The sequence below is a fragment of the Amborella trichopoda genome, chromosome 11, assembly GCF_054954075.1.
Source record: "Amborella trichopoda isolate Santa Cruz 75 chromosome 11, AtrichopodaSantaCruz75HAP2 v2.0, whole genome shotgun sequence".
NCBI lineage: Eukaryota > Viridiplantae > Streptophyta > Magnoliopsida > Amborellales > Amborellaceae > Amborella > Amborella trichopoda.
The window spans coordinates 26551539-26623627 of NC_142346.1; the positions used below are offsets into that span (position 1 = coordinate 26551539).

The 72089-nt window shown below is 39.7% G+C and overlaps 1 protein-coding gene across 2 annotated transcripts; it reads right to left on the reverse strand.

Annotated features, from left to right (window-relative positions):
• Positions 1 to 14424: 14424 nt before the first annotated feature.
• LOC18425826 (Protease-associated (PA) RING/U-box zinc finger family protein) lies at positions 14425 to 30288 on the reverse strand. 2 transcript variants are annotated; one of them, XM_006830360.4, is made up of 5 exons: positions 30161 to 30288; positions 29377 to 29694; positions 24898 to 25128; positions 16710 to 17114; positions 14425 to 15628 (listed from the first exon to the last, which is right to left on the reverse strand). In XM_006830360.4, exons 2-5 carry the CDS (start codon positions 29531 to 29533, stop codon positions 15081 to 15083), a joined length of 1341 nt encoding a protein of 446 aa, XP_006830423.1. In that variant the 5' UTR covers positions 29534 to 29694; positions 30161 to 30288; the 3' UTR covers positions 14425 to 15080. The 2 variants fall into 2 exon arrangements, with proteins under 2 accessions (XP_006830423.1, XP_088707926.1); XM_088851800.1 differs by lacking the exon at positions 16710 to 17114.
• Between the last annotated feature and the right edge of the window lie 41801 nt (positions 30289 to 72089).

The following is a 72089-nucleotide window of genomic DNA, read 5'->3' on the forward strand; positions in this document are numbered from 1 at the left end:
AATATCAAAAAAATATTTTACATGAAATAAATTGACTAAAACACCCTCAAAAATATTTGGGGGTATTTTGGTCATTTGTTTTCATAAATAATTTTTTTTTTATATTTTCATTAGGTGTTCCTTGATGAGAAGAACACACATCTAAAAGTTTAAATGATTTGGATTAGTAGAAAAAAAAACAAATTCAAGCACTACCGAACATATGTGATTGTCAAATAGGCCCAGATTCAATCTGACCCATTGGGTCATATGTTCATATGAGCTAGTGGGTTAATCCCAGATTTTTTCATATATATATATATATATATATGAAAAAGTCTTCCCAACGCCTATAGACGAAAATGAACAGTGATTTCCCCTACACGGGCAGTGTGTACAAGGCCCGAGAATGAATTCACCATCGTATGGCTGACCGGCGATTGCTAGCGATTCTGGCTTCATGCAGGCGAGTTGCAGCCTGCAATCCAAACTGAGGACGGGTTTTGGAGTTAGCTCACCCTCGTGGGATCACGACCCTTTGTCCCGACTAATCACCATCTAAAGTTCATGACACAGTCATGATTGTCTGGTAGTGTTTCATTTTCTTTTTTCTACAAATCAGAATAATCTGAAATTTGGAGTATGTATACATCTTAGTGAGGCGCACCTAATAAAAATATAAAAAAATAATTCGTAAAAATAAATTGATCAAAATACCCCTGAAACTTTTCGGGGGTATTTTGGACAGCGTATTTCATGTAAAATATTTTTTTGATATTTTTTGTAGATTGGCCTATTTTTTATGAACACAAGTTCCAAATTTCATATCATTCTGATTTGTAGAAAAACATGAAAAAGTAGTGGACAATCGTGACCGTGCGTTGAACTTTGGACAGTGATGAGGATAGGCGAAATCACTGTTCATTTTTGCCTATATGCATTTTGTAGTATCTTCTTACATATATATATATATATATATATATATATATATATATATATATATATATATATATATATATATATATATAGAGAGAGAGAGAGAGAGAGAGAGAGAGAGAGAGAGAGAGAGAAAGAGTAATGATCTAATGCCACGACACTTCTAGAAAACCATGTTTGTGGTATTTGTATGACCCCAAATTTTACGCACATTCTTTTCATCTCAATAATCAATGCCCCAAAAAAAAAAAATTCAATTTCAACCCTAGATATGGTCAAAATGAGTCCCCTCCAAAAACGAATCTAGACCTTTCATTTTGTGAATTTCAAGATCTCAGTCTTTATAAAATCAAAATAATTTTTTTCCGTTTTTAACATTATTTATCTAATGATAACAAATCCATCCAAAAAATTGGAAATGAAAAAGTCCTTCTAAGGCCTAGATCTATGCATCTCACCAAAATGAACGGCCTATGTTAATTGGGCTAAAAAAACACTTTTTAGGTTGTGTTTCAATTTTTTCTATTTTTGTGATTGTTCATTAGAATGAAAAGAGTGTATATTTCTAGATTTGGATCAAACAAATGGCCATAAAAAAAATTTTAAAGTTACTGCATCATATTAATATACAATGGTTGCTTAAAATCATTGCCCATATATATATATATATATATATATATATATATATATATATATATATAGTAAATCTTATAATAAATAGGAAAAGATTGCAGTATTATAGTGTATTAGTTGCTGAAGAATAGAAATATAATAAAGGAACACAAATAAAATGACAATTATTGGAAGTACAGAAATGTCAAAGATAATCCAGGAAGTATGAGTATAATCCAAAATTTTAAAAGTAAAGACAAATTTAAATTGCATAACTTACTGGTTACATATACAGAGACTTGCAAATTTCTTCCACTCAGAAGGATAAAAAGAAGGTAAAGAGGATAGATTACAATCACACATATTATACTAAAAAGTCATGGAGGTTACCGACTTTAGTGGTGTACTGACGTCGATGACCTATGATCTAATTACAGAGTGAAAAGAGAAGAAGGTAAGAAGAAGAAGAAAGAAAGTATGAGAGAAAATATGAGAAGAAATATGAGAAGCTTCGGAAGCTTATGCTGTTGCTGCTAGAAGAACTATCTCTGCTGAATGCTATCCTTGATGCTCTGCCTTCTTCACTTGATTACCTGGGTATTTATAGGCAAGGTCTTCTGGGATGAGTGGTTCAGGACGAAGCCTTGCTGGTGAAGGAATTTGCTGATTGGCTGGGAGAAGCTTGTGGCTCTCATTGCTTAATCGTGGTGATGAAGGATTGATGAAGGACGCGTGGCACTTTGCGACAAATAAGAAGATAAGAATATTGTACGTCCGTTGATGATGAAGATTCGATGAGGGACACGTGGTGAACTGTCAGGAGAGAAGGAGGTTGGTGATATGATGGGGAATCTTGCATAGTCGGGATACATGAGATCAACGGTGGTTGTGGCTTGTTTGTGCGACGGCTGATGGGTTGATGTGACTCCAGGTCATTCGTCGAGCAAATTACTATTGGGCCTTCTTGTCTTCTTCTGTTGAGGGGAATCTTTCTTCTTTTGTCGTTTCCTATTAGATGATTTGTCGTCTTCTGTCTTGCTGAGTGATTGCTGAGCGGGGTCCTATCGGTGGATAAAAAAGGAGATAGGGAATATTTTTGTCGGATTTTGGATTTGATGGGCCATGTTGATGGGTGAGAATCTATTTGGCGGGTCACTGCATCGGGCTGAGTTTATTCAGTGGGCCTTTGGCTAAAGTCTTCCAGTAGGGGATTTCCAGACTGGACTGTTTCTTCCGAGGTTGCTGGCCTGGTGGTGTCAGGAGCAAAAACGTGTAATAGTGTTTGCTCTATTTCTTCAATTGTGGCATTGGGATGTGACTGTTTCAGCTTTTTAAGATAGGCTGAAAAGGTAGGGAGACTTACAGTATTATCTGATACTGGTTTGAGGTTTCCAGGTTGAGGAGGTATTCTTTTTAATGGTAGAGTGGCAGGATTGGTGTTAAAGATATCCCACCATTTTACTTTCACGGTCTTACCAAGTTGGGGAATATATGTGTAATCATGAGTATTAATTTCAGAGATAGAATATTCCCATTTGAGAATCCAAGGGATTTGGTAAATGGCCATAAAATAGAGATGGTAGTCATCTAATTCGGTGCAAGTATTATATTCAACAAATTTAGTCTGTAAGGCTTGAAAGGTATCTGGCATTATTTGGGTTGAAGATCCCCATATTAAAAACCAATGGCGGAACCAACTAGGGAATCTTTCTAGGATAGGGAATTTGAATTGGATATACCAGGAGTGTGTATTATTTGGATTTTGGTAAGCAAAGACTTTATGCCATGCTTCAATATATTCACTATATTTATATGATTTGTATTGAAATCCTGGATTGAGCAGCCTTTCTTCCTAGATGGGATTACAGCCCCAATCTTCATATGAAAGTAATTTTTTGATTTGCAATTTAGAATATGCAAATATCTTAATGTTCTCTTGGTAGAAGTGAACTATGGAAACTGAACCAGTTTCCATGAGTATAGCCTCATACCATTCGCGAGTCTTGATACCATAGGATGAATTCATATGGTTGGACAAGTAAAGGGGGGCTATTTTATATGGGTCTAGTTCAGTATGATTATCTGAGATAATAACTTCTGGTAAGAAGGCGGTATCAGTATAAATTGATTTGGGAGAGTTTGAGGTCTGTTTATTTGGGTATGATGCTGGGGAAAATGCTGGACTTGGAGTGGCAAATGGACTTTGGGGAGGAGATTGTATTATATACTCTGGTACATTTGTAGATCTCAGAGGTGACATTGGAGTTAAGTCAAGAGGAGAATGGTTGGACATGAGAGGCCCATACCGATTGCTTGGGATGAGATCCATTGGTTGTTTTCCTTTGGAATGAGGATTCATATTTGTATTAGTATTTTTATTTGAAAGAAAGAGTTGCAAACCGTAAGAGGGAAAGCCGTAGGACGAGATGGTTTCGTCTTTAGGGTGTGGTATATGGTCCCCCCTGCAAAAATTCACGGGTTAAAAAGTCAGGAAGAGAATTGGAAGAGCCGTGCAGATGTTCAATGGAAAAATCAAAAGCAGATAATATGGCTTGCCAACGGGCAAATATTTGCTTAGATACAAGATTTTGGACATCTTTTTGCAGAATATCTTTAGCGGCTTTGCAATCAGTTCGTATTAAGAAATGTTGATTGAGAATGTCAGTTTGAAATTTGCAAACACAATGAATAATAGCAAGGAGTTCTTTTTTAACAGTAGAATAATTCTTTTGAGTAGGATTCCAAGCTTTGGAAGTAAAACGTATTAATTGTTCTTTAGAAGTATTAATGGATTGTTTTAATATTCCTCCTAGGCCTAGATCAGAAGCATCACATTCAATGATTTTAAATGCTTCCGGATCAACTAAATTTAAACATGGAAGTTCTTTAGCTTTAAGTTTAATCTTTTGTACAGTTAGAGTATGAATATTAGTCCATGGGGGAGGATACTTCTTTAAGCGATCATATAAAGGTTTAGCGTCTAAAGCTAGATTTTGGTAAAAATCACTTATATAATTAAGACATCCTAAAAAGCATTGTAATTCAGTTTTATCTAAGATTTTATCAGGAAATTTATCAGCAAAAAGTATTGAGCGATCAATTGGAATGATAGTTCCTTGATAGATATTATGTCCTAGGAATCTTATTTTTGTTTGGAATAAATTTAACTTTGTAGAAGAAACCACTAAACCAGATGTTTTTATTATATGAATAAAAGTATGCAAGTGTTTGAAATGTTGTTCTACTGATTCAGAAAAGACTAAAATATCATCAATATAAACAATCATAAATTTATAAAAGGGATTGAATATATCATTCATTATTTTTTGGAATTCAGATGGAGCATTTTTAAGGCCAAAAGGCATAACGTTCCACTCATATTGTCCAAAAGGAACATTGAAGGCTGTTTTGTATTTATCTTTTTCTTCTATTTGTATTTGCCAAAATCCAGATTTTAAATCGAATTTGGAGAAGATTATAGCATGCAATAATCTATCCTTTTTATTTGGAATAGGATACCTGATCCATTTTAAAACTTTATTAAGGGGTTTATAATTGATGACTAATCGAGGGACACCTCTTTCTTGTTCAGCATTTTTATTGACATAAAAGGCAGAACAACTCCAGGGAGAAGAACTGGGACGTATTAATTTCTTTTGGAGTAGGTTGTTTATTTCTTTTTGACATGTTTGTAATAATTCGGTATTCATTTGAATTGGTCTAGCTTTTGTTGGTATCTTTGTTTCATTAAAACTAGGCTCATATGGTAATCCTACGATATGTTGTTTTCTATGCCAAAAAGCATTAGGTAATTCATTACATATTTCTTTTTCAATAAAATTTTTGAGGTGTTGTATTTTTTGTATTACTTCAGGAAATTGGAGTTTTTCGCTGGTGAGTTTATGTTTGATTTCCAATTGTAAAGATCCTAAGAAGTTTTCTTTATTTTTTATATTTTGTTTAACAGTATTTATTTCTTTAATTTTTGGTTTATCAAGAAATTCAAATCTAATGGGTGTACCATGTGTATTTGTTTCAAGACCTGTTTGGGAAACTGTAACTGGGTATAATAAAGTAAGAAAAGGGACTCCTAAGATTACAGCTTGGCTGAGCCCTTTGACCATGATGAATGGAGTAGGGAAGCAATGTCCTTCCGTACATATTTTTGCATTTGAAAGTTTGTATTTGATAAATAGTCTACTACCATCAGCTGTATTAAGGATTTGAGTAGTTTTATCAAAATATTTGGTAGGGACTAGTCCCTCATTAAGACAATTTAAATCAGCGCCTGAATCTATTAATGCTAAGGATTGAAATTCAAATTCATCATTTATTACGATAGTTATTAAGACAAACCATTTTTGGGTTATTACCCTATTTATTATATTAACCGAATGCCTATTGGATGATGATTCGCCATAAGTCATTTGTTCTAAATAATCATTGGGATGATATGATTTGAGTAAATGATTGAATTCTACTATGTCTTCTTCAGTATGTACTTCGGAAGTATTATTATGAAGTTCAAGAATTTGAATTCTTGTTTTTAATTGGGATAATTCTATTTTTACAGTATTGACTTCAGCTTTGAGGTCAGCAATAGCGGGTTCCTTTTGGGTGGCTTCATGCTGACTGATTCTTTTCATAATATCAGAAAAATTGTAACTATCGGGAGGTTTAACCAATGGTATATGTTTTGTTTTTGTTTTGGTTAAATTGATAAACTGAGTAATTATTTCTCTTTTTTCATTGGGGTCGGATATTTTCTCTATTAAGTCTAGAATAAGATTATCTTCTTTTGTTAATGTATGAATATCAGATGAAATAGGGCATCTGCATATTTCATTATAATTTTCTATATCCGAGTTATTATCTGACCAATAAAAATCATCATTATGTATTGTTCCTATAAAAGAAGTATCACTACTAGAAGAAGTAGTATCCGAACTTGAACTATCTGATGAATCGTATAATTGAATAATATCGTAGATTTTATTTCTAATGGATTCATCTAAAGTAATAGAGTCTAATTTTTGTTTAACTTTGCATTGGCTTTTATAATGACCTACTTTCCCATATTTATAACAAACAGGTAATTTTTTCTTATTTTGAAATGATCTAGAAGCAAAGCGTTTTGTAAATTTCTTATATTTTTTCTGCTTAGTTGGAAAAGATTTATATGTTTTATCGGGTTTATCTCGATGTTTTTTCTTTTTATATACTTTATGGATTTTATGTGGTTTGGTTTTATCGATATGACTTTGATCCATATGATAGCCAAATTGTTGGCAAAAATCTCCTAATTCTTTTTTGCCACTTAGATTCTGTTTATCAAGTTGCCTTTTGAGTTTCAAATCTGTGCATAGGGCTAAGCCTTCAGCACAAATTTCTAAAGATAATTCTCCTAAAGTATATTGGAAATAGTTTATAATACCGCTATTTTTATTTTTGAGACGTTCTTTTACTTTTTCAGCAAAGAGGTAAGGTAGTCCTGCTACAAATTTCTCTTTCCAGTGATCAAGATGACTATCTTCGCGTATGAGTAGTCGGGAGAAAAAGACGTCTTTATACCATTTATAATGTGACAATGTTGGACATCGTAAATTAGATAAAAGATCAGCAGTTCTTGCTGCAAGTATTGATGTATTTCCTATGAAATGAAGAGCAATCGTATATATCAAAGAGTTGACAGCATCACTCTCGGAATATACCATATCTTGGTTATGTTCATTTTTTGCTGTCCATTGCCTAGTATTTGTTAATATTTGTTGTTTTGTTTGTTCATTTAAGTATGAATCCCACCATCCTCTTAGCCATCTAGTGAATCCTGAAACTGCGGCTTTAGCTATTTCTTGGTCGTGGCTTCCAGCCATTTTACAAGCAGATGCATACATAGTCATATGCTTCATTGTATCTAGGATTCTATGATCAGAGATACCGTCTATATTCCAATCTATAATGGTCCGTCCTGAATATGTAGAAGTATGACTTGTCAAGTCTTCTTCTAATTGTATATCAACGGGAGTTGGTCTTTTATAATATGGACGAGCATTTATTGGTTGCCAATTCTTATTATAATTGATTCGATTAATACTTTCTGGAGTTAGTTGTATTTCTGAAAATGCCTTTTGCATATTTTGTATTGTATTGGCAATTGATGGCCTTATAGATGGTTCTATGGTTTCATTGGTTTGGAAAAGCGTTTCTTCTTGTAGAGTCATATTATCATGTTCAGGGATTTTTGCTTTTCCCTTATCATTATCTGGGAGAATAGGAGTGGATATTACTATTGTTGGTTTGGGTTCTTTTATTTCTAATTTAGATAATTTAGAAATTAGTTGTCCCATAAGGGTTGTATTATCTTCTCCTATAAGAAATTTTTCTTTATTCAAATCAGGAGGTGGTTTGAAAAATAATTGTTTTTTCTCTTTGTGACTGGGCGGTTGTAATAAATTTTCTATTCTATTAGATTGTTTTCCAAGGGTATGAAGACAAAGATTTGTATAATTATTTTGTTCAATTATATGTGGAAGTAATTCTATACGAGGTATATTAGCATTATTCAGCTTATATGGTGTGGCTACTCTTTCATAAACAACTATTTGAGTAGATGGTAATCCTTCAGTTTGTTCTGAAGTTTTTGGTACTGTAGTTGCCATACCTTGTATTTTCAGACTTTGTTCTGGAGGGTGTATGGATTTAATAGTTTTTCCCTCTGTTGTATTGAATGTAGTATATTGGGTTTCTACTGTATTTAGTTCAAACTCAGGAATTGGGATATTATGTTGTTTAAGAGTATCTCTTAACCAATCAAAAAAGCATTTTCCTTTATTACCTTTTTGTCTCCATTTATTGAATTGAGAATGAAATAATTCCACTAATCTAGGTTTAAATTCCTTAACATACCATTTTCTAATATTATCATTTTCTGGGGATAGAAAATCATTTATAATATCATCCCTTGTGAATGTTTCTTCAAGCTGTAGTACTTGGATAAATTCGGGTTCAGCTTGTTCATATTGTGGTATAATAATATTGTCAGGTGTACGTAGGAATCCGTCTATCTGTGGCTTTGAAGCTGGTGAAGTAGTTAGTATAGGAGGGTTCCGAGTATAAGTTGTAATAGATTTTCGTGGGGGTTCTATATCTCTGAAAGAATGGTTGCTTATGGTTTCTGATATGGGTGCTTTATCTAGAATTCTATTATTAGTAGTAAATTGGATTTCAATATTTCCATCCGTATATTCTGTAATCCTGTCTGGGATGTTTTGAATAGGATTTTGTGATGATGGTTGGTTGTCATTGTGAATAGCCCAGGTATGGGGTAGGACTATATCTGACCATGATATTGTCTTTGGTATGATTGTATTTGATTTTTCTATATTAGTTTGGAAAAATATTGTTTGTCCCCTATTGTCTATTTGGAGTATATTTGGACATAATGTGTTCATTACCTTATAATATATTCTATAAACAATGGCTATGTTTTGAGAACCTGACATCATGTCAAAACCTTGCGTTTTGAGATTTAAAGACAAAACATTTAATATATTTGGGTCTGTTAATGATACAGAATAATTTGGAAAGCAATTGAAATATATTGGTCCACTACATAAACTAGTTTCAACCATTCCAAATAACGAATCTGAAAATTTGTTATGTCTAGTATCTCGTAAACAAACTAGAATAGAGTTATTTAATCCTAATCTAGTCAGGGGTTTAACTGCTACTTGTATTAAACCGATATGTAGATATTTATAGTTCTTATTTTGATGGACTTGTAATATTTTTTTAGATAATAATTGAAAATCTTCTTGATTACTAGTAACAGAGAGAGTCTCTTCTACTGTTTTTATGGCGTATCCGACTTTGAGGTCGAATGTACCTTTTTTGTAAATATCAGATATGGGAACCTTGGGTATGTTCCAATTCTGGATTTGATTTTCAATATCATTAATAACAAGTTCTTCTTTATTTTTGATTCTTAGAGTTCTATTAGTTTTACTAGTTGTGGTATCTGTTAGATTCTTAATAAATTTTTCCATTATTAGGTTGCGGATAATGACAACTCAGGACGACCAAAAGTCCAACGTTTTCCCTAGCGGCTCTTCCTCGGCCTTGGCGGTACTTTGCATAAGACTTTTTATACTCCTATATATATATATATATATATATATATATATATATAAATTCTTCCCAACGCCTATAGGTGAAAATGAACAGTGATTTTGCCTACCCTCATCACTGTCCAAAGTTCATCGCACGGTCACGATTGTCCAGTAGTGTTTTATTTTTATTTGTTTTTCTATAAATCAGATTAATCTGAAATTTCGAGCGTGCGTACATCTTAGTTAGGCGCACCTAATAAAATATAAAAAATAATTCACAAAACATAATTTGATAAAAATACCCTTGAAAAGTTTTGAGGGTATTTTGGTCAATTTATTTCATGTAAAATATTTTTTTGATATTTTTCATAGATTCACCTATTTTTTATGAACAAACTCTCTAAATTTCATATCATTCCAATTTGTAAAAAAAGTGAAAAATAAAACGTGACCACTCGTTGAACTTTGAACGGTGATGAAGGTAGGCATAATCACTGTTCATTTGGATCAATTATTTTTTTATGAATTATTTTTTTTATACTGTTTTTAGGTGCGCCTAACTAAGATGTACACACACTCTAATTTTCAGATCATTCCAGTTTGTAGAAAAAAAATGAAAAATAAAATACTACCAAACAATCGTGCCAGTGCGATGAACTTTTGGACGTTGATGAGGGCAGACGAAATCACTGTTCATTTTTGCCTATAGGTGTTGGGAAGACTTTTTCTATATATATATATATATATATATATATATATAATGCTGAGATTAGCCCACTAGCTCATATAAACATATGAGTCCATATGAACCCAATAGCCCAGATAGAATCTGGACCGATCTGAGGGTCACGGCCTCATTTTATATTTAAATTTTAAATTTTTTTTTAGAAATCTAAATAAAATAAAATTTTAGGTGTGTGTTCTTCAAAAATAGGATAATTTAATAAAAATATCAAAGAAAATAATTTACAAGAAATAAATTGATGAAAATCCCTTGAAATGTTTCGTGGGTATTTTGGTCAATTTATTTATTGTGAATTATTTTTTAAATATTTGTATTAGGTGCGCCTTGATAAGAAAAATGGTCGCCCAAAATTTTAAGTTATTTGGATTTTTATAAAAAGATATGAAAATTCAAACACGAAATGAAGTCATGACCATCAAATCGGCCCATATTCAATCTAGGCCATCTGGCTCATATATTCATATGAGCTAGTACGCTAATCTCAACAATTTTCTAATGAGGTCATGACCATCAAATCGGCCCAGATTCAATCTAGGCCATCTGGCTCATATATTCATATGAGCTAGTACGCTAATCTCAGCATTTTCCTAATGAGGTCATGACCATCAAATCGGCTCAGATTCAATCTGGGCCATCTGGCTCATATATTCATATGAGCTAGTGCACTAATCTCAGCATTTTCTTATATATATATATATATATATATATATATATATATATATATATATATATATATATATATATATATATATATATATATATATAAGATACTACAAAACGCCTATAGGACAAAATGAACAGTGATTTCACCTACCCTCATTACCGTCGCAAGTTCATCGCAGCATCACGACTGTCTAGTAGTGTTTCATTTTTCATTTTTTCTTCTACAAATCGGAATAACATGAAATTTGGAGTGTGTTCATAAAAAATAGGCGGATCTACGAAAAATATAAAAAAAATATTTTACATGAAAACAATTGATTAAAATACCCCCGAAATGTTTTGGGGGTATTTTGGTCAAATAGTTTTTACGAATTATTTTTTTATATTTTTATTAGGTGCACCTCAAGAAGATGTACACGCACTCCAATTTTCAGATCATTCCCGTTTGTAAAAAAAAAATGAAAAATGAAATACTATCAGACAATCGTGACCGTGCGATGAACTTTGGAAGGTGATAAAGGTAAACAAAATCACTGTTCATTTTTACTTATCGGTGTTGAGAAGACTTTTCCTATATATATATATATATATATATATATATGGAAAACATTTATGTAACGTTGCAACCTTAAAATGTAGAATTACAGATGCACCTCAAAAATCTATCGTAAATGTTGTTTTAATGTTAAAAAACCCTCCATTTGATCATCTCGATATGGAGATGTATGAAAATATAAAAAAAAGGTTCTTGAGCCTCAGAAATAGTGCATCTTGCAACACATTATCTAAACTGTCTATTTTCAAGATTTTCATATGCTTATTCTCCTTGATTTTAACTATTTTTGAAGTTTAAAATTTTCTAATTAGATATGAAAATAAATTTTAAGATAATTTTAAAAATGTTTTACAACAAAATTACATGTTATGATTGGAGATGCGCCTTAATTGGATTGTTTAAGGTTGCAACCTTGTAAAAACCGCATCCTATATATATATATATATATATATATCTTAATGCAAATTGATAGCAAAGTTGTAGAGGTTACAGCGAAAACCTTGAGGGCCAACTAATATTTTAGATTAAATTTCACCTGAGAGTGAATTGTGGAAACGCACCTAGCATTAGATTCTTGACTTTTAGGGTACGTTTGGTTGACCCGTGAGGCTTTTATAGGTTAGGCATTATAGAGGTTGAGGCTTTTATAGGTTAAGTAGAGATACTTATGGCAGGACTCAAGCATATACCACACAATATGTAGGGTAGGTTTGATAACTTTGTTTACAGTTTCGCTGGGATCCTCCCAGATACTAACTTTCCTGAAATTTGGAAAGAAAATGAAAATTGATAGCCAAAAAGTGGAAGCCGTGTTTAATAAACTGTGATGCTGCTATTTTCACACATGTTTAGTAGTGGGAAAGCCAAATTTCACCTGTTTAGCAGTGGGAAAGCCGAAAACATCATGTTTCAACCATTCATTATGTATTTCATTGAATTGATGTGCAAAATGTGTATTTTCAATAAGATTTTCTTTCTATTTTACCAACTTACTAGCATTTTAGGTTCCATAATTGATCTTAATGTTGCAATTGAACACCGGGTAAAATGATCCGGACCTCTTTATTAGCTACCATACACCCTCTCAAATATATGTTATTTCTAGCGTAACTGGAAGAGATAAATTGGGGTTCTACAACTGATCTCACTATTGCAATTGAAAGTGGGATAGTCATAATTAAATTTAAAAACAAAAAACAAAAAAAGTGGGGTAGTCATAATTTGACACCCCTTTGTGTTTAAGAATTCTAAAAAGCAATTTCACAATTAATACAATATTCAATTATACCCACTACTCGTGTCCTATGCAAAGCAACAAATAAAAATAGAGTGATAAAACAAGCAGGCAAATAGACCCAATAGTTTCAAGAAAGCACGATAACAGATATCCATAAAGAATACCAATGATCTTCCACTTTCTGATAGTATCTCAAGATGAGGGGTGAGATTACAAGAAAATTGAACTCCACTACTAAAAAGGATATGCAAAATAGAAAGTTGGGGAAATATTCAATCCAATGGTGACAAATCAGAAAAGAAAGAGATAAAATGGAGCAAATAATTTGACAAAGGGCACAGAAACACCAGGAACATAGAAAAACTTAACCAAGAAATGAGAAAGAAAGTAAATTACTATCGAGAGGAGCGTGCTAAAATGCGATAACAAAATATAAATACCTAAAGACAAATGAGTATAGATACGACCAACAAACATAAGAGAAAACAGCAAACAAAATATGGTAATAAAAGATTTTATATACTAAACCAAAAGAGTCAAACCTAAATAAAATAGAAAACTACCTGTCTTCACTAACAAGATTGAGAAAATTATGTTGGTTTTCTACAAACCAGCAGCAGATTCAATCTAGATTCCCATATAATTTGAAGTTAAAATGAATTAGAATTAATCCAATCACTTCAATAAACATAGATACTTATATTAGGAATAATTTGCAGCAGAAATAATAAAAAAAACGTGATTGTTTTATCACATTTTAGACTGATTTTGCTACTGCAAAATGCAGCAGTGCAAAACAAAGAATTTGATCAAAATGAATGTTGATTTGGTTATTTGATCAAATAATTAATTCACTGAAAATCCATATAAAATATTTTTAGTTCTTAAAAACTCATAAATAAATCCCAAATAGCCAACAAGAAAGATAAAATAAACTCGTATAACTAACAAGAGAATAAATAAATAAACCACATAACCCCATAATGAAAAAAAAATGAAAACATGAAAACCCCATAATGAACCAGGGAACCATTCACGATACACAAAAAAATCTCGCAACAATAAATAAATAAATTGTCGATCTTGCTACACTTACGGGCGTTTCCTTTCAACATATCTTTAGCGATGGAAATGAGTAGGCCAACTATCTGGCTAAGAACGGGTCTCTGTTGGATGCTTGACTTATTTGTGATGATGTAAATGCAATCTAGTAACATCTAGAGTTTGATCAATAAAATATCGAATATTGTCAAAAAAAATAAAAAATAAAAAATAAAAAATCATATAACCAGCAAGAAAATAGTAAAAATCGTGTAACGAGCAATCTAGAGAAATGGGGAAAAAGTGAGTTCCGACTTTCCACAATTTCATTATTTCCAATCTAGAGAAAGCTACAGTATGATGAGAGAAAGTATGGGACTTTCTACTGTATTCTCAGTTATCAAACGCACCCATATAGGACTTTCTCCTGCTTTCTCTGTTATCAAATGCACTGTAGGAAACTAGAACCTTTTACAGAGACAAAATTTCATGACTCAGACATGATAAATTTTTTTCGGAAGTCACATCCACAATTTCATGTTAAGAATTATGACCAATCACAAGCAAGTCCGCATTTGATAAACTTTGAAAACTTACTGAACAGTATACAGTTATGCCAGATGGATCATCAAACCAATCACATAATAGCAGTCTTAACCTTTTGAACAAATATAAGAAAACCAGCAAAGAACATTCACAAAAAATGACATTCAACTCACTTTGGGATTCAAGAAGATTACACTCGCTAGAAACCAATGCCAAAACCTGTACAGCTCACCAAGAAAATGCCGAAATGCCTAGTTAGCCCTCTTATGCTCACCACCAGTTACAAGGGAGATAGCGTTGATCCATTTTTGGAAGGGCAGATACGAATGGTGCCTTTCACCTGTTCACAATAGAATGATCATTTAGAACTCTTTAAATTCTGAGGAGCATGTTTCTTTCATTCCTATCCCCAGAGCGTTTGCTCGTGCATGTGCCATGTAAAAACCAAAAAACAAAAGGGATTTCCTCTGATAACGAGCCACTCAGCCTAATAAATAACCTTGTTAGTCCTTCCTTCTACCGGAACCACGAATCTTTTTGCCTAAAGCAGAAGTCAAAGACTCCATTAATTTCTCAAAAGAGCGTCACCACCAATCTGCTGACCCATGTTTCCTCTTTTGATGAGTCATTAGGTCTGTCTTTTAATTGCAAGTTGCATCAGCAACCAGGTAAGGAGTGGGCAGAGGCTAGAGGAGAGATGCTTGCAGCTGACCCACTGCAATACAACAGGGATGGAAGCCGTTCTGATGATGATTCCGCATACAGCGGAGAGGCATTGCTCGGGCTGGGGATATATGGGGATGCAAGTCTTGGGTCAAGAGGAGGGTAGCCCAAGGAATGGCGAGATCTCTGCGATGAAGATGGAAAATTCCTGATGTTGTAGGAGCTCCTGCTTATGCTTAGAGACGATGAGAAACTGTTAGATCTATGTGAATGAGGCATGTAAGAGGTGGCTGTCATCGAGAGGGAACTAGCACGAGAGGAGTTGGGAGACCTGAATGATCCACTTCTTCCTATTTGTATGGCAGGTGAAGCAGCAGAGGAAGATGGGACTGAGGAGGCCATTGAGGAGGAGGTAGGGGAAAGGAGAGGGGTGCATTCAGAAGCTGGGGGTTCACCGGTGCCTGTCCTTGCATCGCGCTTGCATACAGGGCAAAATGTTCTCCAGATTGTCAACCAGGAATCCACACACATGGCATGAAACTCTGTTTACAACCAAGAAAACACATCAGAAGGAATCAACCTTTTATCTTTTCGGCTTTTCCCATTTAAGAAGATACAACTTGGTCAAGGAAAATATCACATTTCCATTCTCAAAAAAAAAAGAAAAGGGGAAATATCACATTTCTTTTGTGATATGAAACCAAAATTTCTCATATTTTGAAGTCAAATATGGCAGTGTCTTTGAATTTCGAATTCAAACCACTCCATGAAGTCAGTTAGATAGCCATTTTCTCAGCATCTCAAGATTTCGGCTCATCCAAACAATAATGATAAAAAAGTGGGAAAATATATCCGTACACCCTATTTTGAGGTTTCATTTCCATCAGACCTAAGGTTTGAGAACATTTCTTGCGGCATAGAAATCCCATATAAAATACATCTTCTAACCCCCTGGACCAACTTTACCTCTTTCGACCGTCCCATTTTAGCCCAAATGAAAGCAAGAAAGACGCATGCGTCTATTCTTTTCTAAAACCCCCTCTCTCTCTCTATAACAGTCACTCTCTTTTTCTCTCGGTCTCTCTCCCTGCGTTTCTCCCCAAAACCTCTCTCTTTCTCTCCCCCATCTCTCTTTCAACCTTTTTCTAGAGAGAGAGAAACTCATTATAGAAAGAGAATGGGGTTTAGAAAGGAATACATACACAAGTCTTTATTACTTTTGTTTGGGCTAAAAAGGAGCGGCCAAAAAGGATAAAGTTGGTCTAAGGGGTTACAAGATATACTACATGGGTTCTCTATGCCACATGAAATGTTTCCAAACCTTGGGTCTATTAGGAAATAGAACCTTAAAATAGGGTGTACGAAGATATTTTCCCTAAAAAATTAGTAACACTTATTAACATTTGCATTCATCTCAAGATTAGTATCCACAAATGCTCGTCGGAAAATAGTGCCATTAACTGAAAAAGAAAAAGGTTGTAATTCAGCTAACACTGCTGGATTCAGGGCCAGAATGAAAATACGTTATGAAACGATTTCACAAAAAGAAAAAGAAATCACCATGGTACTAAAAAATAGGCAACACAAGGTAATCATGATGTGACTGGGGAAGAACAAACATACTGTGGCAACATGGCAACACTCTTAGCTTATCCCCTGGAGCATAGTCCTCTAGGCATATAGCACATGTTCCAGCTGTGCAGTTATCTTCTAGCACAGAAGTGAAAATGAGGCTTGGCAATGCCTTCACTAATCGGCTGCTCATCCCATGGAACTCACGAACATGAGGGGTCTGAGGCCTTTCTCGTCGTATGCGATGCCTACGAACAAAGAAACATGTTGCAAGCACAGCAGACAATGCAAGTAGCGATATGAAAGAGATGGCCATGATAGACCACGCAGAGTTTTCAAAATTAGGGATTATCCATAGCTCCAATCCTGATGTACCCGCAAAGGTTTTTAGTACTTCACCCGATGCCTTGGAAACAAATATTGCATGTATTTTCACACCTGCAGAATTCCCTGCCACTGTTTTTCCATTTATTTTAGGGTTACCATAATATCCAACATAAAAATCCACAAGAAATTGCATATATGTCAATTATCAGCGTGGTCAAGGAGCCACATATTGAGATAATCATTAAGAAATGATAGCAGAGACAACGCTATGTTTTTCTTTAAAAGGTTGATTGTTTAAATAAGGTAAGTGTACAAAAAATGTCTCATTCCTGGAATCTGGTAGCTATATGCAGCACAAGTGGCTGCCAACCAGGCTGGGAGAGCTATACCACAATGACCTTAGGTGGAGAAGAGAAGGACAAAAGGATTGCACATTTGGGAGAAGAGGGGGCAAGGACGCCCAAGAGAGTATGGACTGAGTCTTAAAAAATTCACTCAGCCACTAGCATTTGAAGCGCCTGCCTTTGCAAGACAGTCAGCCTCTGAGTTGCTTTTCCGTCAAATGTGACTCCAATAAACTGTTAGTCCCAAACTGAGATGAGAGCGTCAAAAGTTCAAATAAGAGACCAGGGGCAAGATGCCGATCCATTCGCCCAGGAAATGACATTGCTGGAGTCACCTTCAACGATCAAGGCTGATATCCAAGAGCGATTGAACTGTTTGAAACCTTCGAGAAGGGCGAGAGCCTCAGCTGTTTGGGAATTAGAGACGCCAGTGTACTCAGAAAAGGAGGTCAGAACCAAGCCCTTGTGGTCCCTAAATAGCCCTCCAATTCCCGCAGGTCCCGGGTTGTCTAGGGAGCAACCATCGAAATAAGTTTAACAAGATCAGGTTCCTGTGGTCTCCACCACAGGTCCGGAGCGACTCGATGCTGGCTGAGATTGAGCATAGCCAGCCAATCCAAGTCAAAGGCCGAAGCAGGGAAGCTGTTGAAGGTTTTGTGGTTTGATTCCCAGAATATGATCGACGATTTGATCCTTTTGGATAAGGTAGCGAGAAGGACCTCTTACCACGGAAGATCCCTCTATTACGCTCGTTCCAGACAGTCCAAAGGAACGCTTCCATGGATGCCTTCCACAGAGGAATGCCCGATTTGGCCCAAGGGAGAGAGTGGAGCAAGGTGAAAAGGAGGGGGATGGTGCAAGGTGTCACCCATTGCCAGTGAAGCAGCTGAAGAAGAGCTCCCAAAATGTAATGGGCCACAGAGCAGTGAATGACGAGATGGGTGTTTGTCTCCTCCGCGGCCAGGCACATGGCGCACAGGTTTGTAGCTCGTCGACTGTTAGGACTCTATCCGAGAGAGCTATCCAGTCAAAGACCTTGATCTTGGAGACTGGGTCACAGGGAAAAGTGGGGGCCTCGATGAGTTCCCTATAAAAGGAGGAGACCAACAAAGTCCCTGTTGGTGCTGGGCACCAAATGATTGTCGTCACAAAGGGTCAGAAGGAAAATCCAGCAAAGGAGGGAAGAAAGGTCGAGAAATTCCTAGAACTCAGCATCTGAGGGCGATCTCCTAAAGATGGGGATCCAGACTCTGGCAGACCACTGTGTGGTAAACAAATTTGCTACGGTAGCTTGGTGGTTAGGGGCTGAAAGAAAGAGAGAGGAGAAAAGGTATTTGAGATGAGTGTGACTTATCCAGATGTCGTACTAGAATCTCACTCAAGTTCACCTTCTTGATGGAAGTGAGTGTTGCCTTTGAAGAGGTAAAAAAAGCTGAAGAAAGATCTCCATACACCCGAGGACCTGCTGTTGGCTTGACAACTGGGTAACCATGAGGTTCGATCGAGGTGGTATTTGTTGCGGATGACCTGCTGCCAAAGGTGGTTCTCTTGGGCAGCATAACACCACCACTTCCCCAGAAGAGCCATATTGGCTTTCCTGAGACCACGGATTCCAAGACCACTGTGGTGGCAGGGTGGGCATATCTTGTCCCAGGAAATGAGATGGAATATGTAGTTGTTAATATCGCCAACCCACAAGAAGTTTCTCATGAGTTGCTCAAGACAGGAACTGACTGATGCAGGCACTTGGAAGAGAAACATTTGGCAGATGCCCACATTGGATAGAGTGGCATTGATAAGGGTTACTCAACCTGCCGAGGATAGAAAGCGGCCTTTCCAGATAGCGAATTTGCGATCAAATTTATCGATGACATGTACTATTGACTTTGTTTGGATTTTCCAATCCACAGCGGAAGGCCGAGGTAGCTGGAGGGAAGATTTTCGACATTGGGAAACAAGGCATCCCAGTCATCTTGGTCTTATTCATGTTTACGTTAACCTGTGGCCCACTTGAAACACTTTGAGGAAGAGAAGTAGGTTGTCAACCTCAAGAAGGGAGGCATTGCAAAAGACCAAAGTATCGTCCGCATACTGTAGGTGAGTTATAGTGGGTCCTTGGGATCCAATCATGAACCCAGATTGGAATAGTCTATGGATGGAATGGCTGAATACTTCGACCACTATAGCAAAAAGGAATGGGGCACGGGGGTCATCTTGACGAAGCCCCCTCAAGGAAGGGAAGTAACCTTTGGGAGATCAATTTATTAGGATTGAGAAATGAGGGTTGGAGATGCAGCCTTGGACCCATTTCCTCCACCAACTGCCAAAGCCCATATAAGCGTGTGTTTCATCAAGGATAACCTAGTCAACGTTGTCATAGGCCTTCTCCCAGTCGAGTTTGATGTCCATACCGGGGTTTTAGAGAGGTGCCTCGAGTGGATTCATTCATGGGCGATTAGGGCACCATCAAGGATTTGGCGGTCCTTTACAAAAGCACCTTTGCTGGGGGGATGGAGATAGCAGAGATAATGCTATATTTAGATCATCAAAAACTTCTTCGAAAATGACACTTCAATCCATGCTCAAGTAATTGGTATATTTGTCCATTTTGTAAGTGCTTTTTGCATGAGAATGCACAAATGTGTACACCAGTGTTCCCAAACATGGATCAGTGGGTGGATTGTCCACTTCACATATCCATGTTGGACTGCTGGATTGGTGATCGAAATGGGTCCAGATCGGTCCAAATCGATGATCTAGAAATATATTAAAAAAACAAAAACTAAAACAAAAATAGAATAGAGTTTATGGGGTGGGGAGTTAGCGAGGACTTAATAAAACATTAGATAAGCTCAAAAAAATATGGAAGCGATTAGTTGGGGAACTGTATTCGGTCCTTGCCAGTTCCCGGAATGGATCAATGATTCCTGATCCGGGTTGCCAGGCTTCAAAACACCGGTGTGTACCCATGCATGAACCTTGACATCCATATATGAGATTTCTAAACTTTTTTCTAATGTAACCCCAACACATTCCTACACAAGCAAACAAAAATTGTAATGCATATCGTCTGTGGTTTTGCTTCACCATTAGCTTTGTTCCATCTCGAGAGCGTAAGTGTTGCCCCCTTAAAACGAGGCTTCTGAATCCTTAAAGCTTTGAGAAGAGTATTCTCCGAGGGAAAAGAGAATAGAAACGTAGAAAGAATCCAGCAAGAGAGTTCAGCCACATCCCAAGTTTCCGCTGCCCATCTCTGGATACCTTTAACGTCATTTCTCGGAGGCAAGAATCTTCCCACGAGAGAAAGCCTCAGGGCATGTTCGAGAGCAGCAGAATGTTTTCCGCAAGGTTCCCTTTGAGGTTTGAGAAGTTGAGCATACGTTGCAGAAAGGAGTGGTGGAAGGCAAAGGTTTATGGAGGCCGACGTTGGTAAAGGAAGGTTGGCAAGAAGAAGCAGGGTGAGGTAGGTGAGCCTGATGGCGTGAGGAGGCAAGGTGATAAGGGTGGGGAGGCCGAAAGGTTGGGCGCGAGGTGCAGGATGAGTGGAGGGTAGGGAAGGGAGTCAATTATGGAGGGGCAAGTTGGTCTAAATACAAGACTCAAAAAGGGCAATGGGTAGGCCCCACGAGTGGCAAAATGAATTCATAGATTGGGAATGCTGTCTGACTAATATGACATAAAACTTGTTTGAATAATAAATTAGAAAACTGCAAAAAAAAAGTAAACTAATGTCTTTTACAGCTTTGAATGTGCAGAAGTATTGAATAAATGTTTGACAACAATATAGCAAGTGAAGTTAACTGTCGAGGAAACCCAGGCTGTAAGCACCATGGGGGGTGCTATAGATCACAAACCATGCATATCCATCCATAAAAGATGGCATTACACGAGGCGAGACTATTTGCACCCATGGGATTATAGAAAGACAAATTAGCAACAAATAGAAAATGAAGCAAATGATGCCCATAAAATTTAAATCGATTACTACTAGGATAATTGTTTAATCTCTCAGGTAACATAACAATATAATAACACAAGACAAGAATAACCGAGCACAAGATTATAGTCTTCATAAACATCACATGACAGTTGAACACATGTATAATAAATCAATCAAGAATGAAAGTGAGATGGAGATGACATAAAACTGAAACTAAGTTGCAAAATGAGCGAAAACTACATGGAGCAATAGCCTAATTAGCTATGTACTTACAAGGACATTGGTCACTGGCCACATGTATCCTACATATTTTCCTGTTATGTCTTTCTGGGCAACTTTATCGAGGTGAAAGGCACATGATGATCAAGGTCTTCTGAAATTCCTTTCATTATATCACAATCCTCAAGATTTCTACATGCCCACTCACAGTTACCAATATCATGACATAATTGGTAAATAGGTGCCAGATTCCAAGGAATTTTCAAGACAGGACATAACAATCAAATTGTTGCATCCCATTCTGAACTATGGACATGTAAATCAACACACCCTAACTTGTATCCACCTTCAATAAAGAATGTAGCATGACGGAAGACTAAATCATTACTACCATTCAGATTTATTATGATCATTTGCACACTAGAATGATCCAACTGATATTTTAGGGAACCATCTATGTCTAATCTCGCATCAAAAAAGGAAAAAAAAGGGAAAAAGGATGTCCACTCTCATGATAAAAGAGTTTAATATACTTTCTCAGCCATAAGGGAAAAGTAGATCTCTACTGATACAGTAAATACAACACAAAAAAAGCAAGAAAAAAACAACCCCTCAATAAAATATTGATAAAACATTATTTCCAAACCTAACCAAAGGGATATATTTAATTAAGTATATCACCGGATCCAACAAGTTGAACCTTATTAAAGTACATGACGTAGCACCAAGGGGCTCGGCTCCTACATGAGTGTGCCACATGAGGTTGGGCATAGAAAGAAAAGCCTTCTGTATGATTGGGAATTCTAGTTAGTTTTAGGATTTAGGAGTTCCAAAGGGCACTAGGTTCCCAAACAGATTAAAAAAGCAGGCTTTGGGCCTTATAAAGGTTTCGTAATAACGGTCACAAGGGACAATACAAGGTCCAAATGAAGTAGAACTAGGATTAGGGCAATGGGAAAGGGTTTAGTTAAGTTAGAGCCATTTTAGAATTTCTACAGGGTTCTGCTAGAATCTAACAGATCCAGCAAGACAGGAGGATTATGAGATAGAGTGTCAAATTAAGCCAATTTACAGTTTCAACTCAAGTTCAAAAGCTATGGACGGTAGACATGTGGTTAGGGTAGCTTTTAAGCTAGTTTACTTGGGGTTTGGAATGATTTGGCTAGTGTTTGTCGAAAGGTTTGAATGAGCGATGAATTTGGTTGTGGCGAACATTGGACGGGGATGTGCCGCACATGAAGGGAAAAAAAGTGGCCTGAGCCACATGCCAGGGTTTGGGACTATCTCCACCAAAAGAATATGAGGGGCTCTCATATTGGACAAGACTATCCCAAACCTATGATACAGTTTTAGAGCACTCGTTATACAACAAGAGTTGACGGATATCTCCTCTCAAGGTGGTCTCTCACCCGATTGAAAACTCAAATTATATTTCACAACTTGAATATGATTAGCCAAAGGCCTACATGGCTATTTATACGGAGTTCCAAGTTCTATTGCTCTATAACTCTTGAATAGGAAACGAACTCCTAAAGATTCGAGGGAAATATGGAACTCTAAGGTTCCTAATCCAACAAAGATTGGAACCTTACTTTCTAGAAACCGAGCATAACTTAAATAAGCTAAAATTAAAATCCAACTGCAATGATGACCAAATAACGAAAAGAAAGAAACCTAATACACTTTGCAAACATTCAACCATGATTTGAAGCCAAAACATCCAAAATACAAAACGCCCATAGAGATGCAGGTAATAGATCTTGAAGAGATTTTCAATTATGTTTCGGATCGCCCCAAATGGACATCCTTGTAAAAAATTATGCCTTCACGAAGAGGTCATCAATATAGCAATTGGAATCGAGATCCAAAAAAGTGGAATCAAGACTCCTAGAGCAGAAACAGGATTCTAAAGCAGAATCTCCACTTGGGGTGCGAGGTTCCAGTAACTATAGTTTCAATGACATTAGGCCTACATCAGGGGTCAGCGTTGAGCCCATATCTCTTTGCTTTGGTTGTGGACGAGTTAGCTAGACAGCTACAAGATGAGGATTTGCGGTTTATGTTGTTTGGGATCACATGGTTATAATTGATGAGCCTAGAGATAGCACAAACGCAAAGTTAGAACTTTGGAGGAACACTTCAAAATCTAAAGTTTTTAAAATTAGTCCGGCTAAGATAGAATATATGAATGCAAGTTTAGTGATAACAGGGGAAGAAACAAGGAATTAGTGATAACAGGAGCTGAAACAAGTTTAGTGATAACAAGAGCAACGATGTGCTTCTAGAGTCTTATGCGATCGTCGCATACCAATGAAGTTGAAGGGAAAGCACTATAGGACGGTTGTAAGACTATCCATGCCTTATGGAACGGATTGTCGGCCAATCAAGAACTAATATATAATAGAATGAGTGTAGCTGAGATCAGGATGTTTAGATAGATGAGTGGCATGACTAAAAAAGATGGAATTCGGAATGAATACATTCAAGGGAGCTTAAAAATAGCTCCAATAGGTGATAAAATGATGGAAAGTAGACTTAGGTGGATTGTTCATGTGCAAGGTCAACCTTCAACAACACTAGGTACAAAGGGTAATTTGGTTCAAGTGGAAAGCTCTAAAAGGGTAAGGCTAGAATGATAATACCTAGGATAGTAGCTACACTAATTTTATGAGAGAGGCATGCCATTTCCTTTTGACAGTTACAATTGTTTCTCTTCAATTTGTGCCCTACTAAGATTGAGGATAGCACACGAAATGTGTACTTGAACGAATTTAGTACAAGTGGAAATTCCCTTCAAGGGTTGATGCCCCAATTTAGAGATGAAGAAGTTTTCAGGTATCCTAGGATGCATGAGTTCACCCATGTTTTCACTTGATTTAGGTCTTGTAAATCTCCACCTTATAATCATGAATTTGGAGCTCCAAAAATAGTGCAGTTTTAATGATCTTTAAAGAACTGAAATGAACAATGCAAGACATTTTTAGGCTCAAAATTTGTTTTCTTTCCCCCCATAATCTTTAAGGCAGCAGAGGAGATGAAAAAGCTATCAAGTTTTGGATTCTCAATCCATCTCAAAGGTGGATTCTGGAAGGGTGAACTCACTAGAATAGTTGCGTCTGCATATGCACCCAAACCCACCCTTCAAAGATATATTCCACAATTGTAGCTAAAGCACATGCCTTTATTTGATATTATCCAATACTATTTGGAATAGTTCATGTGTATGCTAGATAACATGGGATAGGCTAAATGAGAAAGGTGGCAATGGTGATTAAGTGGCAATTTGTTATGTGATACATTTCAAATTGAAATACTTGCTAAATAGTCTTTTTGGTCTTCTAAATGAAGAGGAACTGGCCATGGTATAAATAAATTTCAGTCAAGAAGATAAAAGGCTAATATGACTTACTTGCAACCAATATACCGCTATCTTCATTGTCATAAATAATAGCTGCTTGGAATCCTGCTTTCTGAGCAGTCCTAACTTTATCCTCAAAAGTGCATCCTCCTCTAATAATCAATGCAAATCGCGAGTTAGCACCTTCAACTGAGATATTTTTGTCAGTCAATGGAGTGCACGCATCGAGAGGTTCAGCTACATATAAGGTCCCACATACTCCGGATCCTTTAATTGAAGGAACTGTAGAAATACAAATGCACAAAATGTCAAACTTTGAGTAATCCACCATATATGGTCACAGGAATATTACCCAATGCTATCATCATCCAAAAAAAATAGGTTAATATACTCAGAAAAGGAGTAATAAGAAAGCAGTAAAAATAATTTCATAAAGAAAATAACACAAAACATGCTAAAAGGGAACAAGAAGAAGAAAATATTGCCAATTTTGAATATGACAAGATTAGTGTTGAAAACATCAGGTATGTCCATTAGAAATCACCCAACCCACTTAGGCACAGCACCCTTATAAAGCCTCAAAACCCCCGAACTAGGATAGGGCGTGTATTGCCACAAACTCACCCAAGTTAGTATAGTAACTCGACCAAGTTGCCAGAAACTTTTGTTGGGGGGTGGGGGAGGTAGTGTAAGGTCACTTTCACATCCTCTAGCCTCTACCGATTAGAAACGTTTAGATTTGAACGAAAACAAAGGGTTTGGCTAGAGTTAAAAAACATGTGATCTCTTTGTAATTCTAGCTCGATATTGGTTGAAATTCGATACCTAAGCCTGTTTCTCACTTCTCCCCTGCGTCATAGGATTATTTTCCACAAAAAACCACTCAAGGTCTAAGATTTGCGAGATTTCTAGAAATTGAAATACTATTTTCCTGAAAATTTCAAGAACATGAATCAAAATCAAATCCAAAATCTAGTATACAGGCTTCTTGGGGTATTTGAGGATCCCATGAAAAATATTTTAGACAACTTTTGTACCAAGCACAAAGATTGGAGGATTAACTAAAACATTGTCTAGGTAAATTGGGTTTGATTTTTTCAATTTGAATTCAAATAAATTTTTATATTTTTATAAGTGAGTTTTAGGCAAACGAAATTTTTTATTAAGCTTCATGGTTTTTTCATAACTTTTTAAATTTTTTGGATTTGTTTTTTTTACAATTTTTCCAATTTCATTTCTCAAGGGCAAACAAGGAGAACTCGGCAAGTCAAGTGACTTGTCAGACCGACTCACTCTGGGCTCCAGTGAGTAATACTAGGCAATATATTCAATAGACATATGAGAAACAAGATCATTGAAGTTACAAATAGGTTTAGTAACTTATACTCAGCTCCAATAAAAAAACTATTCCAATCAGCCCCACCCAAACCCCTCAAATTAAATAAATACATATATAAGTCTTTGATCGAGTTTCTCAAATTGAATTGAGAAAATGGATAAGCCAGATGTGTCTGATGATAATGTAAGTGCAACATCACAACCAATTGCAACAATTATTATGAAGATTATAAGGAGAGTCAAATGATAAAAACTTTGACATTTCGTTAGTGACATACTCTCAAGATCATATTAGGATGCAAACTCAAAAACACTACCCAAAATTTGAAAGCAGGCCCTAATTTTTTCAAATTTTAGGAAGTTTTTATGCTCTGATAATTAAGAATTTGTTTCAACTACATATCCATAGGATGAGCATAGCTTAGATGAGGATGTTGAGATGCACGAGTAGCAAGATAATAAAGGACAGAATTCGGAATGAATACATACGAGGGAACTTAGTGTGACTTCAATAGGTGATAAGATGTGGGAAAGTAGACTTAGGTGAGCTGGCCATGTGAAGCATAGACCTAATATAGTAACAATTACGAGGTGCGATTTGGTTCAGGTGCAAGGCTTCACAATGGCAAGAGGAAGGCCTACAAAGACATGAATAGAAATTGTGAGCAAAGATACGGTGACTTTGGTCTTACTGAAGGTATGGCCCTTGATAGAAAAAAATGGAGGAACATTATTCAAGTAGTTAACCCCAAATAATTGGATAAAGCTCCGAAGATGATGATGATGATGAAAGATTTTGTTCCAACAATAAGATTGGAACTTGTGCCCAAATTTGGAAGGGAAAACAATTCTACTACAAAACTCTCAATCCTCTATATTAAATATAGAGACAAAAACTAGGTCCGAACCTGAGTTTTTAAGATGGCATGTGTCAGTTTCCAAACCAAGTTAACCAAAACAAGTCAAATCAACACAGATCAACTCTTAGAAGTTGCTCCAAATGTTATATAACATACTCTCGATTATTACTCCTATATTTCATTGACCTATGCGATAGAAAATTACAAATAAAAGGGACCTAGAAGTCCAACAAAGTGTAGCAACAAAAGCTAGTCAATGATATGTAAAAGCTACATCTAACCAACCCCTTTTCCCAATTATCTCTCCTTCCTCCACCTTCATTTTGTGAGCTGTATATCCTGAGATCATTAATATATTTGTACCCTTAAGGGCGTAATGGTCAATATAAATCGTAAGTTCATGTTAAGGATATGATTTCATAATAATTCATTTCTTTATTCAAAATATGAAAATAACATTTTAATAAATATGAAATATAACTTGTTTTGGATGATTCTAATAAATGCTTTAAAAGGCATGGGACCAAAGAGCCCCTAGGCTGCTTAGGCAGTTCTGGCAGCCTCAGATTTGAGGCGGCCAAAATAAACAGAAAAAAAAAAAGAGTTAGGGGGCTGCCTAGGCAAGCTTTCACCTAGGCGGCACCCTAGACAGGCCACATAGGCAGCAACCTATGCCACCCATGGATGCCTGCCTCAAGGAAGGCCGGCAACACGGCCGCCTTAGCCTAGGCAGAGTTGTTCCACCCAGTCTTGAGGAAGAGACAAAGCAGCCCAGATGGTCCACCTTTTAAAACACTGGGTTCATTTTCTCATATTGTCTTGTAATGGTATCAACATCCAACGATCTTGCTTCTCGTTATGAACTTCTCTATTTTTTATTTTTTTTCTATTTTTTTTGAAATTGTTGACGTTTATGAACTTTTCTAGTTTGAAGAATAACATAAAAAATTGTACAATATTAAAAATTATACTAGACTAATGAGTAGCACTTTGGTAGAGACTTCTTGATACCCCTTTCTATTGTTAAAAGACTCATTGGTACCCCTTATTATGGATGATTCGAAGCGTTAGAATAAAATAGACAGTGCCATTGAGGATTCTGATCATTGGAGGACATAGATGAGTAGACTAGCATACCATTACGTCCCACATCACACAATACTAACAGTGCTACTAATACTGCTAACGAAGGGGGGTTCAAAAAAAAATGTTTGGAAAACCAATACATCTCCCAAGAATTGTGAGTCATATGATTATTGTATCTCACTTTTTTTATAATCATTTTCACGTGTTAATGGAAGTTACTTTATCAAAAACATACCAGTTTTTCTTTTTAGAATTTCTTCATTTTTGTTATTTTTTAAAAGATACTTGCAAAAAGCTGACCAGAAAATATTTTTCTTTCCAAATCAAACTGAGTAACATTGTGTTTTGGAATCAAAACATGAGTCACATAATGGATGGATTAAAAAAAAACAACATGGGTGAACCCACAATAGACTTCGAAACATTTACAATACACTCAGAGTTACAGATGTTGGCCATCTCCATCCAGAATGCTAAAAGAATGTTAGGGAATCAAGTTCAATGATCACACTCTATTTTATAATAGCTAATAGGACAGACCCAATGCTACACATCATCATCATCCAAGCCTTAGACCCAATGCTACACATAAGAGCTATACTATCTTCACTTACTCATACTCACCCTGTAGAAAACCACAATAAGGACCCAAATAGCCTAGCAGCAGTATATAGAAGTTCAGCATATGATGCAAATTTGAAATATGCCAGTTTTCAGGCCGTTCACAAATTTTGAGAACTATTATTTTCTTTTTGAACCCTATATTCACTGAAGTAAGGATATATTCATATGTCCTATTTTCTAGTTTTCACCCTATCAAGTGAAAAATGCATGCATTCTGTATGTTTATTAGAAAGCCTTTACCCACCACAGCATTCATATGAGACTCAACTATTCCAGTTTTCCAAAACAGGTTCCCACGAGTTAACTACTCAACCAAGTTACTCTCTCCCCCTCCCCCCCTCCCACCCTCTTCCTTCTTTACTCTTCCTCTCAGGTTTCAACCAGAGTAACTGAGATTCTTCCTGATAATGCATGAAGCTAGATGATAAGATTCTATTGAGCATCGTAGCATGCTTATTACAAGGAGAAACATTAATAGCATACGCAGTAAAACTAATAAATCCAATACTTATAATACAGTAATCTGATTATCCAATGAGACAAGCATGAGAGCTGATAACTAAAACTAAAAGAGCTAGCAAATTAACTTCATATAGAAGGCACAGAGTTCTTGGTTTCTTACCAAAGTTTGCCTCAATGTCATCAAAAGACAAGGACACATTTTGGCCAATCAAAACTACACTTGCACTGGACATGCCCACCACCAGAGAGACAATTATACACAAAAGGGGAATATAAACAAACTCCCCTCTATCTCCCTTGAACAAATTGCTAGCCATGCCTGTACAACTAATGTCCAAATCGATCCCGCTATACTTGAATATAAGCAACCTCAGTCTCACTCATATATTGTACAAATAAATCAATTCACCATCAGCCCCAATATTAAATATCTGATTTCTTGATTCGTTTCCTTATTGATAGCCTGCTGATATCAAGCCTAAGAAGAAGAGGAAAAAAACAAAAGGAAACTTTCAGAATAAATTTTACAAGGTCAATTAATCATATAAAACTTCACATAGGGCCATAAACCCTAAGCACGAAGGAGGTAAAAAGCAGGCCAAATTTTTGATACGCACCAAAAAGCAGAAAGGTGGGGAAAAAGAAAAAGGGACACCATTTAGTCTAAATCAAGATCCATGAAAAAGACATTAATGAAGATCAGAAGTATATGCTCTGAAAGACCATGTAAAACGATGAGAATAAAACTCAGGAAACCTAGGATGAAAAAGTTAAGAGAAAAGCGGAATATAAAAATCACACCCCAGAAAACAACCCATGGAAGCGATTATTTTTCTGGAAAATTCGAATCGAGGGGAGATTGCAAGAAACCCAAAAAAGGAAAAGAGAAAAATAAGATGAAAAAGAAAATTGATGAGGGGATGAGAGAGAGATTGAGGTGAAACCTGAAGATCATCAGAGGAAGAGAGAGTTGCAACCGCAAAGACGAGTGAAAACCAAAAATGGTAACGTCGGAATGGAAACGTCGGCTTCCATAATGTTCGAAGGTACAAAAACCCCAAAACCTCGTCTTTACCCTTTTAATCCGAGGTGAGAGAGAGAGCAAGACGAATGGAGAGAAAGATGATACGGAATATCCCCCGCTGCTCGAAAGAGCGGCGATTATTAAAATATTGCAGTTTTCCATATTTCGCTTTTTATAATGCCATTGACTTAACAGCACGTGAGATGCGTTGCAAAACTCGGATAAGTGCTGGGATTGTTTATCCACATAGCCGTGTCGTGTCGAATTGCTAAATTAGGATCTGGACCGATCCGAATTAGTGATATAAAAAATAAAATTAAAATAAAGATTTATAGAATGGGGTTATTTATGGATCTAAAGTAAATATTAAATAATATATATATATATATATATAAGGGTGTTTTAATAGGAATTGGGTTGAGACCCCACCATCTCATAATTGGTTCGGTCGGAGCACTTCTCATCCAGATCAATGATGAAATCGATTTATTTTAAAACACTTTACCGAGATGCACATGGCAACAAACTACCTCTAAACTTCTTTTTTTTTTTTCTAAAAGCAAATCTAAGTGTTAAATAAAAGCCAAAAGATATGTTACTCTCACAAGAATAGAATGTTTTTTTATTCTTTCAGGTAAAACCCAATTAATTTTAGGACCCTAAATTTTGATGATGCAACTTCTTCAACCCATTTATTAACTTCAATGAAAAAGATTTCCTAAGTGTAGACCATCCACTTAGATGGTAAAATCTAAGTGTTAGAAGCTCAAATTTTAATTTTCTTTTCTAGAATAATCATCTAGTAACTCTTAAGTTTTTCCAAAATTTTCATATTCAAAAAATTTAAGTCATCTGACAGAGAGCATTGGAATCTATACTCCCAAGAGAGCATAGTATTCGTGCTCTAAATAAAACTCCAAATATCGGGCTATCTAGGCACCAGCTTGTTTTAGTAAACTCACTTACCTTTGTTCCATCCAAAAACATGAGTAGAATTAATTTTCCCTAGTAGAATAAGGAAAGAAAAAAAAAGTGACTACGTTAAAGCCCTTGAGTAACGAAAAACTTTTCTAAATGGAGAGGGGATAGCAAACGGGAAGAGGTATACATACATACTGTCGTGGAAAGTGGCCACTCTTTATCTATCTAAACCATTTATTGTGCTCTCTATAGAGTATAGACCTCTTTTAATCGGAGTATAGACCTCTTACCCTTTGCTTAACCGACACTGCAACTTACCAAAAAAAACCCGACACTTCACACTTAGTTGTCGCGGTAACACGTGAGCCGGCGCTTGGGCTACCAAAGCGCTAAGGGATAAGTCCCGCCAGCTATTATTTCCATCCCGTGCCACCTCTAATTACACTCTAATTCAAGGGTGCAGTTTGCATACGGATAGGCATACGGATGTATCCGTAGGTGTAGACCTAAGGTACACCTTTAAATTTTATCATGGTATATAATTTTAATATAAAATGTTCTTAGGATTATTTCAAAATCTATTTTTATATCTAATTATAAAATTTTAAATTTCAAAAGTAGTTAAAATCAAGTTATGTTGTAAAATGTACTATTTTTTAGACTTAAAATCTTTTTATTTTTCATAATCTTACATCTCGAGGTCGAGATAATCAATCAAAGGGTTTTTCAACATTAAAACTACCTTTTCTGATAGATTTTTTAGGGGCATATGTAGTTCTACGTTATAAAGTAGCATCCTTATATAAACTTTATCCCTAATTCAAAGACCAAAGTGTAGACTATCGCACATGTCATTACACTCTAATCCAAGGTCTAATTAGTAATTACACTCTATTCCAAAGATGGAAGTGCTGACTATGATACATGTAATTACACTCTAATCCAAAGATGAACGTGTAGACTATGATAAATGTGGTCCGTAATTACGTTATGCCCAGCTATAGTTTTTAGGAAAAATTATCTTCGTACCACTTTATTTTACAATATATAGTTTCGTATAATTTTATGTGAAATTTATAGTTCTATCACTCTTTTTTTTTGAAAAATTTGTAGTTTTTCTTTTTTTTGTCACTTAGTCCCATATTAGAAACCGGCTTGATTTTTTTTTTTTTTTGACAAATTTGTATTTTTTCTTTTTTTGTCACTTAGTCCCATATTAGAGACCGACTTGAATTTTTTGTTTTTTTTTTTTGCATTACGTAAGGTTCTCATGATTATGGGAAAGAATATATGGGATGATCTGATGTTCAAAACATCGGACAACCTAACTATGGGGCACACGGTCTTAAAAGTTTGATCTTTTTTACGAAGACAACGGTCTAGGATTTAGAATCTCAAAATGCTTGTTCTCGCACAAATATATCGTGAACAAGTTGTCTGAGATTTGCATTTTCAGACGAATTTATTTTCCAAATTTCTATTAATGTTAGTGGACCAATGTTACTCGATGATTCCTTATCCTACAAATCCCACAAAAGGTTCGGCAAGCTCATATTAAAAGAAAGAAAAAAAGGAGAAGAGAAAAAAAAAGGGAAAAGATATATGAGTGATGAAAGAGAAATCAAGAAAAGAAAAAAACTACAAAGAGAAAGAAAATTCCCAATATACAAACGACATATGAAAAATGTATAAGATGGTCAGGGGCAATTCCCTAGAAAAATTTGACCATACCATACTCATTTAGGGGGAAAATAAAAAATAAAAAAACCTCAAGTTTCAAAAAATCCAAGAGCTCCATAGTGCCACGAACATAAACTGCCTACCAATCCTCCCAAAAAGTTGAATCAAAATCCGAAAGGCTCCATGGTGGCATGAGCTAAAACTGCCTACCAATCCTCCCAAAAAGTTGTCGGTTATGTTTTTCTTGCACTTTAATTTTCATAGGCAGTTTTAGCTGCATCATTCTACCATCAATACTCTTGTATGTAGTAAAACAATCCCAATGAGGCCACATATGATAGGAACATCATGAATTAAGAAACCTTTACTGCCATATCGAAACCCTCATATGGATTGTTTTACCTCATACAAGAGTATTGATGGTAGAATGATGCAGCTTGCAAGACCATTGGTTTTGGGACAATTACTATCAAGATGTATAATGGAGTTATGAGAACCTTGATTGATGTTAAACATGTTCCAAATCTGTAGAAGAATCTTATTTCTTTGGGTGCCTTGAACTCTAATGGCCACAAATTTGCGGAGAAGGTGGAGTTTTGAAGGTTCTAAAGTGTGCTCTGGTTGTTATGAATGGCAAGAAGATCAAACCGAATTTAGATATTGCTGCTTAGGAATAATATCACATATAGGGCAGTAGTTTTTGTATCTGATGTTGGTGACTTTAACTTGACTTTATTGTGGCATATGTGGTTGGGCCACATGGGTGCGAGAGCTTTGACGAAACTTAGCAAATGTTAATTGATCAATAGCGTGAAGAAGTACAAGTAAGACTTATGTGAGTACTGTGTCTATGGTAAGCAGTGTAGGGTGCAGTTTTAGATGTCAAACCACAATAGTCATTCTGGACTATATTCATTCATATGTATGGGGGCCTGCATTGGTTGTCTCAAAAGGTGGATCTTTATATTTTGTTTCCTTCTGGACGCTCCGAAAAATGTGATGGTTAGATTGATTAGGATGTTTCAATAAATATTAGACTCCAAACAAATTATCAGAGAACATCATAATTGCGGCCAAATTATCCCATGCATTCCATATCATAGAAACCATGTTTTTCTATCATATACTTAGAACGAAATAATTCCAGAGGTTTAATCTTTTGTTACAATTTCCATCAAACTGGAGTAGGTCGAATACTCTTGATTCAAGTCTTGAAACCTATACATTCATTTCTAAGAAAGAAAATATACAGACATATGAAAGAAAGGAATAATACTAATAGGCATATCAACTAATATATCTTACTTTAAATGCATAAATGTTATTCCTTGAGTCTGTTCCTTCTCCGGGAATGGGCTTCAAGTGGATTAAAAGCAAAATAAAATAGATTTATCTCCCTCTATCTTAGATATGTCCCAGAGGACAATCATATTCATCTTTGCGGTGGTTTATTACCTTCATCCTTATCTTCTCACGTTGATGCGAATCCACACGCTGATCTTCATTTTGATAATCATGGATTGAAATGGATTAATTTGTACTCATAGGTGTTTTCTAATGATAATTATATATTCAGTCAATGCTTATCTTTAATTTGAATTTACGGATCCATTACTCAACATAATTATCACATGAGAAAAATCAAGGATTCTAGTATCTTCTATCATCCGACAGTTAAGCTTCTGAAATGTAGTTTGACATGTCTTCGTACGCTGATGCAAGTCCACGAGTTGATCTTCATTTTGATAATCATGGATTAATTTGTACCCGTTGGTGTTTTCTAATGATAATCATATATTCAGTCAATGCTCCTCTTTACTGAAATTTATGGACCCATTATTCAATAGAATTATTGCATGAGCAAAATCAGGGATTCAGGTATCTTTTATCATCCGACAGTTAAGCTTTTGCAACGCAACATATCTTTGTATTTCTTCAGCTGTTTCTTGATGGTAAGTCTTTTGATTACAAAAATTGGTGAGACTAAAGAGGCTCAAATATTAACACAAGGGTTCAAGTCTTGCCTTAAATGGACCACAGATGAGAGAGATCTTGTCTATTCAAGCTACTATGTTTATGTTGGAAGTTGCACAACAATACTAGTAAATTGTGGATGTACTAGCTTCCACCATATGAATCAAATAATACCACACCTTTTAAGGGTGATAAAGCAGCGAGTCAGAAATCCAATGGTCTTAGTCCCATGAGAAAATTCCTCATATAAAGAGAGAAATCCCAATTTTAGTGACTGAGGGTCATCTTAACTGTTACATATGGCTCATAAAGCTTTTAAGGCCTTAACTGCCAAGGAATACAGGCGATGGGTTAATTCACCTCTGGATGATATTAAACTTTAGAGTGAGGGATATGTTGCCTCAAATATGATTCCCTGAGGGTCTGGCTTAATCCTAAAACACGAAGTTCTAGGATGTCAGTCAAGGCATATCTTAACTGAAGGTGGATATGGTCATTAAGTTAAACTAATTACAAACATTCCCCAATTTATATCATTCTTGGACATAGAGGTATATATATATATATATCTTCAAGGATTGACCTCATTATATCATCATATGGCGAGGTTTTCCTTATAACCGTTTGTTAAGCCCAATATTCTTAACGGATGATGGATTAAAAGAATCATATCGCATCTCATCCAAAACTCCTCCAATATCTAGTGGAGAGGCATATACAGTCCATGGGAATTCGTATATATCCCAGAGTTTCGCCTCAAATTGAAACATCTTCATGATCTCTTATCATAGCTCATAAGTCACGATGCACATGTGTAACTGACGTTGGATTCGAAAAAATATCTATATCAAACTGCATCAGGTTCCTGTACATATCACATGGATAAGCATATCGGGGCCTTAGGAGTATAGGTATCCTAGAACCTATCTCACAATGAGATGGCTTTAATATCTTATATTATCAACCATAAGTGAAACTCGAACATGTTTGATTGACAAGCTATTGATATCATATCAGTCATAAGTCAGGACATATAAGGATAGACTAACGAATCAAGACTCTGACGGCATATTGGGGCCTTCGTATGGAGAATCTTGGGCATATCATATTTTTCATATCTTCATATCTTATTTGGGGCATATCTAAGTAGGTTTTATCAAAAACCATGCTCATATCTTATCCACCGTCTATTAAGATAGCTATCAAGTTGCGTCAGAAGACTTCGCATTGGTTATGGCATATGGTGACTAAGGATTCCTTCAAGCATATCTTCTAGGGCTACGCTTATCCATCTCACGTATCAGATCCAATGTCTGTTAAGACTCTATCCTACATTCGTCAAAGACTTGCGCTTTCATATTGATATCTTTATCAAGCATCGGTTAAGATATACTTCGTCTTATATGAAGACTAGAAGCAGAATCAATCAAGACATGTATTTAAGTGTATCAAGCTTATCCATGATTAAGGCATTTTATCTGATGTTCATCAGACCCTTATCTTATAATCACTTAAATCTTTATTGAGCATTTATCAGAATGTATCTAGTCTTGTATGTGACTAAAAATACACCCAACACCTTCATAGATGATATCTCAAAGAAGGTGTAGATTTACACATTAAAGAAAAATGCATATGTATGTAACACATTCAAGCATTGGAAAGCTACGGTCGAAAGCCAGATCAGAAAGAAGGTCAAGTGCTTGAGGGCTGTTAATGGTGGAGAGTACACTTCAGTGGAATTTATGAATTTTTGCAAGAGAAAAGGAATTGGTCGTAATTTCACTACATCGAAGATTCCGTAACAAAATGGAGCTATTGAGCACATGAACATGATATTTCTAGAGAAGACCCGAGCATGTTGAGATATACTGGTTTGTTAAAGGACTTTTGGGCAAAGACAGTGAATACGCGTGTTACCTCTTCAATAGGTCACCATATATAATAATAGACTGCAAAAAACCACAAGAGGTATTGTCCGGTTAACTTGTTGCTTATTCTCATTTAAGAATTTTTTGTTGTTATTCTTATGTTCATGTGAATGATGATAAGTTGAGTCCCAGATCAAAGAAGTGTATTTTCTTTGGTTATACGGATGGAGTTAAAGACTGTAGAATGTGGTGCCCAAATCCTAAGTCTCCTAAGTTTATTTTTGATGAGTATATCATGTTAAAGCAAATTCAGAAGCATATAGAAAAAGAAAACTGTAGCAACAGTGATGTAGTTGAGGTGGAGTTAACAAATCCATAAAATACTTCAAAATATGTACCAAAAAGTCCATACGAAAGAGTAGTGGAAGATGTCGACCATGAGGAGGTCGTTGAGGCTACTTTACATGAGGAAGAGCCTCAATTTGGAAAGGAAAAAAGAACAAGAAACTTAGTGGTGCAGTATGGTTTTGAGGATATGGTGGTTTATGCATTGGTTGCCACAAGCCACGAACTATCCACTTTTAAGGAAGCTGCACAAGATAGTGACAGTGGCAGGTAGAGTGATGTCACGGATGAAGAAATGGAGTCCCTTCAAAATAATCGTATTTGAGATATTATAAAGTTGTCTAAATGCAAGAGAACCATTGGATGTAAATGGGTTTATAAGAAGAATGATGGGCCACTTGAGATTAGTGGTGATCAGTTTAAAGCATGTCTGGTTGCTGTCTGGTTGGGAAAGGCTATACAAAAAAAGAATGTGTTGACTATAATGAGATTTTCTCTCTAATTGCAAAACATACTTTTATTTGGGTACTACTAGCCATGGTTGCATTGTTTGATTTGGAGTTAGAGCAGCTTGATGTAAGCATTGCATTCCTTCATGGAGAGTTAGAAGATATATTTATATGACTCAGTCAAAGTGGTTTGTTGTTAAAGGTAAGGAGTACCATGTCTGCAAGCTAAAGAAGTCATTATACGGCCTAAAGTAGTCTCTTAGGTAGTGGTACAAGCCCTTTGATACATTCATGATTGGGCATGAGTTTGTCAAAAGTAAGTATGATAATTGTATCTATTTTAAGAGATTTATTGATGGTTCATTCATCTATTTATTGCTCTATGTAGATGATATGCCTATTGCATTGAAGATTTCTTCAGAAATCACTAAATTGAAGATTCAGCTTGCTAGAGAATTTGAGATGAAAAATTTAAGTTTGGTAAATAAAATTTTAGGCACGGAGATACACAGAGATCAAAGATTAAATTAATTGTGGCTATCTCAGAAGGAGTACATTGAGAAGGTCCTCACTAGATTCGGGATGGAAAATTCAAATCTCATGGGTACTCCTCTTGCTGCACATTTCAGATTACCAAGAACATTATTTCCTAGTCGAGCTTAGATTTTCATCGCTCGGGCGCTCGGAGGTGCCCGGCTCCATAACCCTCTCTTAAACAACCATTGGACCCACATGCATGCGTGCCAAGTGTTGATAAGTACTAACAATGAGCAGATTTTAAAATGGAAAAGAGGTGGACTCGAACAACTACCTTGCATGTTGAGTTCGTGGGATGCGTCTGGGCCTTAGCCCACTTAGATCAATTCGAAGGCCCTCCGGTTGTCTTTGCAATGCAGTTTGAATTTGCCCCCTTCTCTCCTAGACACAACACTAGGACTCTCACTGAAAAATAGATCTTGGAATTCACCCCTTATTACCTCCTCTTAATGACTATTCTTGTGTGGATTGGGGATTCTACTTTACAGATTAGTGGTCAGGGCCTAGTTTTCCTAGGGAGAGAAAAGCCTCTCTCTAACAATTGCGAGGGGTGCATGCGCGGGACGTGTTTTAAGCGTGCGTGTGCACTCTTATTTATGTGGATATGAACTAACAACGAGATCGATTTTTTGACAAGGGTGAGGATAGGCGCTTACCTCGTCGTTCATGGGTTCACGGATACACATGGGCAGTTGCCCTTTTAGAACAGTTATGAAGCCCTCCAGCTGTCTTCCAGCATGGTTTGGACATGAAGTCTCCTCAAACTTTGACACATTGTCTCGTTCTTTTACTCCAAAGCTTACAATGCGAACTCAAAAGTACTCCATTATAATGATTCACTCGAATAGGGATTTACTGACAAATGAATGATGGAGGAGAAGTGATGACAGAGGTCCTTCTATCCATGCAAACTCTGTGAAACTTGACAATCAGAGTGACTAAAAAATCAAAACTCTCTTAACTACCAACTCAGGATGACTCCACTCGAGTGAGTGAGGGCAAGAGTGTGTATATCTCTTGCGAGTCAACTCCACTGTACAGAGAGGAAGTTAGAGTGATGATTTGAGTGTTAAAACTCTTGAGACTGCTCTGAGAGGTATCAAATTGAGCGTATGACGGATAACAGGAGACTATCAATACAGAAGAAGGAATGAAGAAAAAACGAAGGGAAGAAAGGGGTTGCGAGAAGCCGGGGTTGAACATTGTCGCAGCTCTGTATGAAACAGTGAGTGATATAAGAGAGAAGGAGCGAGACCACAGATCTACTATGTTCACACTCAAAGTAAGGATGGGAAGAGGAAAAGAGGAGAGAATGACGGGATCGCTGATTTGTTACGATTCTGAGTTGCTAAGAGGAGAAGAAGAACACAACGAGAGACGAGGTCCCAGGTGCTGCGCTTCGAAACTAATCATGCGGTAAAGAGGAGAAGGGCGCAGAGAGAGAGATATGGGGTCACAAGTGCTGCGGCTCCGAGACTTGTCGTGCAACACAGGGAGAATTACGCAAAGAGAGAGACAAGGTCACAGGTACTGCAGCTCCAAACTAATCACGCAATAGAGAGGAGAAAGGCGCATAGAGAGAGACAAGGTCGCAGGTGATGTGGCTTCAAAACTTATCTCGTAGTAAAAGAGAGAAAGATAGAACCGCATATTTGTTGCAACTTCGAGATCCATCGTGCAACAAAAGAGAGAAAGGTCTAGAGAGAAAGACAAGACCACAAGTTTGATGCGGTTCCGAGTTACTGCGCGAGGCAAGATGATGTAGAGAGAGGAAGAAAGATGAAAGAAGAGAAAGAGAGGAGAGAGAGTGGACTTGAGATGTGACCTAGCCAAAACACTCCCCTTTAGCCTCTTTGTTTACACACGAGAGAGAGCACGGTTAGCCTTGAGTCAAGGTTGGTGCGCGTGGACCATGGGAAAAGCTAGGGTATATAGGCTAAGGGAAATTTCTCTCTCTAAAGTTTTCTCTCTCCTTGCCACTGGATCCAAGAATTAGAAGCAAAGCCAAGTAAATCCAAGTTAATGCCTCAATTTCATTAACGAATAATCCAGCTTTTTTACAATTTACCTAAGCTTCTTTATATAGAGCAACCCCCAAACGTGAGTGAAACGCTCAAAACTAAGCTAGATTGCTGGAAATTACACATGAAATGAATTAAAATAAATCCCATTTTTGGGCTAATGACGAAACCATCCCTGCTCGAGGGGACTCTCGCCATTGCTAGACTTCTTGGACTCTTGTGGCAGTGGTTGGGATGATCCATTATCGTATAATTGATTCTTGATCTGTTCTGAACATTTTGACGTCCTTTGAATGCCTTGAAGCATACTTTTCTGGAAGGGTACAAATTCGATCAAGTTCATTGCCTTTGATCGCTGATGTAGTGCGATCCGTGATGTTTTGGATCCTATTTTTTAACTTAATTTGAAGAGGACATTGTCATGATTATTCTATGTTATTTTTTGTCTGATTTGATCTTCATTTGACTACATTCCAATTCTAGGAAGTCACCAAAAAATGGGATTCCGGCGATCAGGAAACTCTTGCCATATTCAATCTTGAAATTCAGGCTATCCGGTCTTCAATTGAGTGCAAACATTATACCAAACTGTACCCCTTTGCAATATGGTCGTAATGGACCTGTGTTTGCATCGATTCAATACCCGAATATCGGGTTTTGACCTCTCGAAGTGCGAGATGTCCTCTTTAAAAATTCTGATTTTTCATGCTTTATGGCCCACCTTCTCTCTAAATGTTCTCTCGTCTCGGGCCACATCATGATGCATGCCATATGTCAAAATGACCGGGCCGTCAAGGTTTATCCCATGACTAAATTTGAGCTTGTTCTGATTCCAAGCGAGCAAGATATGAGCACTTGAAAATCATTCCGATGCATGAAAACACAGTTTACAGATATGACAACTGGTTCATTGAGGCCACACCTGTTTGCAGTAATTTGGGCTCAGAATGGTCTTGGAAGGTCCGATTGAGCCAAACTTTGGTCCTTGGGGGTTTTCGATGCTCCAGATCTTATGACAGTGATTTGGCATTGTTTTGAAGCCCAGAATATTGGGTTGTGGTTATAAGGTCTCTTTTCAGCATGCAACGAGTTAGATTTGAGAATTGAGTTTTTCCATGTTCATGTCAAATCTCATCAGAATGTAAAAAAACTTTGTGAGCATAAGGTCTCAGGCCATCTCCAACCCGAACCTCATACATAATGAACGGTCGCATTCTACACACGAAGCCGAGAACAGACTGCAAATTCTGTTGTTGGAATCCTTGATTCCAGTCAAAATTCCAGACTTGCAAAATCTTTGTTCGGCCACGAAATCAAGCTACGTTTGGTGCCCCGTGAACGTAGCAGCATGCTCAGTGTGATTTAGCAAAGAAAACACAAAAAAAATCAGGGAACAAACACACTATGGATTCAAAGTTTCAAGATCTACTCAAAATTTAAGTCACATGTTCGTGCACTAAAAACACGATCCATGGCTCGAAGTTGGTATCAAATTGATCGCCATGCTGAGTTCTACAAGAAAACAAGCATCTCACGATGAACTGAGCATTAGAACTACCCCGGATCAGCCATGCAAGAACAAGAAAGTCCTAGGGCAACACAGGGACTGTTCTGGAATCCAAAAACTTGTTAGGAAGGGGCAAATTTATCATTTTTGCACCCTATTTTCTAATTTTTTTTAATTCAATTTAATCTTAATTTTCAGCAATTAGGGTTACTTTTGATCATCCACCCATGTTTGGGGCAGATTCTATATATACATACCATCATTGTATGTAAAAAAAAAAAAAAGAGAAGGCAGACACATACACACACAAGAGAGAGTTTTTACTTAATACAAGTTTCTCTTTCTTACCATTGGGGTGTTACGCTTGAGAGAGAGGGTGAGGTGAGAGAAACTTTCGACCGGTACCCCTAGGGTTGAGGTAAATCTTCTCTCTTCTTTTTCTTTTCTTCTTCTCTCTTCCTTCTTCCCTCTCTTCCCCCTCTTCTTCGTCTGAGTCCATCGCGGAGGTCGTGCACGGCAGTGGCAGTGTCGTGCATGCCCCTCCCTTGGTCTCACAAGCCGTGCATGCCAGTAGGAGCACCATGCGTGAGTCTCCCTCCCCTCCTTGTTTTTCTCTTTCTCTTAGTGAAGTTTGTAGATAGTGCCCATCGCTGCCCAGTGACGTAGCTTCAACGTCTCGGTGAAGAACCTAGACGGCGAGGTGTGTTGTCGCCTGCAGGAGTCTTCCTCTGCTGCGCACCGTGGAAACCATTGAGCTCCTCACCTTGATGCAAGACCCTGGTGAGTCGATTGATAAATTGATCACCCGATGGCGAGAGTTGGCGACATTTCATGCCACGCCCATGACCGAGAAGGAAGCAGTCTAGACGGAATAGGAAACACGCTTCTTGAGATCGCCCTACATGTTGAGGCATCCAATCCACCCTCCATGTCAGATCTCATCTCTAAGGCAGTCCGTATTGAGGGATTGTTCAAGCACGACAACACCCGTCAGCAACTTGCCGGCTCAAACTCATGCCTCAGCAATCAGAGAAATCAAAAGGCAGTAATCAGCGCGGTCGCCACCGTGGCCAACACCAAAGGCTTGGTTTCTCAAACCATGGGCCTCTCCAAGGCATAGGGGTCTCTGCCCAAGGGTAAGCAGCAGTCCTATAACAGCGTCCCGCCTCCCAAAAACTCTGGGGGAAGTGACTACTTGGCCCAGCACTAGAATAAGGTTTACCCCTTTGACACGGAGTGGGCACCTGCACTACTTCAACTGCTGCTATAATAGAACAAGATACAGTTGCTGGAGGCCAATACTGTGGAGTTGGCTGGGCAGGAGGAAAATGAGAAGTACTGCACCTATCACTGGAGGGTCTGCCACTCCACTCACGACTGCCATAAGCCCAACGACACTATCGAAGCCCTTATTAACAAGGGTCAAATAAATCTCGAAGAATTGAAAAGAGTTCGAGGCAGCCGAGTCATCTCACATAATCACAATCCAAGAAGATGACGGGGCACCCACTATCCTTCGTGCATTCTTCTCCATAATGCTCGAAGAAGGAATCGCCACCCCAAAGTAGACAAGGCAGCCTAAGTTCCTGCCTTCAGGGACAGAGAACCTCTGGTGTGCGTATCACCGAATACGAGGCCATGACGTCAGCGAGTGCACTGACTTCCATAAGCTCTTGGCTGAAAAGATGCAGTAGTGCCCGGAAGTTCAAGGCGACCCAGCAAGACACCCTCGAGTCCCTCTCCTGCCTACACAAGAAGACCTTCCGTTGCAAGCCCAGGGAAGCATCGAGCAAGACCCTCTCCAAGCCCTCTTTGAAGCAATGCTCCACCAGGGTCTCGTCACCCCCAAGTCTATCAGACAAACTAAGCATCTTACCCGAGGCACGAAAAAACTTTGGTGCCCCTATCACCAAGTGTGGGGCCATGAAGTCAATGAGTGCTTTGGGTTCGAGGCCATAGTCGTAGAGAAAGTACAACAAGGTCGCATCGACTGTGAGATTCTTTCAGAACACGTCCAAGCCGTTGCTCCCATTTAAGGAGAAGCCCGTTGTAGGCCCCTCATAAGTATGCACTAGACTCCTTAGGGCCTTCGACCTCTCAACCCTAGGAATTCTACCTTGGGCGAAGCAAGCTCAAGTCCTTGAGACACGAGGCAGTCAAGTCCTTGAGACCCGAGGCAGTCCGCCAGGCTATCACCTCTCGCCAACTTGATAGGGCAGTCCAAACACCCCCTCGGGGATCCCGCAGGAGACATCGAATACCTAGGTTGGTCTGCTGAAGGAAACATCTTCCTTAGCCACCAGTTGAGGAAGAATTCCTTAGACCCCTTCATCCACTGCCAACCTTGCGGGACTTCAAACCAGGCACAGCTCACCTCATCTTATTGTCCAATCAGGAAGACGGCCCTGAGTCATCAATATCTCAGGAGCTGGCTAAAATGGGCGATGACGTAAAAAGCACCCCACAATGGTCAAAGCAGGGGCAATACCTTAACTACCCCCTATAAACGTCGAACTCCGGTGATGACATTAAAAGCTGCCCGGAACGTTCTAACCCTTCTTCTCCTTCCCTCTCCTCTATACCTTCTAAAGGTACTACTCGACGATGCCCAGACTTTGACTCTCTAAACCGAGAGTTCGGAGACACCAGCCTCACCATGTCGCAGCAAGAACGCCTCAGAGAAATGCTGTCCAAGCGGCAGGATTCTCGACAGCCGCCGACGCCCTAGCAAACCAAGCCAAAACCAAACCATCTCTGAGCTCCTGCTCCCATGAAGCCTTCCACATGGTGCAAATCTTGAAAGTACCTGTCAGCACGGGGAAAATGGGTCTAATATTGGAAAAGAAGCTACATCCCACACCTCAAAAGTTCAAGGTTCGCAAATTTCCTGATCCTTCACTTTCCCCTAAGCCTAAACCTCAAACCTCTACATCCTTAGTACAAATTCCTATTACTACCCCATCAACCCAGACCACATCGGTTGAACAGCAAAGGCAGCCAATGTCACAAACCAAGACTCAACCAAAACCTGTTCCTAAGCCTACCCTAACACCTACACCAGTGACTAGATCAGGAACACAGAAGACAAATGAGGATAAAGTAAAATACGATGTAATTGGGCAATTGAGAAAGATTCTGGCCTTTTGAGTATCTATGATGCTCCCTTGCTCTCTAGAGATTACCGCATGGCTTTGGTCCAAGCACTCTCTAACCCAGAGGTGTATGAGACTGAGGTGGAACCCATCGAGGTCGACCCAACCATTCTAAATGGGTGCCTTACAATCTCCTTTTCTGAAGATGACCTAAAGTTGGGAGGAAAATTCCACAATTGGCCCCTCTTCGTGAATGGTGAACAACACGCTTACCCTCTCAATCGGATCATGCTAGACGGAGGGTCAACAATTAACCTGATCCCAAGAAGGATTCTCATCCAACTGGGATTAGGGTTTGATGACCTCACTCCTACCCACATCACTGTGCAAGGGTTCAACCAGTCAGGAGAAAAGCTAGCCGGCACAGTGTGCCTCAACCTCAAGATCGGTGACCTCAATGATTTATGCTCAGTTTCATGTAATCGACACCGATACCGCTCACAACATCCTGCTTGGTCGTCCTTAGCTTCACGATCAAGGGGTGGTTCCTTCCACGCTCCACCAATGTTTCAAGTATAGTCGAGATGGAAGACAACACCGGGTCTATGCTGACAAAAGACCGTTCCCCGTAGTTGAGACTCACTACGCCGACACCAAGTACTATTTCACAGACCTTCCCTCACCAAAAAAGTCAAAATATGATGATCGAAGTTTGTGAAAGAGATAGGACCTTCGTCTCATGATGACGCTGAGGATCTGGGGCGAATGATTGCAGACATGTTCAAAGAAGAGGAAAAACAAGGCAAAATCCTCCCTTGGACCCCTATCCACCTAAGTATAACTTGCCACCTCTTCGAGGTCATGGTATCCTCTCCCGAAGGTGAAGCTTCTCCCTCTACATCTAATTTGCCTGAACAAAACCACGAGTCAAAAGTAGCCTCAGAGGTGGACCTGTCAGCACCTAGCGTCACCTACACATCAGACCAGCAAAAGGTTATGCATGTCCCTGTCACCCTCCTAAAGACAATATTGGTGCACCAACCACCATGGAAGGTGCTCCAGGTTCCGTCCTCCCTGAACAAGGGGATAGCCGACATCCAAAAGAAGGTCTTGCACTTCTCCGGGGTTGTCGAAGAAGTATAGGCAGACAAGAGTCAACCCTCTAGCTCTCAGGAGCAAGACCCCATGATAGTGTTGAGAAGCGAGGTGTGTAGCCTCCAGAATCAATTGACGGGTATACGTGTCACTTCAAAACACTTAAGGGAGTTTTCCCCTGAGATCAAGACTTACGACGAGTTTAAAAGCAATGTACCTCGAATCAAAGCCAAAGCTCCCCCAGACTATAGCATTTACAACGAGCAGTCTCATCAAATCATGAGAACCATGAATTATGAGCCCCTCTCCAATCAAACACTCAGGGGTGAGGAAGCAACTGCTCCCCCGTTCGAGGTCATTGAAGCCACAGCAGGCTGCCACAAAATGAAGCAAGGAGTGGGCTATTCTTCTTCATCTCAAACCATGAAAGGGTGGGAGCAATGAAATAGAAAGAAAAGTTAAAAGAATTGTTTCATTCACGAATCAAGACAGTGTTACAAGCTTCTTTTATTTACAATGAAAATAAGAACTAAAAAGAGGGCATCATCAAAATTGATCGATTGCTTCATCGATCTTTCCTTTTTACGCTGCAGCCGATGTCTTCGCCCGCTCGATATCATTCTTCAGCCCTGCCTCTAGCCCCGCCTCATGCCCCCTCAAAGGGGTCACTTCTTTCAAGGAACACTAGAGGGCCAAAGCATCATCAAGAAGCGCCTTGTCCTTCGCTTCCCAATCTACAGTCTCCTTCTTCAGCTTGTCAAGCTTTTACGTTAGCTCTAATATCTTCGCCTTCAGAGCCACCACCTTATGGTGGCAAGCAATGGCCCCCACATCAAGTTCTATTCTTCGAGAGTCTACGACATCCAACTGCTGCGATTGAGCATTTATCAATTCACAGTAGCACAGAAGAGAAGAATCAAAAGGCGGCAAGTATGAGGTTTCCAGTTGCTGCACAGTCGCATCTTCTCATAGGGCCTTCGCCCTCCATCCTTCTAGCTCGTTGGTAATGCTATCAAAATAGGGGACCGCCTCAGGCACATTTCCTACGGCGACCCCCCTCAATTGCAAAAGCGTTGTGCTCATCTCTTCAAAGGGCAGCTCTTTCATCTTCTGGAAACTCGCTCGCAACATCTCAAAGAAGACGCTTGGCATTCCACTAAAAGTGAGCCTGAGTAGCATGACAGGAGCAACTGTAGCAGGAGAGCTCCGGTTGTGGCCAAAACCTCAGGCTCCCCTAATTCAGGAGCAACCTCATGTCGCTCTGGCACCTTGGCAACGGTTTTCTCACTCTGGCCCCCGGTCATGACTGCGTCAGGCTCGATTCTTTCAAGGCCAGACATCGTCACCTCGACCTCTACAAGCTCAGCAATCGCAATAGGTGCGTGGTCAGCTTCCTTGCCTGGTGCCATGACCCCATTATCATGATGCCCCACAATAGCTTCCTCCTTTAAGGTGACGACCACTCCCCACGGTCCCTCTTATCGGACCGTCCCCACCTCGGGAGATTCGACACCTTCTCCCTCTCCTTCCTCGCCCTTGTCTTTCGAGGCAATCATTTCAGCAGCAGGCTCCTCCATGACACTTGCCTCCTCTACGGTCACGGGTGCCATCCCCAGACCCTTCAAGCATAGCCCCTCAAAGCATCCTACTTTTGCACTCCTCGCAGATGCACCGCTCGAGGCAGTCGCCTCTTACTGCCTTGATGACCCTTCTTTGATTCCTGGGGGTCCGTCTCTTTTATTACCACAAGCTTTATCGAGATTTCCCTTTCCTTGGTAGGCTTGGCAACTGTTGGCACTCCAAGGGCCCTCTTTGCCTCCACCGCCTCTGTCACACCCCATGAATTTACAATACTGTTATCCTTGAGATGTGACAGACAAAACATATATACATCTATTGATACGACAAATTTACAGTGGCAAGGTCTTACAAAGTAAATAAAGAAAGCTAGCACAACAACAGTATCTTCCAAGGTTGATCTTGATTATCACTCAAAATGAATCCGCAGTTATCCTGAAAAAATGTTTACCATAGTTTGATGAGTTTGGCTACTCAGTAAGTGATCATCATAATCCTAAAAATAATCATGATTGAAAGATATCAATATTTTCCAAAATGAGATCTATTAACAGAAATGCATCAACAGTTTCACTTTCAATAAATGCATAATTAAGTATGATTCGAGTAATTGAAATGCCTATAACACTCTTAACGGCAGTGCATAATTCAAAGGATTTCACAAAATACCGTACTGGCGTCCCAAGTAGGTCACCTATATACCCCATCAGTATCCTGATGGGTCCACTTAATCCCTATCGACGTCCCAGATAAGTCCACTTAATCCCTACAGGTCCACTTATACCTCACTGGCGTACCGGATGAGTCCACTTAATCCCTACCGGCGTCCCAGATAGGTCCACTTATACCTCACCGGCGAACCAGATGAGTCCACTTGCATACTTAAATTATTTCTAAATCTCTTTAAACATTCGAAAGCAGCAATATCATGTACTCAACATATCACTGAAATCATCAATATGAATTTCACTTAAACTATTAATAACAGTCACTCTCTATAACATTTCAAAAATAACCAATCAAATATTTTGGGCTCAAATTTAGAAAGGTAGCAGTTTGTAAAGGCATTCTAGCATAATTGCCGATTTAATATGTATAGAAAAACTCTTATAGAAATTCAAGAATACGGAATTATCACAATTTATGGGATATCAATCCACAAATAAACATTTCACAATAATACTATAATCAATTGCAAAAATGTCAATAATAAGGCAGTCATTTGCATATGAATTTTACAATGTCTAAATATTCAAAACAGTAGAAAGAAATATCACAATTTTATTAAAAGCAGAAATATCACATTTATTTCTAATAATTTGATAGTATCTAAAATTTTCTAACAATAGCCAAGAAAAATAAATAAATTTATTTTTCTAGGAATTTACAGCATTTAAAATTTCTAACATAGATAAAATATCACAATTTTTATTAAAAAGTTCATTTTTCAAGATAATGAGGTCGTGTGCGCATAAAATTTATCGCACCTAAAATTCATGATAATAAGCAGAAATAATTAGTTCATTTTATTTTTAAAAAGAATGGATTATTTTTCGAGACAATGAGGTCACTTACACATAAAACTGATAAAATAAAGATCCTAGACGGAAATATCACTATTTATTAAAAATAGACTATTTTTCAGGAAGGAGATGTCACTTACCCACAAATATTTGAGAGGGAGCTTCCGATAAAAAATTCGGTTCGAGAGAGGAGTTCACTGTGTTTCGACCAGAGAGAGAGAGAGAGATCTCAAAATTTTCTAGGGTGGGAGTGCTCACCTCCCCTATTTAAATTCTTATAACGTATTATTATATTATTTTATTAGGCTCTACCTCATACCTGAGGTGTCGCGTTAAGAGTCTGTTTTTTAACATATGAAAACCACGTCCACTAAAGGACGTGGCAAGCAGCAAGCAAAAGTTTAAACCAAGTAAAAAATTTTGAAAATAGTGATGGTCCCCAAGGACCATCATACTCAAACAGACCATCACCTATTTAAAAGTATCTTTTCTCTTTTTTTTTATCTCTTTTTTTTTTTTTTTTTTTTTTTGAAATTTTAGGATTGTTACATTCTTCCCCCTTAAAGAAATTTAGTCCTCTAAATTTGTGTACTTGATTACTGAAAAAGATAGGGGTATTTTTCTCTGATTTCGTCTTCTCGTTCCCAAGTCGACTCTTCTTATGAATGGTACTAGCATAATACACGGACCAAAGGAATCTCCTTGTTACGCAACAGTTGCACCCTTCTATCCAGTATCAAAATTGGCTGCTCAATGAAGGATAGGTCCTTCGTGATCGGTAACGGTTCATATTTCAAGATATGGGATGGGTCGGGCTGATATTTTCGTAGTGAAGATACATGAAAGACATTATGGACGTTTGCCAATTCGGGTGGTAAGGCAAGTCTATAAGCGACACCTCCGATTCTTTCCAGGATTTCAAATGGTCCGATGTAACGTGGGCTCAACTTTCCTTTCTTGCCGAATCTCATAATGCCCTTTATTGGTGAGATTTTTAAGAAAACTCGATCACCTTCCTCAAATTCAAGATCTCTCCTTCGGTTATCGGCATAACTCTTTTGCCGACATTGAGTTGTCCTGAGCCTTTCACTAATTAATGCTATTTTATCTGTGGTTATCTGGACAATTTCTGGCCCCAAAAGCTTTCTTTCACCAACCTCGTCCCAACATATGGGTGACCTGCATTTCATTCCATACAGGGCTTCATATGGTGCCATCTGAATACTGGCTTAGAAGCTATTATTATAAGAAAACTCAATCAGGGGTAAATGGTCATCCCAGCTTCCTGTAAGGTCAATAACACAGGCCCTCAGCATATCTTCCAAGGTTTGGATGGTCCTCTCCGATTGTCCATCAGTTTGGGGGTGAAAGGCAGTACTAAAGGTGAGTCTCGTCCCCATGGCTGACTGTAGTCTAGCCCAAAATTTAGAAGTAAACTGAGTATCCCTGTCCGATATAATACTGACAGGAACTCCATGCAACCGCACTATTTCCTTAATGTACAAATGAGCCAGTCGATCCAAAGTGTACGTCGTGCGAATCGGTAGAAAGTGGGCAGCTTTGGTCAACCGGTCCACAATGACCCAAATGCTATCATGTCCTGAATTTGTTCTAGGCAAGCCAGAGACAAAATCCATAGAGATGTGCTCCCACTTCCATTCTGGCACGGGTAAAGGCTGCAACAACCCAGCGGGCCTTTGATGTTCAGCTTTTACTTGCTGGCATGTTAGGCATTTAGACACAAATAGTGCTACCTCTTTTTTCATATTATTCCACCAAAAGGTTTTCTTCAGGTCCTGATACATTTTAATACTTCCAGGATGTATCGTATAACGAGAATGATGTGCTTCTTCTAAGATAGCTTTCTTTACACTCTCATCATTCGGGACACAAACCCGACCTTTGAATCTTAGCAAATCTTTACTACATATAGAGAATTCATCTCTCTTTCCTTGCTTCACCTCTTCTATAATTGTTATAAGCTGAGGGTCTTTCTTTTGTGCCAATCGAATCTGTTGGATTAATTGGGGTTCCGCCTTAATGTTGGCAATCATACTTACCACACCATTAATGGACGGAGTTGGATGCCAATCCACTATTTCCTCTAACAATCGCATTTCTTGGATCATTAGATGAGCTAAGACTCCCGTAGATTTTTTACTTAGAGCGTTGGCCACAACGTTAGCTTTTCCTGAATGATAATGGATTGTACAATCATAATCTTTTAAGAAATCCATCCATCTTATGTGCCGCATATTTAAATCCTTCTGAGAGAAAAGGTATTTCAAACTCTTATGATCCGTGTATATTACGAATTGCTCACCATATAGATAATGCCTCCATATTTTCAAAGCGAATACTATTGCAGCTAGCTCCAAATCATGAATTGGATATTTTTTCTCATATTCTTTCAACTGTCTGGATGCATATGCCACTACTTTCCCATATTGCATTAATACACAGCCCAAACCTTTATGTGAAGCATCACTATAAATCACAAATCCCCCACTCCCCTCAGGAATAGTTAAAATAGGTGCTGAAGTTAATCGAACTTTTAGTTCTTGAAAACTCTCATCACATTCACTTGTCCACTCAAATTTGACATTTTTCTATGTCAATCGAGTCAATGGGGTTGCGATTTGAGAAAATCCTTCTACAAATTTTCTGTAATATCCTGCCAATCCCAAAAAGATTCGAACTTCAGTCACATTACTTGGTTGTTTCCAATTAACAACGGCTTCAACCTTTGAAGGATCAACTGATAGACCTTCCTTTGATATAACATGTCCTAAAAATGTCACTTGTTCAAGCCAAAATTCACATTTACTAAGTTTGGCATACAATTTCTTTTCTCTTAATATTTGCAATACCATTCTTACATGCTGCTCATGTTCTTTCTGATTCTTGGAATAAATTAAAATATCATCAATGAATACCACAAAAAATTTATCCAAAAAGGGCCTAAAGATTCGATTCATCAAATCCATAAATGCAGCCGGTGCATTAGTTAATTCAAAAGGCATGACTAAAAATTCATAATGGCCATCCCTTGTTCTGAAAGCTGTCTTGAGTACATCTTCACTTTTAATCTTAAGCTGATGGTATCCAAATCTAAGATCAATTTTTGAAAACACTTGTGATCCTTGTAATTGATCAAATAAATCATCAATTCTAGGTAATGGATACTTATTTTTCACTGTCACTTGGTTCAACTGTCTATAATCAATACACAATCTCATAGTCCCATCTCTCTTTTTGACAAACAGTAGTGGAGCACCCCAACACACTGGGCCTGATAAAACCTTTATCTAATAATTCTTCCAATTGTTGTTTCAGTTCCTTAAGTTTTGCAGGAGCCATTCTGTAAGGTGCCTTAAAAATTGGTGCTACCCTTGGCAATAATTCAATGGAGAATTCAATTTCCCTGTCAGGCGGTAATCCTGGCAATTCTTCTGGAAAAACGTCGGGAAATTCTCGGATAACCGGAGTGGTATCCAAATTTATTTCTTCCTTCCTATCTTCTTTGATATAGGCAAAAAAGCCTTGACACCCTTTTCGAAGGAGGCGATTAGCTCGAATACAAGAGATTAAGTATGATGGGGAGTCTTCTTTGACACCATTGAAGTAAAATACTGGTTGATTCGGAATACTAAAGGTAACAATTTTCTTATAACAATCAATACTTGCATGGTATGCAGAAAGCCAATCCATGCCTAAGATTACATCAAAATCTTGAATTTCCAGGAGTATTAAATCAACCAACAGTTCCTTTTCTTCTATCTTTATTACACCTGATTTGTACACTATATTGGTGTCAATTGAATCTCCCATCGGTGTGGCTACCTCTAGAATGTATTCTAATTGTTCTGGTTCTACCTTTAAGTGGCATGCAAAGTGTTGTAACACAAATGAATGAGTAGATCCAGGATCAATCAAAACATGAGCTACTTTTTGGAAGATAGTAAGAGTACCTTGGACCACTGATTTTGAGGCTTGAGCATCTTACTCGGTAATCGTAAATACTCCTCCCTTCATCTGAGGCTTTGGAGCTATCTCTCCCTGCTTTGGAAGCTGTTGTGTCTGTAAGCTAGAACATTGTCTAATCTAGTGTCCCAATTTTTTACACTTAAAACAGGCTCCGGTATTCCAATAACAAGGACTTGATCCATGATTTTTCCCACATTTTCTACATGGTTTATTGGGTTTTGAAATGGTGAGGGCCTTGGCTTCTTGTTTGGCCTTTCAAACTGTTGTCGATTAGATGATGTAGGTCTAACATGACTGTTCTGATTTTTCGTCTTTTGGTAATCTTCAAAATCTTTTTCGACAATTTGGGCTCGATCCACTATCTCAGCATAAGTTCTTAATTTCAAGACTGATATTCTGCTTCTAATAGCTGGCTTGAGACCCCTTTCAAATTTCTTCACCTTTCTTGCCTCATTGTTAATCATATGTGGTGCAAACCTGGCCAATTCAGTAAACTTGGCCTCGTACTGTGCTACCGTCCTATTTCCTTGGATTAATTCTAGAAATTCCATTTCTTTTTGGTCTCGAATAAAATCTGGGAAATACTTTTCATTAAATGCCTCTAGAAATACTTCCCAAGTCAAGGGTTTATTTTCTTTGACCAATACTCCTTTTGCCATTCGCCACCAGTGTTGTGCCTCACCTTCTAACATAAAGACTGCCAAGGCCACCTTCCTATCATCAGGACATTCCATAACCTCGAATATTTTTTCCAATTGCATAATCCATCCCTAGGCTTCCAGTGGGTTTACATCACCCTTAAAAGAAGGTGGGTTTAATTTCTTAAATTGTTTGATATTACTCCCACCATTTCCTGTAACTGACTGCCTAGGTGGATTGTTGTTTTCCATCTGATGTTGCATTGGAGTAACCATATTTTCCAAGGCTTTGTAAATTCCTTCCATATTAGCCTCAGCTATTCTGGATCTTGACTTTGTCACGGTCTGTACACACAATAAATGTGATTTTAAGTACATTCTTTTTAAATTTCCATTCCTAAGAATCTTAAACCTATTGCTCTGATACCATAATTGTCACTCCCCATGAATTTACAATACTGTTATTCCTGAGATGTGACAGACAAAACATATATACATCTATTGATAGGATAAATTTACAGTGGCGAGGTCTTACAAAGTAAATAAAGAAAGCTAGCACAACAACAGTATCTTCCAAGGTTGATCTTGACTATCACTCAAAATGAATCCGCAGTTATCCTGAAAAAATGTTTACCATAGTTTGATGAGTTTGGCTACTCAGTAAGTGATCATCATAATCCTAAAAATAATCATGATTGAAAGATATCAATATTTTCCAAAATGAGATCTATTAACAGAAATGCATCAACAGTTTCACTTTCAATAAATGCATAATTAAGTATGATTCGAGTAATTGAAATGCTTATAACACTCTTAACGGCAGTGCATAATTCAAAGGATTTCACAAAATACCCTACTGGCGTCCCAAGTAGGTCACCTATATACCCCATCAGCATCCTGATGGGTCCACTTAATCCCTATCGGCGTCCCAGATAAGTCCACTTAATCCCTACAGGTCCACTTATACCTCACCGGCGTACCGGATGAGTCCACTTAATCCCTACCGGCGTCCCAGATAGGTCCACTTATACCTAACCGGCGAACCGGATGAGTCCACTTGCATACTTAAATTATTTCTAAATCTCTTTAAACATTCGAAAGCAGCAATATCATGTACTCAACATATCACTGAAATCATCAATATGAATTTCACTTAAACCATTAATAACAGTCACTCTCTATAACATTTCAAAAATAACCAATAAAATATTTTGGGCTCAAATTTAGAAAGGTAGCAGTTTGTAAAGGCATCCTAGCATAATTGCCAATTTAATATGTATAGAAAAACTCTTATAGAAATTCAAGAATACGGAATTATCACAATTTATGGGATATCAATCCACAAATAAACATTTCACAACAATACTATAATCAATTGCAAAAATGTCAATAATAAGGCAGTCATTTGCACATGAATTTTACAATGTCTAAATATTCAAAACAGTAGAAAGAAATATCACAATTTTACTAAAAGCAGAAATATCACATTTATTTCTAGTAATTTGATAGTATCTAAAATTTTCTAACAATAGCCAAGAAAAATAAATAAATTTATTTTTCTAAGAATTTACAGCATTTAAAATTTCTAACATAGATAAAATATCACAATTTGTATTAAAAAGTTTATTTTTCAAGATAATGAGGTCGTGTGCGCATAAAATTTATTGCACCTAAAATTCATGATAATAAGCAGAAATAATTATTTCATTTTATTTTTAAAAAGAATGGATTATTTTTCGAAACAATGAGGTCACTTACACATAAAACTGATAAAATAAAGATCCTAGACGGAAATATCACTATTTATTAAAAATAGACTATTTTTCAGGAAGACGATGTCACTTACCCACAAATATTTGAGAGGGAGCTTCCGATAAAAAATTCGGTTTGAGAGAGGAGTTCACTGTGTTTCGACCAGAGAGAGAGAGAGATCTCAAAATTTTCTAGGGTGGGAGTGCTCACCTCCCTTATTTAAATTCTTATAACGTATTATTATATTATTTTATTAGGCTCTACCTCATACCTGAGGTGTCGCATTAAGAGTCTGTTTTTTAACATATGAAAACCACGTCCACTAAAGGACGTGGCAAGCAGCAAGCAAAAGTTTAAACCAAGTAAAAACTTTTGAAAATAGTGATGGTCCCCAAGGACCATCATACTCAAACAGACCATCACCTATTTAAAAGTATCTTTTCTCTTTTTTTTTCTCTTTTTTTTTTTTTTTTGTTGAAATTTTAGGATTGTTACAGCTTCGCTAGGAGCAGTCCCACCATTCCCCCCCTTCAGGCTCAGGTGTCGATTCTCGATCTGAAGCAATTTCAATTAAGGCAATAGGCTCTGAGGCATCAGCTCGAGTCTCGGAGGAGTCAGGAGAAGATTCGGGCGAAGGAGAAGGTGAGGCCTCGAGTAGAAGGCGATGAGAGTGAAGAGCCATCTTTTGACTCACGAGTCACTGGGACTCTGTGCCCTTTGAGCCCCGAAGTCTTGATTCCCTTCTTGGCTGGGGCACGAGGAATCTCTCAGGCAGCCTGCCTTTCCTTCTCCCCCCTTCGCCTGCTTGGACTCAGCAGCCTGCCCTTCCTTCTTCTCCTTCGTCGGCTCAAGTGCGGTAACTGGCTTCCTCTTCTTCCCTTACGCCGGCTCGGGCTCAGTAGTCTGCCTTTTCTTTTTCACTGGTTCGGGCTCGGCAGCCTGCTCTTCCTTCCTTCCTTCCGCTGGCTCAAGCGCAGCAACTTGCCTCTTCTTCTTCGTCGACTCGGGTACAATAGCTAGCTTTATCTTCTTCCCTTTCGCTTGCTTAGACGCACCACCCTTTGAGGTCCCAGACTTGGAGGAACTAGTGGCTAGCTTACTATGAGAGCTGCTCCTTATCAGTTCACTTAAATCATGGACCGGACGCCTTTCATACCCCGAGACTTTATGGCCTTCTTTCCATTTGACAATAGCAGAGAGTTGGTCAAAAATACTCTCTAACCCCCTCTCCATATTGAGAAACCACGGCAAAGACTTGTCCACGGTAATTTGGTGAGGCCACCCGAGTATGCGTTAGTCATAAGGGAAGCCCAGGGTAAAGATTTTATCTAAGGGAGGGGTCTTAGTCAGTTTTCATTGCCTGGTATCTTGGCTCTAGCGGTTATCCTCCCCTTTCCAGGGGTGGTCTGCATCCCAGTACGCCTTGTTCATAATTGTCCACCAATTCTCTTAGGCCTTGGTTGTCCGTGCCATTCTGTCGAAATGGGGCAGCACATACTTATTGACTGTGGTGGCCTCCAAGCATGTCGCCCAAGCAGTATGGACGTGCCTCGGATGCCAAATCTCCTTGCGGGTTCCCAACTCGTCCGTCTTCCAATGGGTGGCCTTGCTATGCCATTTCTTGAAGAACACCGAGAACAGATAGCCCTGATCCAACCCATGTTGCCAGGCGAACCGGTGAGGAAAATAACCCTCAAGCTTCACAACATGGATAGTGCAATAGGTAAGAATGCCACCTCTGACACTTAGCATATACATCAATTCTTTTGGGCTGGTGAAGTCACCATCTAGGTGGTGGCGCAGCTCGTCGACATATGTGCGGTCTGTGAGGCTTCCAACGGGAAATGCCACCTGGGTCATTTGGAGGTGATCGTTGAAAACAGGCTGTGCGCATGGCTCGGGGGATGAAAAATTACCTTATGACCGCTAATCTTCATAAAAAACGGACACATGCAGTCCTCCAGCTCTCTGGTTCTGCGGTATGTATCCCGAAAGTAAGCTCCAAGTCAGTCGTACACGTAATGAACTGGGAAAGCGGTCTTGAAATCTCTTTGGAAGACCTCACCATCTCTTATGCCATTCCCTCCTTCCTCCCCTTTATATGGTCTTCCCTTGGAGATGGCCCCCAGGCCTTGATAAATTCAGCACAGTACAGGCTGTGTGAGCGCATATTCTCTCCCCTGCGCCATGTCTCAAGCCACGTAAAGGGTTCCGGGACGAATGACATCTGACCCCCCGAGAAGGGCAAATTTACAAAGGAAGAGTGCCAAGTAAGCCACCAGGAAGACGTGCCCATTCTTCCTTCGCAGCTCGAAAACTAGCGGGGTTTCCTTTTCCTCCTCCGACGACTGGCCATCCTCATTTACACAGGTGTCGAAGAAGAATTTTATAACTCGCCCCTTGATGGGCTCGTCATAGAGCCGCTGATAGACCTCGAGCAATTCCTGAAGCCTGGCCGATGGGGCTTCGTTACACACTTTCTCCCCTCCAAAAATGACAAAGTTTGGGGGAATAAACTCATCATACATGGCACTGAGGAGCGGCAGCCCATCGACAAAGTGCAGTTTCATCAGCGAAATCTCTGCCTCTCGATGACTAAGTAGCCATGTGTTGCTAGCATGCTTCAGGTCTCCAATAACACTTTGACCGTGTTTGAACAGCGGTCGTAATAGCTCACCAAGCACTGGAGGGCAGTCGGCAGAGAAGCCAGCCTCAAAATATCCCTGAAGTCTCGCAACACTTTCAGGGTCCATGAGGAATAGCCCTTTAGGAACTGGTGCTCCCCTTGCGCCCGCAAACCGGAAGAGGACCATTTCATGCCCGGGGTTTCCACCATTCTCTAGCTTAGAGTTGGCAAGTTCGTGTTAGAATGCAGAAGGCCTACCCCATCCTCTATGCTCACATGTCCATCATTATCTTCCCTCGTCACCAACTGGAGTCAAGCTTTTGCTGGTGAATGCATCAGAATCGGGATCCCCTTCTCACGGGAGGTTCATCATGTTTGGAATGGCCCCAAATGACTCGGCCATCAAAACAAAAGCAAAGGGTGCTAGACGACCATAAAGAAACTGCACTCACCAGGGCACGACTATCGCTGTCTGCCCACTAAGATGGTATCACCATCTCGCAGTCAAGGGCAGGTCCATCGCCATATGCCACCAGAAGGGAATCGCCATCTCGCGAACAATCAGGGAGCATCGACATCCCACAAAGCAAGGCGTATTAATGCCTCGCTCTAGCCATCAACACGTGCCGCACGTGCATTCCTTGAAATCTAGACATGCCGCCAGATACTTGCAGTGTGGCCTGTCACCACGTGTGCGGAGGGCGACCGATCGTCGTCCCACGACTCCTCACCTCCTCCACCGTTATGGTCTCCCAACCCTTCTGTTTCCCACCGGCGCTTTCTTCTGCTCGTCGGGAATCCACTTCTGTCCACCGGGAAAACCCTCTCCTGCCTTTTGCTCGTTATCAGAGTTAGAAAAAACCACCGAAAGTCCCCAGAAGACTTCCCTGAGACCCGACGGATTGCCGTTCACCTCGGTTTTTCCCACTTTAGCAGTCCACCAAAGCTCATCGAAATTTCGCTAAATTTTCGGTGACGTCAATACAACCCCTTATCCTTCTCCTCCGACAACTAGAGAGCTGACAAAGCCCTCTGAGCTCTCTACGACCTCCCTTTCAGTAGCAGAACAATCGAAGAAGCACTTGAACTATGGCAGCGCACCCCTGCAAATTCTGCCAAGGCCCAGAGAGATACTCGTCGTTGCTCAGAAAGCTTCGATGTTCACAAGCACGCTGCAAAACTTCACACCTCTTGAAGTTTGTCAAAAAAATCCCTAAGGACCTTTCTCTGCAAGTTTTGGTCGGGAAGTGCTCATCGAAAAACCCTCGACAGGAGCTTTGGCTCTCTCCCTCTCTCTAAGAAGCCATTATACTATTTTACCCTTTTGTAAAATAGTAATGTGGGGTTTCTCCCCCTTTTATACCCCACAGTAGTGGAGATTGCCCTTGAGAAACTCAGAATGATGCTCCAGTCCCCAGCTCTTGATAGCGATTAGGCCAAGCCGGGGCAGACCAACCTCGACACCCGAAGCAACATCACCACGCGCCTCGTTAAGGCTTCATCAAAGGGACTAGCGCAGCGTGCTTCGTTCAGAAGGTTGTCGCTACGCATCTCATCCAGAGACTACCACTGAGCATTTCATCAAGAGGCTATTGCCGTGCGCCCCGTCAAGGAGTTATCTCCCTGTGTCTGGCCAAGGGCTACTGCACGCTTCACCAAGGGACCTGACGCCATCTTCCGGGTCTAATGCTGCACTTAGCATCATATGCAGGCCTTGGCGCTCCCCTTCGGACCATCAATCCATACCCTCAGGAAGTTCATTCCCTACACCACAATCTTGCCCCTCAACGAGCCCAATATCTGGTAATGACTCTATTCCCCACGGAGTCGCTTCCCTCATGGTCCGCACTGCATGACCTTAAACTGTACCGCCATGGTTCGTGCTGCATGACCTTAAACTGCACCGCCATGGTTCATGTTGCATGACCTTGAGCTATACCGCCATGGTCTGCACTGGATGACCTTAAACTACACCGCCATGGTCTGTGCTGCATGACCTTAAACTGCACAGCCACGGTCCATGTTGCATGATCCTAAACTGCATAGCCATAGTCCTTGTCGCACGACTTAAAACTGTATGACCACGGTCCAAACTATATGACCTTAAACTATAACAAAGGTCTAGTTGCATGACCTCAAACTACAAAGTCCTTGTCACATGACTTTAAACTTATGACCATGGTTTAGCTGTGTGACCTTAAACCATAATGCACGTCTTGACCGCACAATGTTAAAAGGCTTAGGACCACGGTCCAAACTATATGACCCTAAACTGTAGTGGAGGTCTAGTTGCACAACCACAAACTGCATGGTCCTAGCTGTATGACTTTAAACTCCACAGCCATGGTCCGAGCTACAAGACCCTAAAGCTGTAACGCGCAGCGTGCTGAATGGTCCATATGCATAACTCCAACTAGACCCCCAACGAAGTTAGATGCATGTATAGGTCGTACTCATCCCATCACCTCCAGAGAGTTAGAGACATCCTTCCTTCAACCCATGGTGGGGTTCATCCGTGCTCTGACCTCTAGGAGTTCCATACACGTCGATATTCATTATCCCCATGGAGTCACACTGGCCCTCCTTAACCCCAGTGAAGCCTTTCCCATTAACTACCCCTCGTAAGGTCACCACCTTCATCTACATCTTTTCACATGTGGATAGCCTTAACTATCTTTATCCCCAGGGAGTAAAATTGCTATCCACATACCTACCCCCCCATGCAGCCCTATTGACATGGAGACTCATACACAGTCCATGCTGCATGACCTTGAACTACATAGCCACGGTCCAAACTATATGACCCTAAACTATAGCGGAGGTCTAGTTGCACGACCACAAACTCCATGGTCCTAGCTGTGTGACTTTAAACTACATAGGACCTTAATCTGTACGGTCCTAGTTGCATGACTTTAAACTGCGTAACTGCAGTCCAAGCTATATGACCTTAAACCATAGTGCACATCCTGGCCGCATGATGTTAAACTGCTTCACCTAGGTCTAGGAGGCACGACCATAAGGACGCCCCATGTGCGCCCATAGCTCCCTTTGTGTGTGCATATTCATGCATGTCTTCCCTAACCGGCCCATTGGTGTGCGCATACCCTCTTCTTCTTCTCTCCAGTGAGCCTACCTAGGCTCAACACCCTTTACAAAGGACATCTTCCCCAACCGCCCCATTCATGTGCATGGGCCACCTACACACTTCCATTGGTTTCCCAGTGAGTCTACACCCTTTAAGTGCAGTGGTACTCACATCTTCCCCAGCCGGTCCATTCTTATGCTTGGGCCACCCACACCACTTCCATTGCCTCCTCAGTGAGTCTACGTACGTGCGCTCACCCTTTACATGCATTACCACACACGTCTTCCGTAGCTGGCCCATTCGTGTGCGTGGGCCACCTTCACCATCTTTCATCTCATTCCCTAGTAAGTCTTACCCATGCTCACCAAACGGCAAGATATCTCGCCTCCAGCTAGTGGGTCACCACACCTACCATCCAATCAACTCTCTACAGGCAACTTCATGCCACCTTCCCAAGTGAGTCAAAGTCACCCCTAGACTCACCTTATGACCTCTACAGACTGTCATTCCTTATCACCATGGTCCAATTGTATGACCTTAAAACTATAGTGCACGTCCTGACAACATGACGTTAAAAGGCTTCGCATAGGTCTCGAAGGCACGACCCTAAAACCCGCCTTCTCTAAAAGGCATGGTGTACACCTCGACAAGGGAACGCCATGAGTAAAAATGGTGGACGGGCATGGTCATGAAACCATGAGTAGCCCAGGCACGATGAAAACCATGAAAGGGCACCGTGAGCAAAAATGGATGAAAAGGGTGGACATGACCACAAGGTCATGGGTAAAAGAGCCTAGAAAATAACAGAAGTTGGTGACAACCATCTTCACAGCGCCACTTCCCCTGTTTAAGTGAAATCTCGTGAAAGGGCACTTGGACTGACAAAACAGGTTGACGCACTTCCACAGTCTCAGCCGACACTCTAGTTTTTGTGGCTCGTCAGGGAGTGAGAGCCTCATAATAACTCCCCAGTTTCCATGGCTCGTCAGGGAGTGAGTGCCTTATAAGATCTCCTCAGTTTCCACGGCTCTTCAAGGAGTGAGAGCTCATAAAATCTCCCCAGTTTCCATGGCTGGTCAAGGAGTGAGAGCCTCATAAGATCTCCCAAGCTTTCATAGCTCATCAGGAAGTGAGAGCCTCATAATATCTCCCCAGTTTCCATGGCTCGTCAAGGAGTAAGAGCCTCATAAGATCTCCCCAATTTTCATAGCTCGTCAAGGAGTAAGATCCTCATAAGATCTCCCCAGTTTCCATGTCTCATTAGGGAGTAAGAGCCTCATAAGATCTCCCAAGTTTCTACAGCTCATCAGGGAGTGAGAACCTCATTCGATCTCACCAGTTTCCATGGCTCGTTAGGGAGTGAGAGCCTCATAAGATCTCCCTGGTTTCCATGGTTCGTCAGGGAGTGAGAGCCCCACAAGATCTCCCCAGTTTCAATTGCTCGTCAGGGAATGAGAGCCTCATAAGATCTCCCCAGTTTCCATGGATCGTTAGGGAGTGAGAGCCTCATAAGATCTCCGCTGTTTCCATGCTTCGTCAGGGAGTGAGAGCCCCACAAGATCTCCCCAGTTTCAATGGCTCGTCAGGGAGTGAGAGCCTCATAAGGTCTCCCCAGTTCAACAACAGCAAGAGTCCTTGAGGGTGAGGATGATGCTAAAAAGATCCCTCCAAAAATGCTAAGGATCGTCACGAAGGCAAGAAACTGACAAGGCCAGGGTTTCGACAGGATTTAGGGTGTGTCACACCAAAACCCTTTAGCCAGCATGGGGCTAGACTTTCGGGACGGGCAAGAAGCCCTCGACTAGACTCCACTAGACGGGACCTAAAAGGATACCCTGAATATCAAAGGTAAACATGGTATAGCAGCAAATAGTGCCAGCCAGAGGTTCGTAGCATTTGGCCTTAAAAAAGGCCTAGTTTTGTATGAAGAGGTCATGACAAAGGCCTCATGCTCTAGAACCACGGATTGTCCCTTGAGGGTGAGGACTTCGACAAGATCCCTCAAAATTCCTATATGATTGCACTTCTTGAGTCTCTTGAAGCACAACATTTGGCGGGACATGTTGTTGGAAGGTATTTTTCATCATCATGAGGCCCCCGCTCAATAAAGGCCTAGCAAGTAGTGGAAATTTTGATAGTCTCAGAACATCCCCAGGACTGGTCAAGATCTTTATGAGATCTCTCAAAAGTCTCCTACCAAGTTTCGTCGCATTTTGACATGTCTAAGGCAGTGCAGACTGAGAAACAGTTCTAGCAGAATCGACCTCTAGCACCTTGAAACGCCCAATAACTAGAGCTACATTTTTAGCATCCCAAACTTCAGGAAGAAGTTATAGGTGAAAGAGTGAAGCAGGAGGAGCCACATGCTATTCCCATGCGGCAACCCTGCAACACTACACCATTAAAGGGGCAGTCACGACTAGTGACTTTCGACACTCATATCTCGACTGTCACATGTTTGAGCATGCTCAAATTTGGTGGGCATGTACGTCTAATTAAGACGAACGATTCGATCTGTGGCACGCTCTGTGACAATACCCGAGCATGAAGAAAAGCTAGAGAGAAGTTGCAGATCCGTGAAGAAAGTGCAGGAAATTTAGCAGCGTCATGCCTCGTTTCAGTGGCCAAATCACGCCGCTCGCAAGCCCGATCGACACGACACTAATTCCATTGCGGGTGTAAGGTCTCGAGCCATCTTTGACGCAAACCCTGTACATGATGAACGGTCGGATTTTACACACGAAGCTGACGAACAAACTGCAAATTCTATGACCGGATCCTTGATTCAGGCCAAAATTCCAAACTTGGAAAATCTTCGTTCAGCCATGGAATCAAGCTGCGTTTGGTTCCCTGTGATCATAGCAGCATGCTCAGTGTGATTCAATGAAGAAAAAAAAAAAAAAATAATCAAGGAACGAACATACTATTGATTCGAAGTTTCAAGATCTACTCAAAATTCAAGTCACATGATCGTGCACCAAATACACGATCTATGACTCGAAGTTGGTATCAAATTGATCGCCATGCTGAGCCCTACAAGAAAACAATCATCTCATGATCAATCGGGCAACAAAATGACCCCGGATCTGCCATGAAAGAATATGCAAGTCTTAGGGCAACACACTGACTATTATGGAATTCCACAACTTGTTTGGACGTCGCAAAATCTGTCTTTTTGCACCCTATTTTCTAATTTCTTTTAATTCAATTTAATCTTAATTTTCAGCAAGTAGGGTTACTTTTGATCATCCACCCATGTTTGCGGCACACTTCTATATATACGTACCATCATTGTACACAAAACAAAAAGAGTGAAGGCAAACATATACATACATAAGAGAGAGTTTTCACTTAATATAAGTTTCTCTTTCTTACCATTACTGTGTTACGCTTGAGAGAGAGGGTGAGGTGGGAGAAACATTTGACCAGTACCCTTAGGGTTGAGGTAAATCTTCTCTCTCTTCTTTTTTTTCTTCTTCTCTCTTCCTTCTCCTCTCTCTTCTCCCTCTTATTAGTCTAAGTCCCTCGTGGAGGTCGTGCATGATAGTGGCAGTGTCGTGCATGTCCCTTCCTTGGTCTCGAAGGCCATGCATGCTAGTAGCAGCACCACGCGCGAGTCTCCCTCCCCTCCTCGTTTTTCTCTTTCTTTCAGTGAAGTCTGTAGATGGCACTGCCCATCGCTGTCCATAGACGTAGCGTCAATGTCTCGGTGAAGAACCCAGACGGCGAGGTGTGTTGTCGCCTGCCGGAGTCTTCCTCTGCTGTACACCTAACTCAAACGACGATACTTATTGCCACCCGCTAGAGGCTTTGACAACACCCATCGCTGTCCGTGAGATTCCTTTGTGCGTCCGGTGCCCATCACCGTTCTCCCTGCATCCCACGCTTATTGCCATGCGACCTAGGAGAAATCATCGCTGTGTGCCTCATTAGGAGTTAACGCCGTCCACAAGGGATGCGTCGCCTCCTTGCATTGCCCACTGTGATGTTTATCAATGTCCAGATCTCCCCTTCTCTTTGTTGTCTCGTTCTTTCCTCTTCACCTCTTTCTCTTCTCTCATGAGTGAGGGTAGCTCTAGCTTAGCACCAACGCGCTTACCTTGGTTTTGAGTAGTACTGCCGCTGTAATGGTCATGTGAACCATGTCTGTCTTGCTACCACTCCGAGTCGGTGGCTTTCGGTTGTCATGTCAGCCTAACCTCTCCGTCAAGTTCTCTTCTCCTTTCGATCTTTCATCTAACCTTGCACTTCATCGCCTTTCTCCCATGAACATGCATTGCCCTAAGACAAGGGTGGGTCCTTTTCGACCCACTTGTCTTATAAATTAACCATAGAAGTATTGTGGAGAAAAAAAAGAGGAATACAAGTCAAGGGAGGCGATTCCAAACCAACTCAAGTAGCTGGGGGGCTTTCTTCGTGATCTAAGAGGGCGCCCACGTGAGTCAGCCCGAGTAAGTCCCGAACCCACCTAAAATTTTTCTCTCATTGGTTGGTATACCTGCCCTTTCCCTTGAGCAAGGTTCTGAGAGAGTGTTTTCAAATCTCGGGTCCTCTAGAGACCCGAGACACGTGCCACCATATCACTTAGCTCCGGTTGGCGAGATCGAGGCACCTAACCACTGATGTCAACACAATCCTTGAGGAGGAAATCATGCCAAGCTTCGTCCTGAATTTGTGACCGAAGTGGATTCTAGTGATTAGGGACCTTGCTTAAGGCTTCTTTCCTAATTCCACTGGATTCCATTTGTTTTTGGAGAGTGTGCTGATAGGGTGCCTTGTGGAAGGGCTTACCATTTTTCCTAACAACAACTCTTAATGAACCAACTAGTGGGTTCCCTTGGTGGGCGTTTTGCCCCAATCTAGTTGCTTTGTTTGTAACAGCCGAGGGTCCTTAGTGGACTTGATCCTAGTGCTGTAAGAACTTTGTTTTAGCTCTGGGGCCGGCTAGTGGGTGCCTTGGTGGGCATTTTTCCCCAATCTAGTTGCTTTATCTATAACAATTGAGGGTCCTTGACGGACTTGATCCTCGTGTTGCAGGAACTTCAATTTGGCTCTTGGGCCGGCTAGTGGGTGCCATTAGGGGGCGTTTTTCCCTAATCTAGTTGCTTTATTTGTAGCAGTTAAGGGTCCTTGGCAGACTTGTAGACACCCCGTTTTAAATTTGGCAAATTATGTGGTTTCCTGAACCCTTAAGACCACATTATCATAATAAACCCAAAATCCGTAGTCCACACTACCCTGTGGCCTGGAACCAATTTGCTTACTCGGAACCCTGTTTTGACCCGAAATCTTGCAGATGCCATGTTTTATCAAAAAAGCCTTAAAAATAGTAAAAAGACTCCATTTTGACCAAAATTTGCTTTGAGAGCTTCAAAAGAGGCTAAGGAACACATCCAAGTTGGAATTTTTTAATTTGAACAAAATTTGATGTGGGCGACACTAACAATGTCGCCCGAGCAACACGAGTGGTGTCGCCCTGACTTGGGCGACACTACAAGTGCTGCCCGGGCGACACCACTAGTGTTGCCCAACCCTTCTTTTCCCAAAATGAAAATTTTCATTTATGAGTGATTTTCTTACCCATCGCTGTCCGTGAGATTCCTTTGTGTGTCCGGTGCCCATCGTCATTCTCCCAGCATCCCACGCCTATCGCCATGCGACCTAAGAGAAACCATCGCTGTGTGCCTCGTCAGGAGTTAACGCCGTCCACAAGGGATGCGCCGCCTCCTTGCATTGCCCACCGCGATGTCTATCAATGTCCAGATCTCCCCTTCTCTTCCTCGTCTTGTTCTTTCCTCTTCACCTCTTTCTCTTCTCTCTTGATTGAGGGTAAGTCTAGCCTAGCACCAACACGCCGACCTTGGTTTCGAGGAGTACTTCTGCTGTGCTGGTCCTATGAACCATGTCTATCTTGCAACGACTCCGAGTCGGTGGCTTTCGTTGTCATGTCAGCCTCACCTCTCCATCAAGTTCTCTTCTCCTTTCGATCTTTCATCTAACCTTGCACTTCATTGCCTTCTCTCTTGAACGTGCATTGCCCTAAGACAAGGGTGGGTCCTTTTCGACTCACTTGTCTTACAAATTAACCATAGAAGTATTGTGCAGAAAAAAAGAGGGATACAAGTCAAGGGAGGTGATTCCGAACTAGCTCAAGTAGCTGGGGGTTCGTGATCTAAGAGGGCGCCCACGTGAGCCAGCTCGAGTAAGTCCCGAACCCACCTAAAATTCCTCTCTCATTGGTTGGTATACCTGCCCTTGCCCTTGAGCAAGGTTTTGAGAGAGTGATTTCAAATCCCTGGTCCTCTAGAGACCCGAGACACGTGCCATCAGATCACCTAGATCCGGCGGGCGAGATCGAGGCACCTAACCACTGGTGTCAACACAATCCTTGAGGAGGAAATCATGCCAAGCTTCTACTTGAATTTGTGACCGAAGTGGATTCTAGTGATTAGGGACCTTGCTTAAGGCTTCCTTCTCAATTCCACTGAATTCCATTTTTTTTTGGAGAGTGTGCTGATAGGGTGCCTTGTGGAAGGGCTTACCGTTTTGCCTTAACAACACCTCTTAATGAACCAACTAGTGGGTTCCCTTGGTGGGCGTTTTGTCCCAATCTAGTTGCTTTATTTGTAACAGCCGAGGGTCCTTAGTGGACTTGATTCTAGTGTTGTAAGAACTTTGTTTTGGCTTTGGGGCCGGCTAGTGGGTGACTTGGTGGGCATTTTCCCCCAATCTAGTTGCTTTATCTATAACATTTGAGGGTCTTTGACGGACTTGATCCCAGTGTTGCGGGAACTTCATTTTGGCTCTTGGGCCAGCTAGTGGGGGCCATTGGGGGGCGTTTTGCCCCAATCTAATTGCTTTATTTGTAGCAGCTAAGGGTCCTTGGCAGACTTGTAGACACCCCATTTTAAATTTAGCAAATTATGTGGTTTTCTTAACCCTTAGGACCACATTATCATAATAAACTCAAAATCCATAGTGCACACAGCCTACCCTTTGGCCCGAAACCAATCTACGTACCCGGAACCCTGTTTTGATCTGGAATCCTGCAGATGCCCTGTTTTATCAAAGAATCTGAGAGATCTTCATCGGAAGATCTATAAGATTTTCATCGTAAACAGTTTAGCGCCCGTCGTGGAGCATTTCGAGCTTGATCTAAGCGCCAAAATACGGTTTTTATTTACTATTTTTTCACTGAGTTTAGTCACAAAAGGTCCCAATAGTCGGCTATGACCAGGATCCAGGTTTCGGTGCTGCGAAACCCTATTTTTTCTAGGCGAAACCAGCAGTGTCGCCTAGGCGTCAGCACTAGTGCCGCCCAAATCCAGGGCGACACTCCCCGTGTCGCCCAAATTTAAAAGTTTTAGAATCTTCTGAAACTTTGCAGATCTTCTCTAGGGTCTGTCTTGTGATTGCTCAAAAACTTTCAGATCAAAATAAAATTTTTAAAAATACCAAAAAAGTTTTACTTGATACAGATCTATTATGTCTACACTGTTCTGTTTTACTCTGTTTTAATTTATTTCATCGTAAATATTATTTTCTCTACTTTTGCAATACTATTGTGGCCTTATTTCATCAAGAACAACAAGATAAATGAAAAAATTATTATTATTATTATTTTTTGGTGACGCTAGTAATGTCGCCCAATCTGCAAGGGCGACACTAGTAGTGCCACCCGAGCGACACCAGTAGTGCCACCCGAGTGACACCACCCGTGTCGCCCAACTGCAAGTGTCCCAAAATTTTTTTGCCACATGCCTATTCCAGGGACTTTTTTCCCCATGTTGACCAAGTTTTGACCTAAAATAAAATTTTAAAAAATATAAAAAAAATATTTTTCTTTAGATGGGTCTATTATATTTCTAGCTTTTTGACTTTATTTTAGTTTGTTAATGTTGATTGAAATCATGTTTTCCCTGCTTTCACCATTCTTATTTTAACTCTGTTACATCAAATTTAAAAATATAAAAAATTAAAAAAAAACAAATACAGTGAGTGTTGCTTCCACCTTCTTTGAACTATGTCCCATTCGAGTCATCCTCAACTCGGGCAGCGCTCGACTTAGCATGGATTGTGCCTGGTCTTACTGTTTTGACTATACCTTCTTAGGGGTTACTTACCCCTCCATCTATACTGTGCTTCGAGCGAGTTTCGCCTCGAAGCGCTAATCATTAGGCATGATCAGTGTCGAGCGCTCACTTATAGTAAGCCAAAGAGGCTTTGAGGTGGACCCATCCAAAATATGAGTCATCACTAAAATTCCTCATCCCAAAAACATGAGAAATCCGTGGGCTTAAAGGTCTCATACAAGCCATAAGGCATTTTATCTCACAACTGACAGACAAGTGCGCACCATTCAATAGACTCCTTAAGAAAGTTACCCTATTCATATGGGATAATGAATTCCAAGAAGTGTTCGATCAAATCAAGGAGTACTTCGCAAAACCTCCCCTCCTTAGTCCTCCTAGTTCAGATAAACCCCTATTCCTATACATATCTGTGAAAGACAAGACCATGGGGGCAATGCTCGGACAATACAACGACCATGGAAAAGAACAAACGATATACTACATCAGCAAAACCATGGTCGACTATGAGACAAAATACACGGATGTGGAGAAGCACTGTTGACACTTGTGTGGGCCACGCAGAATTTAAGACACTATGTCTTATCTCATATAGTCAATATCATCTCAAAAATTGACCCACTTAAGTACCTATTGGAGAGACCCGTCTTTAACGGACGTTTGACAAAGTGGAGAACGCTATTGAGCTAGTGAGAGATCGAATATGTCACTCAACAATCGGTCAAAGGACAAGCCATTGCTGACCACTTGGATTAACACGCACTGCCAGATAATACTCCCATCAACACGGATCTCCCTGATGAGAACCTCTTCACAATTGAGGGCTCAATTTGGGAGCTATACTTTTACAGTGTAAGGAATGAATACGGGTCTGGTATAAGAGTCATAATATGCTCACTTGACAAGATTATAATGCCAATAGCCATCAGATTGAATTTCCCATGTACCAATAACATTGTTGAATATGAAGCCTTGATAGCCGGGCTCGAGAACATTATGGGAATGAAAATCTAGAAGATACGAGTGATTGGTGACTGGTTGGTGCCTTGATCTCGCCCTTTGGATCTAGATCAGGGGAACCCGAGACTTGAGATCGCTCTTCTCAAGAACAAAGGCAAGTGGACCAACCGATGAGAGAGGAGTTCAAGGTGGGTTCGGGACTTACTCGGGATGGCTCGCATCGGCTCCCTCTTAGATCATGAAGAAAGCCCCTCAGTCGTAAAACTGGTTCGGAATCGCCTCCCTTGACCTGTATTTTCCTGTTTCTGCAATCACACTTGTATGGCAAATGTTATAAGACAAATAAGCCAAGGGACCCCACCTTGCCTTTGGGCGAATGTACATAGGCGTGCACATTCAAAGAGAGGAAGAGAAGAATGAGAGGATTAAGATTAGGATGCGAGGAATTTGACCAGTCTGTGAGACCGACAAGTGACTAAACAAGAAAGTAATTGACCTGGCGTGGCAGTAAAATGGGCTCAGTAACTCAGACCGGCTCGACAGAATTACTACTAGATGACAATACCAATACCGACTAGCTAGACGTAATGGCTCGTCTGTTATGGCGATAAAGCAAGCACAATAACTTTAACCGGCACAACGACATTATTGCTAAACAATAGGGCTATCATAGAAGGCTAATCTCAACCCATCTTAATCAGATAAAAGAGTAAGAGAAGGAAAGAAAGAAAAAGAGAAAGAGAGAGAGAAGAGAAGAAGAAGAAGAAAAGAAGAGAACAGAGAAGAAGAAGTAGAGTAGGAGAGAAAATCATGAGAGAAGAAGAAGAGAGAGAAGGGAAGGAAAGGAGTAGAACATAAATGGGAATGATAGGAGAGAGAAAACCCATACGGTAATTGCTCCTACCGACTGTGAAATAACGAGAGAAGAGAGAGAGAACACAGGTGACAATGGGCTTGTGTCGTCTACGACAGAAGGGGGAGAGAAGGAACACATGCGGCAATGTTCTTGCACCATCTATGATGAAAGAACAGGGATGAATACACTGACAGTGTTAGGCTTGTGCCGGCTCTGATAGAAGAGAGGAAAGAGAAGGAACACCAGCGGCGATAGGACAACATCGTCTGCAACATGAGAGAAGAGAAAGAGAAAGAAAGTACAAGCGGTGATAGGCCAGTGCCGTCTGTGGCAGAAGAGAAGAGAGAGAAAGAAAGAGAGAGAAAGCACATGAGACGATAGGCTTGCACCATCTGTGACATAAGAGAATAGAGAGAAAGGAAGAGAGAGAAAACACAGGTGATGCTAGACTTGCACCGTCTATGACAAAAGAGAAAAGAGAGAGAGGAAGAGAATTTTGACAAAGGCCCAGCCCACCGCTCGGGTTAAGGCCCGACTCACTGTTCATGTCTCAGGAACATGAAGGTATCACACCAGACGATGGGCCTGTCATGAGTGAATAGAGAAAGAGAAGAAGGGAAAGAAAGACATGATAGACCAGAGGAGGAAGAGAGAGAAAGAGATAAAGGTGAAAGCTGGAAAGAGAAAGGAAGAGATGAGAGAGAAAAGAAGAGATCGAGATGAGAGAGAAAGAGAGATAAAGATGAGAAAAGAGGAGAGAAAAAATTTAGATAGAATTGAGAAAAGAGGAGAGAAAGAGGGAAGGAGAGAGAGTGAGATAGAGAGGAGAAAAGAGAAAAGAGAAAAGAGGAGAGAGAAGAGGGGAGGAGAGAAAGTTATCTTATCGAGGGGTACCGACCCTTTTCTTCTCTCTCCTCTCTCTCTCTCTCCAAGATGTAGCTGCAAACTCAAGCAAAAATGAAGTCTTTATTAAATATTGAAGAATTGTGTATGTGTTTTTACAATTTGGCTTTGCATGTTTATATAAAATTGGGCCCAACATGGGTGGATGCTAAAAAACTACCTAAAATTGAAGATAAGTACAATTTAATTGAATTAAAAGAAATTCTAAAAATGGATGCAAACGAACTATTTTTCCCTTGCCTAACAACTGTTGTTGCTTGAGAACTTGTGTGATCTTCCATGATTGATCCTAGGTTGCTTTGATATACGTTTGATCGAAAGATGATTCTTTTCTTGTAGGGGTCGGTATAGTGATCGAT

Coding starts and splice junctions, on each gene's coding strand:
- LOC18425826 (XM_006830360.4), bottom strand. CDS start 29,533: ATGGCTAGCAATTTGTTCAAGGGAGATAGAGGGGAGTTTGTTTATATT. Junction 17,115..24,897: donor TAGCGGTATATTGGTTGCAA/GTAAGTCATATT, acceptor ATGGAAAAACAG/TGGCAGGGAATTCTGCAGGT. Junction 15,629..16,709: donor AGTGTTGCCATGTTGCCACA/GTATGTTTGTTC, acceptor GGTTGTAAACAG/AGTTTCATGCCATGTGTGTG.